Raw genomic sequence first — 62471 nt, 5'->3', positions numbered from 1 at the left:
CATCGTAACACAAATAAACTTTAAATATTGTTTATGTTTATAAAACACAAGAGAGAAATGAAGCAATTATCTGAAATACTTTAATGACATCAAGCTCATAATACTGATGTACTTGTGCCACAGTAAAGGATCTCAGACCTGCGGCCTGAAGGACGACTTCTTCTTCTTCTTCTTCTCTTTCTATTTTTAGTTTGTTTGTCTCTGCGGGGACGAGACTCTTCTGTCTGTCTTTTCTGTCATTCATCTTTTATGGTTGGTTTCCTCTATTCGAGCCTGCTCTCCTCCCCCCTGGGAAAGAGGAGGAGGAGGGAGAATGAAGAGGAGGGAGGAAGAGGAGCTAGAGCTGATTGGTCAGCTGAGTCTCAGACTCTGCCGGTCCTGCAGCGCCGCCTGCAGGCTGCTCTGATGATGACATCTTGCTGTTTCTGTATTTCTGCATCCTGGTGAATTAGCTCTCACACTGTGACACAACTGATCAATAAATAAATGTCAGATTGAGATGAAGAGCTACGAGAACAAACATCAGCGAAGATTAATGATCAAAAACATGCAGGAAACATTTGTTTACTGCAATAAAGAGTTGTAATATTTTAAAACTGATTGATGCTGATAGTTATTCTACATTTATATTTCACATCTTATGTATTATTATATGAAGTTATTGTATGTTAATATAAAATTTATTATAGTTTAATGTGCTCAAACTCAGAAGGAACCAATAATAAATCTGCACTAATGAAACATCTTTCTGTGTTTTCCAAACGTCTCCCGGTGAGAATCCGGCTCTCTGCTCTTCATACGTGAACAAACAGCAGATAAATAAAGAAAAACATCTCCGGCTCTGCAAAGCTGCTTTAATATGAATCTGGAGCCGTTGTCATGGCAACAAGTCCTGAAACTCAAACCTGCAGACCTTATTGACAAGTCAGCGGATCAGGATCAAGATATTTAAGTCTGAACCACAAACATATAATTATCAGGTTACTAATCAATTACTATGATTCATCTGTGTAATTATCACAATGTTAATGTTATAATGAAGAGTTACCGATAATCATACCTGAATAAATATACAAGTAAATAAAAGTTTGTGCATGAAAAAGGAATTTAAATTTAGTTTGTGACTCTGAACAGACTCATCTGTTAAAGGACCAACGACTGTTTCTTCTGTTTTTTTTTTTTAAAGGTTTTTATTGTGTGATGAAACAAAACAACAGCAGGAACACAGAACCTGTTGCCCCAGTGCATGCTGGGAGGGTTCCCCAACACACTTTAACAGCAGTCACATGATCAGCTCTCAGTCGATCACATGAACGCTTCCTTCGTTAATCAAGATAACGTCACACAGGGTTAATAATTCATCCTCAAACTGGCTGCATGAGAGTTAACAGGATTATTTTAGCCTGAATCAGTTAAACCACAGACGGAGGTGAAGTCGCTGGTTTCCTCTGTGTGTTTGTGTTGTTGATTTAGTGAGTTTCTTGTGGTTTTCATCGTTAGGATCAGTGATGCGTTACAGTAATATAATAATGTTTGTCAGTAACAGTAGTGTGAGAGATGACAGCCTCAGTAACGTTGTCTGACTGGATTAATGGAGGGTTGATATCAGTATAATAATGTCTTATATATAATTAAAGCTGTAAGCAGCGTTGGTCGGGACCTCTGGCCCGTCGGGATCAGATCATTTTACTTTTTAAAAATGAGGGATGTTTCTTACAAGTGTTGTGTGCTTTTATTTTGAAAGTTTGATTGACAGGATGAGAGTTCTCTGCAGGGTGAGACATGTCTGTCTTGCTCACACCTGTGGCCCATTCACTTGAATTTCAATTAGTACATTTTTTGTGTGTAAAACAAATTATTTTCCTAATTTTCATCAAGTCTATTTTTAGAAAAGTAAAGACTTTTAACTCACATGACCAGGTCAAAGTGTGATTGACATGTGTACTGTCAGGTGTGTAGAGACAATAAGTAACTGCAGCTGGACACAGAAAAATACTCATATATTTGAATGGAGAGTGTGAGCGAACCCACACCTTTTTGAACATTTACTGCTTCCACATAGTTTTAGATACAAACTTCATTTGAACTTTAAATGAGTCACGAGACTTTGACCTACAAATCTTGAATTTACATGTTTTTTCTATCTTTTACTGTTTTTGAGATATTAGAGTGTGAGTTTTAAAGTCTTTTCTTGCTCCTCCTGTGATTTTATAATGAGTGTGTATTGCGGAATGTTTCACAGCACTGAGGGAGTGACATCACCAGGAGCAGTTGGAGAGGAGGATTTTAGAGTACGCTTCTGGTGAAATATCCTCATAAATCCCATGACTTTGGCCAAATCTTACATTAAAAATCATATTTTTTAGTAGGAAATTTCGTGGTGAATCCATTGATACAGGTTTGAAAGTGGTCAGACTTATAGTTTAGACGTCAGAAGCCTCTGTTTGACACAAAGTTCATGCCCATAGATTGCCTCCCCATTGTTTTACATTGTAAGGTGTGATGTAGCACTGCAACTTTCAGGGCTTATTAAATCCAAACCGTTCAAGTTATTACAAAGTTTTTAAACAACTTTTTTTCAGCACAGTGTCATAAGTCATCTATTAAAGTTTGAAGCCGATACCATTATCTTAGCGTTTGTTCGGGGGCCAAAATTGGGGCAAAGTCTTATTTTGAAAGGCTAATTGTGGACTTCCTGTTGGATTTAGGTCAGGGGTGTCAGTGTATGATTTGTAGGTCTTGATGAGACGAATAATTGAGTTTTGGTTTGATCTCTCTACGACATTCCTTCGGGCCGTGGCGGCCATTTTAGTTTTTCAGCAGACCTGAAAACTGTTTTCAGTAATTAATTATAATTTTCAAGTAACTTGCACAACTCTGGATAAGATTGTGTTTTTGTTGTGTTTATGTAAAGTATAAATATATATTTGGACAATGAAATGAACAGAAATCAGTGACTGGAAGACTGAATTTAATGTTTCAGTTTAGTTGTTACATAATGAACAGCTGAGTTTTGCTGTTTTAAAGTTTCTACTTGATGATTCGTCAGTCTGAAAGTTTGAATGGAGCTCCGCTGTGATTGGTGGAAACACAACATGTGATCTGGTCACATGTCAGGACCACTGAAGCTGGAGACACACGGGTCACCTCAGACCCTGTGAGGACCAGCAGCACCAGGTCCTGGTTTTGGTTGAAAGATTCAAAGTTTTCAAAGAGAGAAAGAACCTGCGAGTCCTGCAGGATGAGAAGGATCAGGACTGGGAGACAGAGTCCGGTTCCTTAGAGTCCTGGACTGGATCTGCAGGGTCCTGGACTGGGCCTGCAGGGTCCTGGACCGGTTCTGCAGGGTCCTGGACTGGTTCTGCAGCATCCTGGACTGGTCCTGCAGCATCCTGGACTGGTCCTGTAGTGTCCTGGACTGGTTCTAAGAGTTCTGGTCTGAGCTTTCGGGTCTCAGCGATGAGTCGTTTGACACCAACCATCCATTGGCTGACCTCGGTCACATGATCGACCATCAGGGAGCGATGCAGCTCATCAGCAGAGTCCCACCTACCAGACCGCAGCTCTGGAGAGACAGACAGGTGTTCAGACAGACAGACAGACAGACAGACAGACAGACAGACAGGTGTTCAGACAGACAGGTGTTCAGACAGACAGACAGGCAGACAGACAGGTGTTCAGACAGACAGACAGACAGGTGTTCAGACAGACAGGTGTTCAGACAGACAGACAGACAGACAGACAGACAGGTGTTCAGACAGACAGGTGTTCAGACAGGTGTTCAGACAGACAGGTGTTCAGACAGACAGACAGACAGGCGTTCAGACAGACAGACAGACAGACAGACAGACAGACAGACAGGTGTTCAGACAGACAGGTGTTCAGACAGACAGACAGACAGACAGACAGGCGTTCAGACAGACAGACAGACAGACAGACAGACAGACAGGTGTTCAGACAGACAGACAGACAGGTGTTCAGACAGACAGGTGTTCAGACAGACAGGTGTTCAGACAGACAGACAGACAGACAGGTGTTCAGACAGACAGGTGTTCAGACAGACAGACAGACAGACAGACAGGTGTTCAGACAGACAGACAGACAGACAGGTGTTCAGTCAGACAGACAGACAGGCGTTCAGACAGACAGACAGACAGGCGTTCAGACAGACAGACAGACAGACAGACAGACAGACAGACAGACAGGCGTTCAGACAGACAGACAGACAGACAGACAGGTGTTACCCAGAGACAGGTTGTCCATGCGTCTCCTCACAGGTAGGCTGAGTCTACCTGACCTCCAGCTGTCCTCCAGGAGGCGGAGCCTCTTTGCCACATCGTTACACACCTGATCCTGCACACAGAGGTCAAAGGTCACACAGGTCGCACCGTGTTTACGCTACCGCTGTTCACTGTGAGTATGTTTACTTTATCCACCATAGTGTCTGTCATACAGGAAGTGATGTCACAGCCAGTCTGATCAGTCATGTGACTCTTCAGCCGTTAAAGTATTGAACGTGTTTCTATCAGGAAACTGTTTAATATTCTAATAAACTGCTGATCGGATCAATTAAACACGATTAACGTCTCACTGAGATCAATCGACACGTGTTTCACTATTACTAAACAATCACCATGTTTATATTATTAAATATATTATAATATATTAATTATTATTGATATCTTTTAAACTCACAGAGACGTTCTGTCTGCAGGCAGCGAGCGCTCTGTTCAGCACCGACATCACGGCCTCCACATCAGGCTCGCTCTCTGATTGGCCGCTGTCGATATCCTTCTGACTTCTCATTGGACCGAGAGGAGGGGGCGTGGCTACCCCGCCGGCAGGAGGCCGAGCTGTGAAGAGGAGGAGGAGGAGGAGGAGGAGGAGGTTAACTGGTCGTCTGACTTTATCGATCTGTGCACCTTCTTCTGCTGCTGCTGCTCCTTACCTGGGCCCAGAGGAGGCGGGGCTACGCCACATGGGGGAGGGGCCAGAGGATTGGAAGTGACAGGGGCCATGGGCGGGGCTCCGGCATCTGGGGACCAATCAGGGACAAGATGATGCTCACGTTACAGTCATTGCCCAAATCTGTGGACAAGCAGCTGATTGACGCCACATTTAGAGCTGCAACTAACGATTTGCTCCATTATTGATTAATCTGGTGATTAGTTGATCAATGTTTCCAAAGATGACGTCATCAAATGTCTCAAAGATCTTCAGTTTACTGTCAAAGAAACTAAAGAAACCACAAAATATTCACATTTAACGAGCTGGAATCAGAGAATCTGAACTGTTTTTTATTAAAATGATTCATCGATTATCAAAACAGCTTAATCAATGTTTGTTTCATGTTTACAGTCTGTATACAGATGTTGATGTTTCATGTTTACAGTCTGTATACAGATGTTTGTTTCATGTTTACAGTCTGTATACAGATGTTGATGTTTCATGTTTACAGTCTGTATACAGATGTTTGTTTCATGTTTACAGTCTGTATACAGATGTTGATGTTTCATGTTTACAGTCTGTATACAGATGTTTGTTTCATGTTTACAGTCTGTATACAGATGTTGATGTTTCCTCACCAGATGCTGGTGGAGCTGCTCTCTTGTTCAGGAGGTTCCTCTGTGGCCCGCGGGCCATCTGGAGGCCGTACGAGAACTGAGGGGGGTCGTTCCATCCCCGCTCCTGGTTACCTAGGCAACAGTGGTGGAAGAAGTATTCAGATACTTTACTGCAGTAAAAGTACATAAGTATTATGAGCTTGATGTAGTTAAAGTATTGCAGTAAAAGTACATAAGTATTATGAGCTTGATGTAGTTAAAGTATTGCAGTAAAAGTACATAAGTATTATGAGCTTGATGTAGTTAAAGTATTGCAGTAAAAGTACATAAGTATTATGAGCTTGATGTAGTTAAAGTATTGCAGTAAAAGTACATAAGTATTATGAGCTTGATGTAGTTAAAGTATTGCAGTAAAAGTACATAAGTATTATGAGCTTGATGTAGTTAAAGTATTGCAGTAAAAGTACATAAGTATTATGAGCTTGATGTAGTTAAAGTATTGCAGTAAAAGTAGTGGTTTGGTCCCTCTGACTGATATATTATTATATATGACATCATTAGATTATTAATAGTGAAGCATCAGTGTTAGAGCAGCATGTTACTGTTGTAGCTGCTGGAGGTGGAGCTAGTTTACACTACTTTATATACAGTTAGCTAGTTTAGTCCAGTGGTTCCCAACCTAGGGGTCGGGGCCCCTCCAAAGGGTCAGCAGATAAATCTGAGGGGTGGTGAGATGATTAATGGGAGAGGAAAGAAGAAAAAACAAAGTTCTGATACACAAATCTGTTTTCAGTTTTTGGACTTTTTCTCTAATCTTTGATTTTTGCTGAAATATTGGATCATTTGAACATTTATTGAAATGAAAGCATGTGAGAAGTTTAGAGGGAAAAATCACTATTTGGTGGAGCTGTTAACAACTCATAGACATGTGAAATGTGACCCCGACTACACACTGCTTTTTGTAAGACGTCAAAAGCCAAAAAGGTTGGAAACCACTGGTTTCATCTTTAACAATGTGTTGTATTTTAAAAGCTTGTTATATTATCCATTGTGTCAAATCTTCATCTGAAAAGTAACTAAAGCTGTCAAATAAATGTAGTGGAGTAGAAAGTACAATATTTCCCTCTGAAATGTAGAAAGTAGCATCACATGTAAATACTCAAGTAAAGTACAAGTACCTCAAACTGTACTTGAGTAAATGTACTGTACCGCTGCTGACGTGTTTTTATTGATCGTTTATATATCATCGTTTATAAGATGTTTTGTGTTTCACTGTATTTCTTTGTTTATAATCATTTATAATCTTCCACACATTCAGACCTGACATCAGTCATGGTATCATGTTTATTGATTACGTCATATTGATCGTGGGGGGAGCAGCTATAGATTTGGGATCTCAGCCGTTTCTCACTGCAGACGCTTTTTTTTTTACATATTTGACCAGCGGGGACTGTCAGTAGATCACCGACATCTCTGTTCATGTCAGTTACATTTTATCTGACTGTGACACCAAAACAGTCTTTTAATAGTAAGCTGAGTCATAACGTGATTAGACACGTTTAACAACTGACAGCAGCTAAAAACTACATTTAAACCAACAGACAGACAATTATTATTCTGACACACACACATATATAACGTTATGTATATATATTATATATTATGTATATATTATGTATATATATATATATATATATATATATATATATATATATATATATATATATATATATATATATATACATACATACATACATATATATATATATAAACATACACACAGCTGCTGGTGTTTATAGATGAGTAATTTATCAGGATTGAGGAAACAACCCGACAACCAGCAATAAATCTCACATTAAAACCTAAATAATTACTATTTGTATTATTATTTGTAAGCCGAATTAAAAGCAACATAATTAAGTGATAAACGCTATCATTCATATTTATAAAGTGTGTGATTTCAGCCTCAGGAAACTCGGAACATTAATTTACCAGATTTTTCAACGCAGTTCGTTGCTGGTTCCGTCGCTTCGACATTAACTCAGTTTGGGTCAAAGCAGCTAAAGTATCATGCTAAGCTAGCTGTTAGCTTACAGATCATTAGCTCATTAAAGACTTTATAATTAATATTATTAACTTTGTTCAGTGAAGCTCATAACTCACCTGGTTTAATGTACCGGTCATCCATGTTGGAAGCGAAGCTAACGGCTAAGCTAACCGGAAGAGTTAAAACAACATTAAGCGTTTAAAGAGAACTTTGATTTAATCTAATTGATCAAAACAGACATAAAAGCTCATTCTGTGAACAGGAAGTAGTTAGTGTTACGTTTACTTTAAAACACAGAGAGTTAAAATAACGTAGATTTATATCCGCGTCAATCTCAAATCAACTTCCGCTACGACTTCAAAATAAGATCAAGTTGTTTGTATTTTATTTTGTTTTTGCTGACGTGGCTCCTCACTTCCGTCCCAGCGAGGATGGACGAGTGTAATCCACCAATCAGGACGTCCTCGCTCACACTACGTCATTTAGAGGAGACGACAACTACTGATGACGCACTTCACCTCAGCTGGATAGGAGGAAATCAGTCATCAATATGTAAAAATTATTAATAGTTTAAACTCTAATTTCTGCATATTGATAACTGCTCCAGTGTTTTATTAGTGAATTATAGAACTACACTGAATAAAACACTAATAGATCATTTAAATCTGTTAATTACTGAGAGAACAGAAGTGATGTAAAGGAAAAACAAAAACAGAATCCGTTTAGATGAAATATTTAGTGACGTCAGAGAAGAAGAAAAGAAACTTTTTGGCTCATGAAGAAAAATAATAAAGTTACGAGAATGTTTTTATGATTGATTCATGATTCTGTCATTTTTATTTTATGAATAAATATGATCAGCTGCTGTTTTCACTCCCGATCAGATCAGCTGACTGATCAATAAACACAATAAACTGTAGGATACACCTGTGGTTCCTCCTCTAAGCTCCTTCAGAAGCCTCCTCGTCTCCTCTCTTCTCTCCTCATCTCCTCGTCTCCTCGTCTCCTCTCTCGTCTCCTCGTCTCCTCTCCTCGTCTCCTCGTCTCCTCTCTCGTCTCCTCGTCTCCTCTCTTCTCTCCTCATCTCCTCGTCTCCTCGTCTCCTCTCTTCTCTCCTCATCTCCTCGTCTCCTCTCTTCTCTCCTCATCTCCTCGTCTCCTCTCTTCTCTCCTCATCTCCTCGTCTCCTCTCTCGTCTCCTCGTCTCCTCTCTTCTCTCCTTGTCTCCTCGTCTCCTTGTCTCATCTGCAGCCGTCGTGTCCTCGAGGTGCATTTAAGGCTGAAAAAATAACATTAATTTTAAATATATTGTTTTAAACATGTATGTTTGTTTAGACATGTATGTGCAACGTGTTTGTCTTTTTTTATTAACATATATATAATAATAATAATTTGATGTAAATATTTCTATTAATACAAAAATAATAATTCATAACGTATTTACTGACTGATATAAATCTGGTAGAGTTGAGCAGGGCTGAATGTTTTATTCATATAAAAGTCATATTTAAATATAATTGTGCTGTTTAGAGAATATATGAGGTGATCAATGAGTCTGATTAGCTCATCAGGTCGTGATGCTGATCAATCAGCTGATGACTGTTTACAAGAGTTGAATCTTTCAAAACCTCCTCTCTTCTCTGATTGTAACAATATATTTATTGATTAATAAACATGTTTGTGTGTGTGCGTGTGGTTGTCATGGAAACGTGCTTGTTTTCATTGAAGGGGAGCAAAGAGTGAAAGAGGGAGGGGAGTGATGATGTCATCAGGAGAAGGGAGGAGGGAGGAGGGAGGAGGGAGGAGGGAGGAGGGAGGAGGGAGGAGGGAGTGGTACTGCCTCCATCACTGAGAGAGAGGAGGAGGAGGAGGAAAGCAGCATCCTTCATCACACACAGAGGAAAGAGAGAGAGAGAGAGAGAGAGAGAGAGAGAGAGAGAGAGAGAGAGGAGGGACGAAGGAGAGGAGACGCCGGGACGGACGGATAAATAAAGAAGAAGAAGAAGAAGAAGAAGACCGATGGTGTCGTCTGAGAGAAGGACGAGAGACACCGAGACAGACACACGGACAGAGAGAGAGAGAGAGACGGGCAGGAGGAGGGTTTAATCTGTCATCTGGGCCTCTGTGTGTGTGTGTGTGTGTGTGTGTGTGTGTGTGTGTGTGTGTGTGTGTGTGTGTTGGAGGGCGATCAGCTGATTGGAGCACACACGTCGGAGGGCGGAGCCATGATGGGCAAGGATTACATGTTGGCCATCATTATAGTCAACTATGACGGTAAGAGACACACACACACACACACACACACACACACACACACACACACACACACAAACAGGTCCTTGCAGTTCGACAGACTTGTGAGGACCTTCCTCACTCTGTTGTTTACGTGTTTGTTGTTTGTTGAGCAGGTGTATAAAACAAACAGGATGTTTATTTATTTACTGAGGTCAGAAACATCACAGCATGAAAAGTTTCACGCAGGATAAAAACAAATAAACTAAACTGAGAAACACAGATAACAGTGTTATAAATGAGCTACCAGACATATCAGAGTCCTTCATTTAGAGGACCAGTTCCCAGTGTTCCCAGAGTTCCCAGTGTTCCCAGTGTGTTAAACCAGCAGTCAGGTGTCTGTAATCATTCCTCCTGTTCATACTGGATATTAAAAGATCCTTCAAATGTGTGATGGAGTGATGGAGGATAAAATCCACAGTTTGTCCACACAGTCATTTAAAAGTCTGTGTGAAGCTTCTATTCAGCTTCATCAGTCTGAGTTAGTCATATCAAGTGGATATCTGACACATTTACAGTCTTTGTGTTTCCCTGTTGAGCTGCAGGTGGAAGTATAGTAACAAAAAGAGGAACTTTGGCACTAAAAAGACTGTAACGTTGAAAGATATCTACTTGATTTGACTCATTTGGACGCTGAAGCTTCATATTAGCTTCAAGTATCCTGTGGATTTTGTTCTCCATCACTTCCATTGTAAGGTCATTATGAAGGGATCTTCTAATGGTCAGTATGAACAGGAGGAATGATTACAGCAAGAAAAACAGCTTTAATGTTCATTTGATGACTGTTGTTGTTTTAAAACAGACTCTAAAAAACTGTGAACTGGTCCTTAAATTTCCGTCTGTCTTGTTGTTAATACTGTTCCCAGTCTGACTGTCACCTCATCACCACCTGCTGTTGTGTAAATGTGGGATTGTGTTTATCAGAACGAGCAGCAGAAACATCCAAACCAACATAAACACAGAAATTAGTAGCAAGCGACTCATCTGACTTAAACATTTATATTGACTCAGTAATACAGTGTCCTCTACATGGATCATCAGCTGGTGACTTTTTACCTGTGACCTGTTAGTCTATTAGTATATAATATAGTATATAAGCCATAATATGTGTATTTAAGTCATGTCAAATCTGATTTATGTAGCAAATCATCATTAACCTCAACGGGTTGTAACATCCTCTATCCTCAGGAAACCCCCCAAAAAACACTCTTTAACAGGAGAAACATGAAGGAAAATAACAAAATGACAAAATCAGGAGAAAATTAGAGATAAGAATGAGAGATTTGACCTGGAGGCAGCGTTCTCCACTGTAACTGTAAAAATCCACAATTAAACAAACAGTACGACTCATTTCTGCCAACAATCCTCCAAGAAAAAACACACAACAGGTCGTAATGTCAGTCGCCCAAAAAACGACCTTCAGTTAGTTTGAGTGACAGCTGCCATCTAGTTGTCATAGTAACTGTGAGGCGGAGCAGCGCTGCAGGTCACATGACAGATTTCCTCGCTCAGAGGAGGGAGGCTTTAACCCAACAGTGGACTCGACTACCATCGTCCCCTAACCTTTAACCCTGTAGTTATTATTGTTGCCATGACGACGAAGGCGGCCTAACTTTAAGGAAGTAGTAACTTTAACCCACCACATGTTTCTCTGAACTTAACGAAGTGATCATTTGAACCCCAAAACCATCATCTTTAAACCCCAACCGGAGCTGAACCACAGCGCCGTCAAACATCATCAATCATCATTATTGATTAACAGTGACGCGTCGATGACGTCGTCCTGCTGGTTACCGCTGATAGAGACACATGATCAAACCAGTGTATCTGGAGGTTCAGTCTGGAGGACATTTTGCAGATGTGGAAATGATGCGACTGAGTTTCAGCATTAAAATGAGAAGCTGCTACCAGCAACCAGGTTTCAACACAAATTTCCAAAATATTGCAAAATAAAGTGTAGTAAACGCTTGTTTCCAGAGAGACGGCGGCTATCGTAGCGTCGTAGCTGTGTGTTTACACCAGTGGTACTATTTTAAGTTACTTGTACTTTACTTGAGTGTTTCCTTTTTATGCTTCTCATGTGGCCCCAAAAGACTTTTCCCATAAATAAAGAGATGTCTGTGAATCAGTGGATGCATTATTTTGAGCGAAAGTGACTCGTTTCAATCAGAATTTGATCCATTTGGTCCAATAACGTTTGTAAAGTTTAGAGGCGCAACACGATTTAATAGTTTTATCCTCATTCAGTTTAGCTGGAGGGCTAAAGTGGAAGTTAGCTAGCATGGCCAGAGGAAGTCTCTACTGAGCATGCTCCGTGGGCTGCACAGACGCAGAAGATCTGGGTCGTTTCATACCTGGAAGTCGAATGTTTTGGCTTCATGCGCCGCCGAAAAACTTCCATAGGATCTCCGACGCTGCTCCAGGTCTCTTTATACAAACATGGACGACGTCATTAAAAGAGCAGCAAACAAAGCTCAAATGATGGAAAACACGATGGAAATATAACGTTTCTGTTAGTTTCATGTATTGATGTGAGGAAGGTTACAGTCTCCTCATCATCGCTCCACACAGATCTGATGTTGTCAAGTCACATGATTCACGTACGTCATCATTTATTCACTCAGTCTGTTTACATTTAGTTTTTACCCACTCAGGTTTTTATGCACAAATTAAACATGTGGATGGAAACACACCTCGTTACAGCTCTGTGACCGTCTGATGGCTCCCCGCACTCCACCGTCAGTCACATGACCTCGTTTTGAAAGACGGTCAAACAGGACCTCAGTATGATAGCAATACATGAACACACACACACACACACACACACACAGATATGGCGGTGCTGTGTCATGAAGGATTCTGGGACGAGAGAGAAGACCAGAGCTGTCTGTGAGGAGACAAAACACAGTTCAGGTTCACACCGAACGTTTACAGGAGTTTAATTAAGAGTTAACAGATGAAGTATGAAGGTAAACAGAGACCTGTGTGATCTGAACATCTGGCATCTGTTAATCTACCTGAATATGACCTCACAGTGACCTCTAGTGGTGCATTATGACCATCTGTTTCCTGTTATTTATTTCCTGCTCTGATGTCGGATGTTGGTCAAAGTTGAGAAACTTGAGGTGAACGTGTGACGAAATGCTGCCTGCAAGTCAAAAGTCAGGGCGTCAACCTGCTCCGAAGGCTTCGTTTGTGACCTTTTCTCTTAATATTAGAACTTTTGCTCTCATAGTATTTCAACTTTTTTCTTGTATTATTTCTTTCTATTAATATGTTGGCTCATTACACATGCTCATAAACAGCCGTCCGTTCTGTAGCCTTGGTTGCTAAGGTGGTTGCTAAGGTGGTTGCTAAGGTGTTTCCATGTGTTGTTCAGCTCCAACATGTACGGATGGATTTGAGAAGTTGTCATTTGGAGTAAAGAAGGAGAAAAAGAAGTGAAATCCTGCTACTATAGTTTGTTTACGTAGCCTCCGGAGCCGGAGGAAGCTTCCTGAAAGCTGACCAATCAGAACAGAGTGGGCTCATCAGGAGGCGGGGCCTTAAAGAGACAGGAGCTAAAACGGCCTGTTTCAGACAGAGGCTATAATTTCTTTTTTCCCTTTATGTTTCCCTCCTATGTTATTAATACTGTGGTACTGTTTCACTATGAATAAAAAGTGCAGTACAAACTAAATGTATTATTATTACTATAAAGATATTCCAATAGAGACAGTAGAGACACAAAATGTCTTTGCGAGGAGTTTGATTCCTGTTTTCTACCAACAGTCAGTTGATTTCTTTTACAACCATTCCTCAACCTTCACCAAGTCTTTTAACTGTGATGACAAAGGCTCCCTGAACTTAAAGCTCGCCAGATTAAACCCAATTTTAACCAAGAACAAGCTGAATTTCTGTCAGATCAGTTGTGGTTTAACGTCTGATCAGCGATCTGGTGGTCGGTCTGCAGTTTGGACAGCTGTGAGACCAGGAGTCATATTTATCAGAGCAGGAAATCTCTCCTAACTGGCAGAAAATTCTCAGAATGACGCGTTTTTGTTCCTACTTTTCGGATGAGGAGTAAAAGCATCTTATCAACCTGCTGATATTTAGGAGCTGCAGAGGAGTCCTGACCTGTCAGAAGTTTCCAGGAGACGCTCAGATATTCAGAGAGAGGAGAGATGTTTTATGAAAGCTTGATGAGAATAAGATACAGTCATGTCTGGATAATGAATCTTCATTACAACAGGTCAAATATTTTTATAAGGTTACATTATCCCAAATGTTTCCAACAATGTTCAAACTCAGAGAAATCTGTAATTTAATCAAAGTAACGGACCGTTTCATTTGGTCGCCTGTCGATGGCGTCATACCTCCTCTACCAAAGAGTAAACACACACCAGATGCATACGGCGGCGCTGTGTTTGTCCGCTACAATGGCGTCTACCAAAGAGTAACTTACACACATACAAGATAATACATCGGCGTTGTGGTTGTTCCTCACAAACTGTTATAAATGGACTTTTATTCAGTTTTAAGCCACATTTTCATGATAAATTTAGGTGGTTTTTAACTATATCTTTTAGCCGGAAGAAGGATTTTAGTCATTGGACGTCTGGATCTTAAGTTATCAGAGAAATAAACTGGACAAACGTTAGCAGCAGCTCGGCTAACAGCCCCTCCAGGAAGTCCGGTGGTCGCCGAACATCATCAGAGAAACACTGATTTTTTAGGTGAAACAGTTTTATTCAGTGTTTTTACCTGTAATCTCCGGGTCGGTTTGTTCTGGAGAGGAGGAGACCTCTGCGGGTAAAAACATCCTGAATGATGAACACTGGAGTAATCCTATCCTGGTGAAGCTGGTTATTTAACAACGAAGACAACAACTCCCATGATCCCTTGCTACTTCACACTGTCATCACACTCTGTCTGTTGTTATTGTTTTGATTGAGACGCCTAGCGGCTGAAATTACATGTTGTGCGTTTAAATGTGCACGAGGTGTAATATAATAATATAAACCAGTCGCATAAAATTCTTTTTAAATAAAATATATTTTTTAAAATGTGTTTTAAATGTTATTCAAGGAGACGACGACTTCAAAGTTGTATTCAGTGAATTCCTCTAAATCTGATATAAAATTGATGATTGGAAGGGTGACAATCAGGTAACTGAAAGTCCTTTGATCGTCTCATTGAATAAGAGTGAATGTCTGATGACAAAATGAAAAAATGATGAAATGTATCTGGAAGGTTTTTGTCTGTGATAATTGAATTTGAACCTAACACACATGTTAGAAGAATATTTACAGAATAAATTGACAACATTTTAAATTTCCTAAACAAAGGTGCAGATGGCTCTTGGCCTATAGAGTTTAAAATCATTCTTAAAAACCTTTTTTGGGTTAAAAATAACTGATTGAGGTGTGAAGAACATGTAGCAGCCCAAACAATATTACAATAACTGATATATGGATCGATTAGACTGAAACGGTCCGTTACTTTGATTAAATTACAGATTTCTCTGAGTTTGAACATTGTTGGAAACATTTGGGATAATGTAAGTACACAACTCAACAACATATATAACATAGGTCTAGTTGTTTTTAGACATTTTAATGTGGAATAATTAGAGATTATAGCTTTAAAGTGTTCAAATTTCCGTTTTACTTGTTTTTTCTTTTCTTTCTTTTTCTCTTGTTTTTTGCTTCACACGTTTCTTTGTCTATTTGATGTCATATTGTTTTATGACTGTATGTTTTTATGATTTGACTTCTCCTGCACAATTTAATATAATTTTTACTGTGAAATATTTTTATTGTAACCTTTGTGCAAATGAAAAAAATACTAAAAAATACATAAAGAAGTGTTTGTAACAGCTAAACTAACCCACAGAGCTTCAACAAGCTGCTGTGGTTATAAAAACTGTCCAGTGGAGGTTTTGTTGCTGACTGTAGTTTATTGAACTGACCGTCCCTCCTTCCGGTCATATCATGGTCTCTCAATCAGCTGATTCAGCATTTTGTGTCTCTAAAGGTTCATTAATTATTCAAATCCTCTTTGGTTTCTTCTCCTCTTTCGTCTCTTCCTGTTGCTGCAGTTTGACCTCTGATTACTCGTTCAGAACATGATGTTTAACATCAACAACGTATCCTGAACGTCTTCTGAACCTGTCCACAGATCAGGTGAAGACTGGAGGAGGGAAAAGTGTCTTTAGTGTCTCTTTTACTGATGTATGATGAATGTGGCGTCATGTGCCAGCAGAGTGTGTCAGCACTGACCCGCCGAAGGTTAAAGTCACCTTGTACTGAAATAAAACTGCAGAGCGACAGAAGAGGAGGAGCTTTCATTTTATTACACTGAATTACTGCTGACATGTTTTTTTATGGATCAATAGTTCATGTTATTATTAGCACAAGTCTGAGTTTGCTACATTTAGGTAAATGAAATGATGTTTAAGACTGAATCAGTTATAAAGTGTCTGAGTTTCCTGATTATACACGCAGCAGATTTATTTCTGTAGATAACTGAGGTGTACTCGCTCACACTGAAGATCACAACAATGTGAGAGGATGAATGCAGTTTAAGTTGAAGCATTTTAAAGCCTGCAGGCAGCTCACGTATCAGTTTGTATGTAAGCAGAGAAAACAAACAGGAAACTGAAAGCAGTTGAAATGTCAGTTGAGCTGTAAACAAGTTGAAGTTATTACTGTACGTAAGAACTGAAAGCAGTTACTCTGTTGAAAGAGATAAAAGCACTTAAATGATCAGTTTAGTTAGTTTTACTTGACATTTTACTAAACAGTGTTGCTCTTAAAGCTATAATCTCTAATTATTCCACATTAAAATGTCTAAAAACAACCAGACCTATGTTATATATGTTGTTGAGTTGTGTACTTATATTATCCCAAATGAAATAGTGATGGCTACGCCTATACTCTGTGAATCTGGGGTTACGCCACAGTTACTTAGCCAACGTTCTTGCTGTGGTAGCGATTTGACTGTGATGGCACCCGCCCATCACTCAAAGCAGCCCTTAATAATACATAACTTTAAGCCTTAATAAAATGTAAACAAGTGAGTTATATGGAAATACACCCCTCTGTACAGTTGTCATGAATGAGGAAATTAGCTTTAGAGACCAGAAGCGTTTTTTGTACCAGGCTGTTTATTTCTGCTGCTTTCTCCTCATTTGAGGAACTGCAGTTTTTGGCACTTCCATGTTGGCTTCATTTTTCAGAGGACAGCTGGTGACAGTTCTTGTGTCTCTGCAGACAACATCTGGACAGACCAGAACCTGCTGTTGGACCCAGACCTTCCCTCTGGCTGGAGAACCATCAAGGACTCCACAGGAACCTACTACTGGCATGTTCCCACCGGTGCCACCCAGTGGCAGCACCCAGCACTAAGCAGGACGCCACAAGCACTCGACACACAGGTAGAACTGACAGAACCGGTTAGAACAAATACAACAGGTAGAACTGACAGAACAGGTAGAACAAATACAACAGGTAGAACTGACAGAACAGGTAGAACAAATACAACAGGTAGAACTGACAGAACCGGTTAGAACAAATACAACAGGTAGAACTGACAGAACCGGTTAGAACAAATACAACAGGTAGAACTGACAGAACAGGTAGAACAAATACAACAGGTAGAACTGACAGAACAGGTAGAACAAATACAACAGGTAGAACTGACAGAACAGGTAGAACAAATACAACAGGTAGAACTGACAGAACCGGTTAGAACAAATACAACAGGTAGAACTGACAGAACAGGTAGAACAAATACAACAGGTAGAACTGACAGAACCGGTTAGAACAAATACAACAGGTAGAACTGACAGAACAGGTAGAACAAATACAACAGGTAGAACAAATACAACAGGTAGAACTGACAGAACAGGTTAGAACAGGTTAGAACAGGTTAGAACTAACAGAATAGGTAGAACAGGTAGAACTGATAGAACAGGTAGAACAGGTAGAACTGATAGAACAGGTTAGAACAGGTGGAACTGATAGAACAGGTGGAACTGATAGAACAGGTAGAACTGATAGAACAGGTAGAACAAATACAACAGGTAGAACTGACAGAACAGGTTAGAACAGGTTAGAACAGGTAGAACTAACAGAACAGGTAGAACAGGTAGAACAGGTTAGAACAGGTGGAACTGATAGAACAGGTAGAACTGATAGAACAGTGAGTCCAGGTAACTCAGGTCAGCTGAGGTTTGTCTGACACACCAGCAGATCTCTGGAGTTTGTTTCTTCTTCTGTGGTGTTTTGTTTCAGCAGGAGGAGGCTGGATCGCAGCCCACCAGCAGACAGACGGTTGAACCACCTGAGGACAGGTAACAAACACACAGTCATGACTTACATTCATGTCCTGGAGAATCAACCTTAAACCAAGTTTTCACTCTAAAATGAATGATTGATATTACGGGAACTTGATTTTTGTCCCCACGTGACTGTAAACAGATTCATGTCCCCACAACATGAGGAATACAAGCACACACACACACACACACACTCACACATATCTGTACAGGTATATGAGTTTAGTTTCTCTCTCAGGTCTTCCTGGCATGAAGATTATCTCACCAACCACGATCCCGACTCCAAGGTAAGATAACGAGTGTGTGATTAATAAAACTACTGAACATAAGCAGAGAAAAGTTTAATCATATTACATGTTCACAACTAAATCATCACAAGGTCTTAAAGGACAAGTTCACTATTCTTCAACTGTGTCTATAACCAGCAGTCAGGTGTCCATAGTAACAGTGAAAGAGGTTTTCCTCTCTGTAATCATTCCTCCTGTTCATACTGGATATTAAAAGATCCTTCAAATGTGCTTTCAATGGAAGTGATGGAGGATAAAATCCACAGTGTGTCCACACAGTCATTTAAAAGTCTGTGTGAAGCTTCTATTCAGCTTCATCAGTCTGAGTTAGTCATATCAAGTGGATATCTGACACATTTACAGTCTTTTTAGCATCAAATTCCCTCTTTGTGTTTCCTCGGACAGTGTTTCCCTGTTGAGCTGCAGGTGGAAGTATAGTAACAAAAAGAGGAACTTTGGCACTAAAAAGACTGTAACGTTGAAAGATATCTACTTGATTTGACTCATTTGAGCTGAAGCTGAGGCTTGATATTAGCTTCAGATAAACTTTTAAATACATTTTTACACAGAAGGAGGACTGTGGATTTTGTCCTCCATCACTTCCATTGTAAGGTCATTATGAAGGGATCTTCTAATGGTCAGTATGAACAGGAGGAATGATTACAGCAAGAAAAACAGCTTTAATGTTCATTTGAAGACTGACTGTTGTTTACAACACACTTAAAAATTTGCCAACTTGTCCTTTAAAAGTAGAACCCTTGAAATGTGAACCCAGCGTAGTTAAACGCTAACTTTACATATTGCTCACCTTGTAAAATCTGATGCTGAAAGCTGATATAATTTTTATGTTTAAGAATATTATAGTATGAATTATGGATGAATTATCCAACATTTGAGTAAATGGGTGCAATGAACTGAAGTAATTGGTCATTTGAAGTTACATTTTTATTGTAGGACGTGTGAGGACGTTACATCAGACTGTGATTAGACATGAAAATAACTGGCGGGATAATCAATAATGATGCTCTAGTTACTAGTAAAGGTTCCAACCTGTTTTTATTATTAATATGTTGGATGTAAAATGCAGTTAATGTTTTTGTTCCCTTCCACTCCTGTGTGTGAATCATAGACTGTAATAAATATGGACGTAGTCACCGTGACGTCACCTACTGGTTTGAGAAGTGCTGTTTTGAAGCCTTGAGTGTAGCGATTTGACCGTCGCCATCTTGGATTTGGCCGTCGCCATGTTTGATTTTTGGAGCCAGAAGTGACCATATTTGGACGAGAGGGTGGAGCTGACCATAGCGCTAGCTGCTAGCTTGGTTAGCACGGTGCATTTACAGTCTATGGTTAACAGTGATCATGCTAATGCTAATGCTAATTGTCGCTAGCGAAAAACAGGCCTAAAACTGTTAAAACAAAATGTACTCACCGGAAAAACTCATCATCCGACTCATTGATGGATCTTTTATTACAACCAAACATTGAACGAGACTGTTTTTAGGTGAACACAATGTTACAATTAACTTTAGTGAACTGAAAACACACTGTGAAGTAGCAGCAGCTACGCCCATACACAATGGTTACGTTACGTAAGCAACGTTGTCGCTGTGGTAGTGACTTGTCAATCACAACGTAGCCACGCCCTAAAGCATGCACTGCTCTATTGTCAAATTTAAATGAAATGGAACCATAATTTTACAAAATGAACATCATGCTGTATTGAAGAAGACTTGAAACTAGCAATTGAGACCATAAACTCATTAGGAGACAGTTTACTGAGGTAATAAATCAAGAGAGAAGTAGAGTTATTTTCTCATAGACTTTCATACAATTGAACTTCTTTTGCAGCCAGTGGAGTTGCCCCCTGCTGGCCGTTAGACAGAATGCAGACTTTTGGTACTTCCGCATTGGCCTCATTTTTCAACCACGGAGGTTGCCTCTTGGTGTGAATATTAGGAGATAAACTGAATCCAGAGACCAGAAACAATGACTGACTCAGTGTTGCAGACAGTATTTGAGGCTTTTTGAACGAGTCAGTTGGATCAGCTGATGGCCGGCGGCGGCACTTTAAGGTGCTTCAGATTGAAGACGTGGTCGCTGCTGATTGGACGATTCATATGTGAACATGTCAAACAACATTTCTATCGGATGTTGCATCAAGAGTTTTGGCAGTTTATGTTTTGTAAAAAATGGTTCGTGAGTTATTGTGTTTTACAAATGGCCACATGGTGGCGCCACTGGTGACATGTTTGAACATGTGACACAATATGAGCTCAAAAACAGTTTATATCAAATATTAAATATCTAAAATACAGTAAATAATATATAAAAGCTGCTTACTAACCATCCTCTAGATAAAACTGAACACCTGCAGCAACAATATTAATTAATTTTCTGTCATTTCAGGTTCAGTTTTAGTCGTTCACACTAATAAAACACATCCAGCCTGTTAAAGAAGCAGCGTCCATCAGCTGTGATGTCACAGTTCAACAGAAAGTGTTAAATACAGTAAAACAGGTTCTGAGCTGCTTTCTGCTCATCTGCTGCACTTTAATCTGATCTAATCTGATCTAATCTGATCTAATCTGCTTTAATCTGACTCTCTGTGTCCTGGTTTCTCTGTTTGTCACCCAACGACTCACTGACTGCTTAATCTGCTCATCTACCTGTCTGTCTCTCCACCTGTCTGTCTCTCCACCTGTCTGTCTCTCTACCTATCTGTCTCTCTCCACCTGTCTTCCTCTCCACCTGTCTCCCTCTCCACCTGTCTCTCTCCACCTGTCTGTCTCTCTACCTGTCTGTCTCTCTACCTGTCTGTCTCTCTCCACCTGTCTGTCTCTACCTGTCTCCCTCTCTAACTGTCTGTCTCTCTACCTGTCTCTCTACCTGTCTCCCTCTCCACCTGTCTGTCTCTCCACCTGTCTCTCTCTACCTGTCTCCCTCTCCACCTGTCTGTCTCGCCACCTGTCTCTCTCTACCTGTCTCCCTCTCTAACTGTCTGTCTCTCTACCTGTCTCTCTACCTGTCTTCCTCTCCACCTGTCTCTCTCTACCTGTCTCCCTCTCTAACTGTCTGTCTCTCTACCTGTCTCTCTACCTGTCTCCCTCTCCACCTGTCTGTCTCTCCACCTGTCTCTCTCTACCTGTCTCCCTCTCCACCTGTCTGTCTCGCCACCTGTCTCTCTCTACCTGTCTCCCTCTCTAACTGTCTGTCTCTCTACCTGTCTCTCTACCTGTCTCCCTCTCCACCTGTCTGTCTCTCCACCTGTCTCTCTCTACCTGTCTCCCTCTCCACCTGTCTGTCTCTCCACCTGTCTCTCTCTACCTGTCTCCCTCTCCACCTGTCTGTCTCGCCACCTGTCTCTCTCTACCTGTCTCCCTCTCCACCTGTCTGTCTCTCCACCTGTCTCCCTCTCCACTTGTCTGTCTCTCCACCTGTCTGTCTCTCCACCTGTCTCTCTCTACCTGTCTGTCTCTCTACCTGTCTCCCTCTCTGTCTGTCTCTCCACCTGTCTCCCTCTCTAACTGTCTGTCTCTCTACCTGTCTCTCCACCTGTCTCCCTCTCCACCTGTCTCCCTCTCCACCTGTCTGTCTCTCTACCTGTCTGTCTCTCCACCTGTCTGTCTGTCTCTCCATCTGTCTGTCTCTCCACCTGTCTGTCTCTCCACCTGTCTGTCTGTCTCTCTACCTGTCTGTCTGTCAGTGCTTTGCAGTGCGTTCTCTCGGCTGGCTGCAGGTGGAGGAGGAGGACCTGTCTCCCGGTCGCAGCAGTCTCGCCGTCAGTAACGTCATCCAGCAGCTGTCTCACTGCAACAGTCCCGAGCAGAGAGACAGGATGGGGGCCTGGGGGGAGGTAAGACACCTGCTGTACCTGTCTGTGTGTCAGTATGTCTACCTGTCTGTGTGTCAGTATGTCTACCTGTCTGTGTGTCAGTATGTCTACCTGTCTGTCTGTGTGTCATTATGTTTACCTGTCTGTGTGTCAGTATGTTTACCTGTCTGTCTGTGTGTCAGTATGTCTACCTGTCTGTCTGTGTGTCAGTATGTTTACCTGTCTGTCTGTGTGTCAGTATGTCTACCTGTCTGTGTGTCAGTATGTTTACCTGTCTGTGTGTCAGTATGTTTACCTGTCTGTGTGTCAGTATGTTTACCTGTCTGTGTGTCAGTATGTTTACCTGTCTGTGTGTCAGTATGTTTACCTGTCTGTGTGTCAGTATGTTTACCTGTCTGTGTGTCAGTATGTTTACCTGTCTGTCTGTGTGTCAGTATGTCTACCTGTCTGTCTGTGTGTCAGTATGTCTACCTGTCTGTGTGTCAGTATGTTTACCTGTCTGTGTGTCAGTATGTTTACCTGTCTGTGTGTCAGTATGTTTACCTGTCTGTGTGTCAGTATGTTTACCTGTCTGTCTGTGTGTCAGTATGTTTACCTGTCTGTCTGTGTGTCAGTATGTTTACCTGTCTGTCTGTGTGTCAGTATGTCTACCTGTCTGTCTGTGTGTCAGTATGTCTACCTGTCTGTCTGTGTGTCAGTATGTCTACCTGTCTGTGTGTCAGTATGTCTACCTGTCTGTCTGTGTGTCAGTATGTTTACCTGTCTGTGTGTGTGTCAGTATGTCTACCTGTCTGTGTGTGTGTCAGTATGTCTACCTGTCTGTCTGTGTGTCAGTATGTTTACCTGTCTGTGTGTCAGTATGTTTACCTGTCTGTGTGTCAGTATGTTTACCTGTCTGTCTGTGTGTCAGTATGTTTACCTGTCTGTCTGTGTGTCAGTATGTTTACCTGTCTGTCTGTGTGTCAGTATGTCTACCTGTCTGTCTGTGTGTCAGTATGTCTACCTGTCTGTCTGTGTGTCAGTATGTCTACCTGTCTGTCTGTGTGTCAGTATGTCTACCTGTCTGTGTGTCAGTATGTCTACCTGTCTGTGTGTCAGTATGTCTACCTGTCTGTGTGTCAGTATGTCTACCTGTCTGTCTGTGTGTCAGTATGTCTACCTGTCTGTGTGTCAGTATGTCTACCTGTCTGTGTGTCAGTATGTTTACCTGTCTGTGTGTCAGTATGTTTACCTGTCTGTGTGTCAGTATGTTTACCTGTCTGTCTGTGTGTCAGTATGTCTACCTGTCTGTGTGTCAGTATGTTTACCTGTCTGTGTGTCAGTATGTCTACCTGTCTGTGTGTCAGTATGTTTACCTGTCTGTCTGTGTGTCAGTATGTTTACCTGTCTGTCTGTGTGTCAGTATGTCTACCTGTCTGTCTGTGTGTCAGTATGTTTACCTGTCTGTCTGTGTGTCAGTATGTCTACCTGTCTGTGTGTGTGTCAGTATGTCTACCTGTCTGTCTGCAGGGTCGGGAGATGATGCTGGTTCTGAAGAAAGACACTCTGACCCTGTTGGACCCTTTAGACCACACCCCCCTCCACTGTCAGCCAATCATCAACATCCGTGTGTGGGGGGTGGGCTGCAACAACGGCAGGTGAGCCAATCAGAAAGCAGCTGTTGCCTCCGTTATCTCACCTGATGATGGAACGTGTCGGTTTCACATTTTAGTTGCGCTTTTTCTGTTCTAGCTGTGTGATGTCACTGTGCAACTCTGTGATGTCACTGCGCAACTCTGTGATGTCACAGGACTTATATTCTCTCATTTTTTCGGATCCTCTAATATGATTATTCAAATCTCAATCTGGTGCATCTGTTCCTTCACCTGTTCAGTAACAACATACAACATGTCAATCAGACACATCTGCAGCTGTTTGAATTTAGATTTTTTTTCTTCTGATGGAGCTACGCTAACAGTTTCCCCCTGCTTCCAGTCTTTATGCTAAGCTAGGCTAACTCACATGATCTACACAGAGTAAACAGAGAGAGATGAGACGTTTACTGCAGTAAAAGTACATAAGTATCATGAGCTTGATGTAGTTAAAGTATTGCAGTAAAAGTACATAAGTATTATGAGCTTGATGTAGTTAAAGTATTGCAGTAAAAGTACATAAGTATTATGAGCTTGATGTAGTTAAAGTATTGCAGTAAAAGTAGTGGTTTGGTCCCTCTGACTGATATATTATTATATATGACATCATTAGATTATTAATAGTGAAGCATCAGTGTTAGAGCAGCATGTTACTGTTGTAGCTGCTGGAGGTGGAGCTAGTTTACACTACTTTATATACAGTTAGCTAGTTTAGTCCAGTGGTTCCCAACCTAGGGGTCGGGCCCCTCCAAAGGGTCAGCAGATAAATCTGAGGGGTGGTGAGATGATTAATGGGAGAGGAAAGAAGAAAAAACAAAGTTCTGATACACAAATCTGTTTTCAGTTTTTGGACTTTTTCTCTAATCTTTGATTTTTGCTGAAATATTGGATCATTTGAACATTTATTGAAATGAAAGCATGTGAGAAGTTTAGAGGGAAAAATCACTATTTGGTGGAGCTGTTAACAACTCATAGACATGTGAAATGTGACCCCGACTACACACTGCTTTTTGTAAGACGTCAAAAGACAAAAAGGTTGGAAACCACTGGTTTCATCTTTAACAATGTGTTGTATTTTAAAAGCTTGTTATATTATCCATTGTGTCAAATCTTCATCTGAAAAGTAACTAAAGCTGTCAAATAAATGTAGTGGAGTAGAAAGTACAATATTTCCCTCTGACATGTAGAAAGTAGCATCACATGGAAATACTCAAGTAAAGTACAAGTACCTCTAAACTGTACTACAGTACATGAGGTACTTGTACTTAGTTACTTTCCGCTGCTGACATCATTCACAGTTTGATGTTTCTGTTCAAATCAAACTCACCTTTGGGTTTGTTCATGTGTCAGTTTGCACTAACACTGTCACTCTCTCTGCTTCTTTAAATCGCTCCTCACTCACCTGCGCAGGGACAGGTAAACCTCTACCTTTACCTCCTCACACCCACAGCTACACCGACACAACCTCCTCCTGCATGTACGCCTCACCTGCTGATCACATGATCACCTGTCCATCCTGACCACTGTGTGTGTGTGTGTGTGTGTGTGTGTGTGTGTTTGTGTGTGTGTGTGGTGCGTTCAGGGACTTTGCCTTCGTAGCTGGAGATAAGGACAGCTGTGTGTTGAAGTGTCACGTGTTTCGTTGTGACGCTCCGGCGAAGGCCATCGCCACAGCGCTGCACGAGATGTGCTCCAAGGTGAGAGTCACCTCTGTTTTATTATTATTTATTATTTTATTCCAAAAAAACCCCAAAATTAGTTAATGGAGTGTAATTATTTGATATGGACATTATTTTTAGAGATCTCCTTTAAACGCTTCACATTTTGACTGTTTATAATAAAGCGACAGGAACAAACCTTTATAACCTCTTATTACTTAGTGTTTAATTATGAATGTTTAATATTACATCATCAGAACAGACGGACTCCTCTGCTCAGCTGGTCCAACACTTTGTTCAAATATTATCCACCAGCTCATCCACCAGCAGGTGGCGCTGTGACAGGTTTTTTTTTTTACTATTTTCTCAGGATTTAATTGTTCACGTCCAGCCAAATATAGTCTGCACATTTAATACGTCTATTGTGACTGAAATTGTCTTAGTTAAAAACCAGGTCATTTACAGCTTTACTGCATCAGGCCTGTGTTGAGTCTGTTTACAAGTTGAAAATGAAAACTATGTTTGTGGAGGGATTTTAAAGATTTACATCTTCTTCATATTTTCTAACAGTCAGGAAGTCCTGTGTTAACTAAAACTACAGTGGGCAGCTGATTTAGGAAATTACAAAACCTTTTAAAGTACATATTAATGTACATATATATAATAACCTGTATAGTTAAGTACTTGTGAGGTGTTTTTAAAGATTTCCGTCTAGCTTGTTTCTGATTGGATCCTGATATACCTGCTTACAAGTCTAGTTTACAAAGAAAAGTGTTTATTTATGACGTGTCTCCAGTAGGAACCAATGAGCTGGAAGGGGACAGTATTGAGAGACGGACTAATGACGAGAATAAAATGAGAGAAAAACTGAACAGATGTGTAGAAACATGGATGCATTTGAATCTTTGTGTGTGTGTGTAGATGATGTCAGAGAAGGCGCTGATGAGGCCGTCTCGCTCTCTGACGATGGAGAGCATCTCACCTGAGGACCTGCCCAGACAAGGTGACTCACCTGCTCTGCTCTCTGATTGGTTCTCTGCTGATCCCTCGTTGTTGTTGTTGTTGTTGTTGTTGTTGTTGTTATTGTTGTTGTTGTATTTGTGTTTCAGTGGAGTTTCTAGAGGCGGTGCGGCAGCAGGTCCAGAAGTTCGAGGTCGAGTACATCGGTAACCTGCCGGTGTCCCGAGCCATGGGTAGGACAGACACCCGTTACACCTGTTACACCTGTTACACCCGCTACACCCGTTACACCTGCTACACCTGCTACACCCGTTACACCCGTTACACCCGTTACACCCGTTACACCTGTTACACCCGCTACACCTGCTTCACCCGTTACACCCGCTACACCCGTTACACCCGTTACACCCGTTACACCTGCTACACCCGCTACACTTGTTACACCTGTTACACCCGCTACACCCGCTACACCCGTTACACCTGTTACACCTGCTACACCCGTTACACCTGCTACACCCGTTACACCTGTTACACCCGCTACACCTGTTACACCTGTTACACCCGTTACACCTGCTACACCTGCTACACCTGCTACACCCGCTACACCTGTTACACCCGCTACACCTGCTACACCCGCTACACCTGTTACACCCGCTACACCTGTTACACCCGCTACACCTGCTACACCTGCTACACCTGTTACACCTGCTTCACCTGTTACACCTGTTACACCTGTTACACCTGTTACACCTGTTACACCTGCTACACCTGTTACACCCGCTACACCTGTTACACCTGCTTCACCTGTTACACCTGTTACACCTGCTTCACCCGTTACACCCGTTACACCCGCTACACCCGCTACACCTGTTACACCTGTTACACCTGTTACACCCGCTACACCCGTTACACCTGTTACACCTGTTACACCCGCTACACCCGTTACACCTGCTACACCCACTACAGCTGTGTTTGGTCCTGTGAACAAACTGATCTCAAATTAAGTTTCCAACTTAACAACCAAAGTATTGACAGTTTCCAACATTTCCTGGAAATAAACTGTTCAACTGATACATTTCCAATGAATCAATAACAGCTGATTGTTGTCAGCTGATCATATCTACAGGCTAACAGTTCAATACGATTTAACATATATGAGCAGTAACATTTCCAATAATAAATTAACAATAAATTAATATTTACAGTACCTGAGTTTAAATGGAGAAATTAATTTATTTTATCTATAATTATAAATATTATTATCATTTATTATTCAATGATTAGTAACAAGTTCTTTCAGGAAACTTCTCTAATGTGAGGATTTGATGTTTTTCTCTGATATGTATCAGGCCGATACATCAGCCAATATCAGCTGACAGCAGATATATTGGTATTTGTGTATATGTGGGCCGATATCTCACAAGAACCGTCAGGTTCAGAGACATCAAAGTAGGTTTGAGGTCAATTAGAAACTGTATTGCAGTTACATAGTTTGTCCACCAGAGGGTGCTGACCAGTTGATTCTTTAAAAAGTTTCAGTTTGAGTCTCACGACTGAAAGACACCGAACACGTCTGCTGCAGCAGAGCACGTCAGTTATAATCTACTGCAGCTGCTACACTGACAACAGAAATCACGACGCTCATCTCTATTTACGCTGCTGGACTATTTTCTCTCTCTGTGTTAATTCTTTGTTTTGATAAGTGACATAAATAAAGATATTATTATTATTACATCATTGTAAACTAAATGTTTTGGTTTTTGAACCGTTGGTCGGACAAAACAAGACGTGAACACGTCCGCAAGCATTCTGGGAAAATAACTTTCACTGTTAATTGGGACAAGGGTTGCCATAGAAACCAAGGTGTCTTTGTGTGTGTGTGTGTGCAGGTATGGAGGTGTTGAACAGAGCGATCGAAAGCATCATGAACTCTACAGACAGAGACGACTGGGAGCCAATCGTCATCCACGTGACTGATAACATCCTGTCTCTGTGGAAGGGACAGGTACGATTACTGTTATTCTACCTGTTCCACCTGTTCCACCTGTTCCACCTGCTCCACCTGTTCCACCTGTTCCACCTGTTCCACCTGTTCCACCTGTTCTACCTGCTCCACCTGTTCTACCTGTTCCACCTGTTCCACCTGTTCCACCTGTTCCACCTGCTCTACCTGTTCTACCTGCTCCACCTGTTCCACCTGTTCCACCTGTTCTACCTGCTCCACCTGTTCCACCTGTTCCACCTGTTCTACCTGTTCCACCTGTTCTACCTGTTCCACCTGTTCTACCTGCTCCACCTGTTCCACCTGTTCCACCTGTTCTACCTGCTCCACCTGTTCCACCTGTTCCACCTGTTCTACCTGTTCCACCTGTTCCACCTGTTCTACCTGCTCCACCTGTTCCACCTGTTCCACCTGTTCTACCTGTTCCATGTGTTCTACCTGTTCCACCTGTTCCACCTGTTTCACCTGTTCCACCTGTTCTACCTGTTCTACCTGTTCTACCTGTTCCACCTGTTCCACCTGTTCCACCTGTTCCATGTGTTCTACCTGTTCCACCTGTTCCACCTGTTCCACCTGTTCCACCTGTTCCACCTGTTCCACCTGTTCCACCTGTTCTACCTGCTCCACCTGTTCCACCTGTTCCACCTGTTCTACCTGTTCCATGTGTTCTACCTGTTCCACCTGTTCCACCTGTTTCACCTGTTCCACCTGTTCTACCTGTTCTACCTGTTCTACCTGTTCTACCTGTTCCACCTGTTCCACCTGTTCTACCTGCTCCACCTGTTCCACCTGTTCCACCTGTTCCACCTGCTCCACCTGTTCCACCTGTTCCACCTGTTCTACCTGTTCCACCTGTTCTACCTGTTCCACCTGTTCCACCTGTTCTACCTGCTCCACCTGTTCCACCTGTTCTACCTGTTCCATGTGTTCCACCTGTTCTACCTGTTCTACCTGTTCTACCTGTTCCACCTGTTCCATGTGTTCCACCTGTTCCACCTGTTCTACCTGTTCTACCTGCTCCACCTGTTCCACCTGTTCTACCTGTTCCATGTGTTCCACCTGTTCTACCTGTTCTACCTGTTCTACCTGTTCCACCTGTTCCATGTGTTCCACCTGCTCCACCTGTTCTACCTGTTCTACCTGTTCCACCTGTTCCATGTGTTCCACCTGTTCCACCTGTTCTACCTGTTCTACCTGCTCCACCTGTTCCACCTGCTCCACCTGTTCTACCTGTTCTACCTGTTCTACCTGTTCTACCTGTCTCTGTGGACAGGTAAGGTTAATATTATTCCACCCGTTCTACCTGTTCCTGACAGGAGGGGGAGGAGCCTTTCTGGGAGTGTCAGGTGCGTTTCCTCACTTTTCTGGGCGTCGGCCACGACAGCCACACCTTCGCTGTGATCGTAGACGGCGGCACGCAGCGCTTCGAGTGTCACGTGTTCTGGTGTGAACCGGACGCTGGGATCCTCTCTGAGGCCGTTCAGGCTGCATGTATGGTGAGTTTTTCACAGAAGCTCAGAACATTACAGGTGCGTCTTCATTTGGACCTTAAAAGGACCTGAAATAAAACAGTTGCAAATAAAGGACTTCATATTCGAGGGTAATTAATGGATGAAATAACTGATAATGAGACAAAGAGTCAGTATATTGATATGTTTAAATAACGTTCACACAAATTTTCACCTTTTACATGTAAATTAAGTGACTTCTTTCAACTTTTTTATCCCATAAAAAGCCCTTAAACAGTTCACATAATCCCAATCCCTTAATTAATTGATTAATTACCCCCTAAGGTACCTTTATTACAGTCAATAATAAGTCCATAACTGGTACTGATACTGATCTGCTGCTCATAACGTCTCTTCTCTTTCGTCCTTTCTGTCGTCAGGTTCAGTATCAGAAGTGTTTAGTGGCTCAGACTCCTCCTCCGAGGACCAAGTCGTGGCACGCGACCCCATCAAAGGTCAAACGGGCCAACTCCATGGACGGCGCCGCCTTTCCTCCCCTCACATCCCGTCTCCATGGCAGCGGAAGCACCTCCATGATGCCAAGGATCACCAAGGGCAACGGCAGCAGTGGCAACGTGAGGAAGGGCATGATGGCCTTCTTCGAAACCTTCCGCAACAAACAGGCCGCCACGTCATAATGACGGGGGCGGGACCACCAGAGCCGCCTGTCAGCAGATGCTGGTCAATCCTCCGCGATGGAGAACCTGAATGTCTCACGGGCTAAACTGCGTTTGTGGCTCTGGTGGTCCGACCGGCTGATTCTGCTGCCTTCACATCACCAGCGACGAGACGGACGCCGCGTCTCTTTCTGTTGACCTGTTTGAACCTGTCGTCACGACGTTAGTTTCACCTGTTGGTGGTTACAGCTGTCGCTCGGTGACGGCTAATGTGGATTCTCTTGTTAACTCGACATTAAACAGGATGATAAACACCTGCTGCAAAAAAAAAAACACCAACATCAGACTCAGATCCTGATTATCAACAGAAGACAGTTCAGACCTCCATCAACCAATCGTCTTCTTCATGACGGCAGAGTTCTCAAACAAACGTGTTCCGTGTTTCTACCTGATCTGAATTAGACTTTCTCACAGAGGACATGTTGACACGTGACAACAGAATAATAAAATGTTTAAGTTTCAGGGTCCTGGTAAAGCACATTCTGGCTCACTGTCACACTGTCATGGTTTATGGGGACAACGTTAACGTTACCTGAGCTTCCCCTGCTATGACAAGTCAAAATGTCCGCTGTGAAAAAGATCTACAGCCACAATATTTCATGTTTTAAATGCTGGTGTGACAAACCCTAAAGAGGCTAATCACCAGCTAACTCAACTCAACTAACCCAACTAAAATATAGAAACTGTGATTTCACATTAACAGGTTGCAATTGAGAGCGCGTGACAGCTAGAAATAATTGTTGAAATAGTTAAAAAAAATAAATGAAAAGTTTAGATAATTAGCTAAAAGTAATGGACAAACAGTTGTATGTTAGTTATATGAAAATATATTGTAACAATGTCCACATTTAGATCATAAATAGTGCTAAATAACATCCAGTTTGTATTCCAATCATATCATATAAGCCCATATTTGAGTGGATGAACAGCTCGAGCTGATCTGACAGAGCTGCGAGGGAACGTCTAGCAGCTCCAGTTTAGGAGAGAAGTCAACTACATTTCCCAGAAAGCTTTGCTGTCAGAAACATTGTTACAAACATCGTTTCCTGGAAATGTTCTGAGTAATTTTCAGGTACTTAACAGCTAATTCTTACAGAGAGGGTGGTGCAATTTGTGAATTATAAGAAAAAACAGAAAAAAAAGTGTTGAATTGGTTAAATTGGTTGGTTCAGATTTGCTATATTGAGGTTCATATTCTGTCTCTTTGACAGAAAATACTCAGTTTTCAGTGAGAAGTTTTGTGTCAAACTCATATTAGCATGTTAGGTTGTTTCTGAAAAACTCTACAATGAGCACATTTCCTGTAAATCTCCTAAGAATTAATACCTGAAAATTACTCAGAGAATTTCTGGAGAATAAGTATAAAATGAAGGGATCTGTAAGATAAAACATCCAATCAGAGAGCTTCAGTCTCTGTTGCTATGCGGCTGAAGGCAGACTGAAGATAAAAAAGTTATAATAAGAATATTCTAGAATGCTGATGTCACAGCAGCAGCAGCAGAGGCTCATGGGTAGTGTAGTCCCTGAACACGTTCAACAGAGCAAACTGAGGGAACGTTGAGAACATTTCTTCTTCTTCTTCTCCTGAAACTCTGACTTTTCTCTGTCAGGTTTGTTCCAACAAGCTCGTAATAAAACTGAAATTACAACTTAATAAAAAGAATTAAAGCCTTTTAGAGGTTTAAATTAAAGTTTTCACAATAGATAATGCATTAAAAACCACTTATTATAATTCTATTAATTAACCATTAATTCACTATGAAAGTTAAGATGAACTCCTGAATTTTCACCTTTATTATTTATTAGATATTAAGTGACTGTTTTCAACTTTTAAGGGTTTTTTTCTCCACAAAAAACCCTTAAAGTGTACAGAAAGCCAATTTAAATTACCTTAAAATATTACATTACATTAATTTATCTATTAGTTATCCCCTTCAAATCCTATTAAAAGTAACACCATGATTTAAAGGGTTTTTAAGACTTAAAAAACTGTAATTAAGGTTCATTTATCATAATTCATCAAATTAATTCACTTTGCAAACTCAGATAATCTCAGTCCATTAATTTATTGATGAATCTTCCCTTTAAATACCTTAATTGCATGGTTAATAGGTAAATTGGTGGTGTTTTAAGGTTGAGGGAGATGTTGAACATGACACTGATCTGCTGTTCTGGTTTCAGCTTCATGAACGTCACCTGTTCATGAGGACGTTTCACCATCGACGTCATCGACACCCCTAAAATGTCCGTATTAGGCGACCTGTCGCGTTCCGTTTGTGGACGAGTTTCATTCACAAGAGAGTTCCCGAAGCGTGAAAAGGACAAATCAGAAACCAGCAGACACATTTATCAGTGTCACTAGTCGTGTTAGAGCAGCTGAAACAACGAGTCCAGCTGCCAGTTTAATCAAAAGCCTTTAATGTTATTGACGGCAGCACGTTTCTGTCAGCAACAAACTGCAGATTTGGAGGTTAAAGGAAACTTTTTATAAATATTAATCCATTAACAGACAATATTACACGACCAGTTCTCAGTGTTTGCACTGCTTACAGTTGGACATGGTGGAAAAACCACTTTACTCATGAAAGCAGAAAAAGGTGATTTCACTGCATCCAGACAACGTTAGACTCCTAGAAATGACCTTCAGATACGCTAAACTGTTTTCCAGCGACGTTGTGTCGACAAACCTAATCTCTGCCTGGATGATGGTCACAGGAAACGTTTTTTCAATGAATTAGGCGCCAACATGTTGAGCTTCAAGTCACTACACGCGCCCCGCTACCTCAGACTCAAGCTAACGCTAGCTTACTGGGAACACCGAGCGCTGCACACCTGGGCTAACGTTAGCCAACTAACATGGCAGGTATTGCAATAAAGTAATATTGAACTTATTGGAGCCAATCACAGCTGTCCATCAACGCCCACACGGCAGACATCAAAGCATCTTTACATCTTTTTAATGGAGCAATAATTTCCAAAAATGACCACCAGCGCACTTATTAGAGGAGCTGAATGTAGAGATTGAGACCAGAACGACTCGTTGAAAACAATGATTGACTCAGTATTTCAAGAGAGAAGTTGATGCTTTTTAAATGTGGTTCAGTATCAACAGTTTGGCAACTTAAATACGTTTAATTAACAACATTTTCTCATCATGTCGAGAGAAAACGAGATTCGGCAGCGTTACATTTCTGGTGTAAATGTATTTGCTGTTGTAGTTTAGTTGAACGTGAACGTAATTTCTAGAGGACGGTTGCCACATTAGACCAGGTCTAGTTCAGATAACACCATATTCACACGTGTCTAACATGGACGCGATTCGACTCTTTCTCTACAACGTCCAACATCTGGTCGTATAATATCGTCGTGTAAGTTTCCTGAAGCCTCGCTGTGTCGCTGTGGTCTTTATGTTTGTCTGACAGACTCGTGTCAAAGTGTTCAAAGCGTTACAGGAATGTGGGAGATCGTAGAGACTCGAGACTCGGTTTATTTGGACGTGAGAGCGAGCTTCGGTTTTGCGGTCGGTGACGTCGGTGAGCAGCTGTGACGGAAATAAAGACGGAATGCTTCAGCGTTAACTTAGATGCTAAAAACGTCTTTCTACATATCGATAGATAGATTTACAGTATATAGAATATTACAGCCTGCAGTAGGTGATGTTACAGCTGCACAGAGACACTGAGGCAGCTGTTTACTACTGACAGAAACATCTGGCAGCATGATGATGATATGACAATGATGATTTAATTTCATTCCTACTTAAGAGAAAATTCTAAGAAAATTGATTAATGCCGCAATTTCTCTACAATCACTTGCACGTTAAGGACAAATCTGTCGGTATGAGTTCTTCTTGCATGAGGCCCGACATGTTCTGCTGCATGTCCACCTGCATTAAAATGCATTTTGAAGATATTCAGATACAAACCTCATTAACTTCAGGTGGTCAAAAAATGTCGTCCCCCCCCCCCCAGCCTCAATCACAAGAAAAATAATGAAAGTTTGTGTCTTGCTAGTAAAAAAAACAGAAGAAGAAGAATGTCTTAACAGCTGCCAGCGCCTCCTACAGCCTCAAGATGAACAAACAGCAGCTGCATTATTAATCGCTGGTCTTTAAAATATTCGTAAAATATTAAAAAAACCTGGAGGAGGTAACGTGAGCTGTAGTTAAAAACACACACAGGTATAATCCTTTGATTTGCTGCATGTCAGTTCTCCAGGTGAGCAGGTCACCTGACCGGAGCCTTTGCTGGTTTTGACGTTAAAATATTCTGTATGATAAACTGAAATGCTGCATTTTTTACTGTGTAGTTTTTTTTGTTTTTTACCAACCAGTTTATTTATAACTGATAACCTCATACTCCCCCTTAATATTCAAAGAAACCCTTAAACAACCTTTAACCTGAAACTCTTCCTCCGTGTTCCTGTAAAGTGACGACGATGATGATGACGATGACCTCTTGCAGCCTGATTTTTCCCCTTAAACTGACTGAAACGTAGAGATAAAGTAGAGATAAAAGCCTCAGTGTCAGATATGTATCCTGTATGTACTCGCTTCAAGCTTCATATTTAGTAAATTATTAAACCAAGACGTGCGTTTTTTTTTTAAGGCTGCGATGACCGATTCTGACCACTAGATGGCAGATAAACAAACACACACGGCAGTAAAACACTTGTTTTACTGACTTAAAATAAGGACAAAACTTTATTTATACACAACATTTCATACACAAAAAGTACAGCAGAGTGTCGTCCGCTGTGAGGAAAAACAATCTGAGAAGTTCAAGTATTTAAAGAATAAGAACAAAGCAGAAATATTTCGGAAAAATTGTTGTAATATTCTGAGAAGAAAGTCGTGACAAAATGTTGTGAATAAAGTCGTAATATTTTTTTTTAAATGTGTAATAATGTGAGAATATTAAATTATTTATTCCTCAAAATATTAAAACTTTACTCTCATCATACCACGACTTTTTTTAATCTTTTTTTTTTTTTTTTAACAGCAGCATTAAAACTGCGTCATACGGACGTCTTTCACTGTGTTTTCACATAATAAATAATTTCAATAATAAACACAGAATAAAAAAAAAAAGATGGAATATTTTGAGAATAAAGTCAAAAAACTTGATGCACTATTTTGAGTTAAATATTAAAAAAAGGACAAAAGTTGTAATACGTCAAAAATAAAAAACCGAAATATTTCGTAAAAAAAAAAAAGCTGAAATATTTCAAGAATAAAGTCTGAAGAAAAAAGTTTTGATATTTGGAGAAAAAAGTTTTCATGAATACAGTCCTAATATTTTTTTAATGTTGGTATTTTGAGAACAAATTTACAGTATATTACCTCATAATATATTCAAGTTTATTCTCATCATACCACGACTTTTTTTAATCTTTAAATCTTTTAAGATTTTTTTTCTTAACAGCGGCACTAAAACTCAAAAAGTCTTTCACGGTGCTTTTACATAAATAATTTAAATAATAAACACAGCATAAGACATTAAAACATGAATAAAAAAAAAACACATAAAAGATTAAAAAAAAAAAAATTACACAGACAGACGTTTAGGATCCAAACAGCATTAAAGGAGCAGTCCGACAGTTTGCTGTGTGTGTGTGTGTGTGTGTGTGTGTGTGTGTGTGTCGCCCCCCTGTGGACAGGTGTGTGACAGGAAACAGGAAGTTCCATATTTGGACGTGTTGACATGCGTCACGTCTGATGTTTTACTGAATGTACAGTCGCAGGTAACATCCTAGAAAATACAGATTACAGCAAATAATCAATAAAGTGACGAGTCCTCCAGCCGCCGCCTCCTGATTGGCTGACAAGCACAGTCACATGACACACCTGTAGATAGAAGCTTTTAGTGAGCGTGTCGTCAGTAGGAAGGGACAGAAATAGATTCACCTGATGTCTGCAGCTGTTTTTTCAGTCCTTCCTGTCTTTGAAATGATGTCATGTAGAAACGAACCAAAACTGTCAAATAAATCAATAAAAATATTCTTTTCTCTGGTTTGTAGATGTTTTATTTTGGGGATCATACGTGTTGCTGCTGCTGCTGATGTTTATCTGAAAGTGTCAGTGAATATAAAACTCAGCCTGGTCGCCAGAATAAAACGTATTAAAAGACAGTTCAGCTTCATGTTAACGAGTCGTTTCACTGAAAGCAGACGTTGATCCGAGAGGAGAAACTTGAGTTTAACATTTTAAAACCTGATGAATAAACTCAAATGTATTCTGGAGGTAATTAAACACATGTTCAGCTCGTTTCTCGGCACTATGAAGATCAACTAGACAGAAGAAGAACAGTTTATGTCCTCCGTGTTTGTGTCACCTGCACGTCGACACAAACAGGAAGTCGAGCTTTACCTTGATATCATTTCTTCTTCTTCTACAGTTCTGAATAAGAGACACGTCAGGGGTCACTGGGAGGTCGACCGGCTGTTATCATGTGACAGAAACTGGTCAGACGATAATAAAACTGTCTCCTTAAGAACTGAGGAAGACCATGAGGCGTGGCTGAAAGCTTCAGGAACAACAGTTCAGACTTTGTGTTTTGGATTGTTTGTTTGTTTGTTTATTATTTATTTACTTTCCTACATCTTCCTTTAAGACACCAGCTGATGAGTTGGTTTCAGTTTAATAAACCGACTCAAACGTGAAAGTTTTATCATTCTGACAAAAACAAACAAAAAACAAACAAACAGTTGAAGGTTGTTGTTGTTTATTTTATCTGTTGAATTAATATCTGAAGATGAAACTTCACTGTTTCCAGTATAATAGTCATATTATTATTGTTAATTATTACATCATTGACAGCTGTTGACAGTAAAGATCTGGATCATCTAAACCAGTAAACCAGTAAACCAGTAAACACAAACTGGTTTCAGTCTAAACGCTGCAGGCTGTTTGACGACCTCTATCATCATGTGACAGAGAAACAGCTGGAGGCGTAACTGGTGGGAGGGGGGTCGTCGCCATGGTTACCGTGGAGTCTCTTATAGGTGATTGATAACTGAGTGAAAACATCGATCAGCGTATCGATAGAAAAGATTTCATTGATCATCAAAAGTTAATAATAAGTTAATAATTGTAACTAATTATTCAGATCATCACTGATCTGTCAGAGAGCTGCAATATTATTATCATTATTATTATTATTATTATTATTATTATTATTATTATTATTATTATCATTGTTACTATACTCTGTCCATGCTGACAGCGTTTCCATGTTTCTCTGCTGCTTTTTTGTCACCGTTATTTAATTTGTTGTTTTATTTTATTTTATTTGTTATTTTATTTTATTTTATTTTATTTTATTTTATTTGTTTTATTTTATTTTATTTTATTTGTTATTTTATTTTATTTTATTTTATTTTATTTATTTTATTTGTTATTTTATTTTATTTTATTTTATTTTATTTTATTTGTTATTTTATTTTATTTTATTTTATTTGTTATTTTATTTTATTTTATTTTATTTTATTTGTTATTTTATTTTATTTTATTTTATTTTATTTTATTTGTTATTTTATTTTATTTTATTTTATTTGTTATTTTATTTATTTGTTTTATTGTGAAGTCCTGTGGTTGTTTTTTTAAATGTGATTTATTAATAAAGCTGATTTGATGTGAGAATCTTTACATGTTATGAAAAATAATCGATTAAAAAGACATTTAGAGGTGAGAACAGGAAATGTTGGGAGGCGTCACTCTGACGTCATCCTGTCCTCGTGCCTCTGCTGCCAGCTGTCTCCTCGCGCACAATCGATCCAGCCATCAATCAGTCGCTCCAGCAGTCGATCGATCAGCAGAGAGAAAGAAGGTTGATCAGGAAGGTGAGTTATTGATCATTTCATAACTTTCATAACTTTAATTTATTCTCTGATCAGTCACCGGAAGATAAACGTTGCATATCGACGTTTCTACCTGTTGAATAATGAAGTTTTATGTGTTCAGGTTCAGACACAAAGACCACTTGGTTCGGGTTTAAATAAAATAAAACATAGAATTAAAAATAAAATTAAAAATAAAATAAAAACCGCTTTTGTCGGTTGAAACGGAAATTTCCAACTTGCTGCCAAACTTACTAACCCTCCTCCTCCTCCTCCTCCTCCTGATGATGAAGATCAGCTCTTATAGATCACATATGAACTTTATAAATGTTGATATTCTACATGTTTCACGTGTTGAAACGTAGATATTGAACGTTTCTGTGATTTGCAGCGTAAATTCAGGCTCAAAAAGTTTCAGTTATTTTAAACAAACTCTAATAATAATAATAATAATAATAATGATGATGATGATGATGATGATGATGATGTCAGACTTTAAAGACTCGTTAACTGAAATGAAGATTGAAATGTTTCTTCGGTTTTAATCATTTGATTTAAAGTTTAATTTTTCATTGTAGGAGTTTATATTTGAACTAAAGCTGCTTTCATTTGAAATTTTATTTTTATTTATTCTTAGCGGATGTTTCGACTTTTGTTTTCTTTCTAAAACACGTGACGTCGTTTCTTCAACATAAATTCATCTTTAATTGTGAAGCTGAAGTTTGTGTTTCTGCGCTTCTTGTTGTAAAAAGCATAAAATAATTAGTTTGACACGTGAGTTTCGTCAGTTTGAGCTTCGGGGGCAGCAGACTGGTTTAACTGGAAACATGTTTACTGGGTTTTATTTTCTCAACACAAACACAAAGTGTCTGTTTCGACAAAACAACGGACAGAAACGTTTGTCTGTTTCTATGCTGGCGGTTGTCATGGAAACCGGTTTATTAGATTAGAGGTGGTATGAAGGCAGCAGACATTAGACTGATCCCTGGGAGCAGACTAATACAAGAGCAGCATCATATTTATATATTTACTGTAGTTAAACTTTTTAAAATAACAACAAACTAAACTTTGAAAACTTTTTTTTAAACAATTTTTAAATCGACGTCACATAAAATAATAATTAAAGATTGTTGAGCTGCTGGTTTGTTTCCTGTCGAGTGACGTCATCGGTGACGTCATCGGCGCCCTCTGCAATGATCAGCGGATTGGTAGAAAATAAACAAAATAATTTTTTTTTTCTCTATAATTGATTAATTGTTTCAGAAACAAACTAAATGTGAAGAGTTGCTGCTTTTATTTGTCTCATAGACATTAACACACATATTTATATTTATATATATTTATATATATATATAAATACTTTTGATCAAACAAAACAAGGAATTTCAAGACATCACATTAAACTCTGGTGAATTATAAGCAACATCTTATAGACTATATGATTAATATAGTAAATAATAATAATCAATAATTAAATGAATCATTAGTTGAAACATTCAGACTGTTGGGAAAGTTTCCCAGAGAGAGTTCATCCGTCCTACGGAGGCCACGAGGTGTCAAAAACAACATCATTGCAGCTCAAACTTGTTTGAGTTCCTGCAGATGTGAACTGAACAACATCTGGATGGATTTATGTTCTGATGTAAAATATGTCGACGGGATCAAAGATAACTGATCAACATTAAAATAACTCGTATTAATAAAGAGCAGAAATGAGTTTTCTGTTCTTCGTGACGCCTCCGGCTCTCCGTACTTTTCTCTCATAAAGTGAAACATGAAATATTTGCATGAAGACGAAACTACGAAGAAACTACGAAGAATAATGAACGATAATAATGAGCTCAATAAACATCTTGTTGACCAACACACACACACACACACACACACACACACACACACACACACACACTCTGTCTGTCTGAGTGTGTGTGTGTGTTTGTGCTTTTATTCTTTATTCTTGTTATTTTCTATAAATGTCACAAAAACACCAAAACAAACAATGTGTTTGTTTGTGTCTTTAAGATAAATACAGAATAAACAACAGAGCATTAGCATATTAACATATTAACATATTAGCATATTAGCATATTAGCATATTGTGAACTTGTAATATTTTGATAATAAAGTTGTAAGTTGACATTTGACGTTGACTGTTTAGGCGACTGGGAGGGAAAAAAGATTATAAGAAAAAGTCATAATTGATTAGATTAACATCATAATTTAATATTACAAGCAGTGAAAAGTGTCTTTGGGGGGATGATTATTTTATCAGTTTTTTTTTGATAGAGATGATGCATTAAAACTTATTATTATATCATATTTATCTACTTTAACGTGTCGACCGCTACGATCAAAACCTTGTAAAACACCAGCAGCACATATTTAGCTTCTATCACCTCTGCAGCCAGATGCTGCTGCTGCTGCTGCTGCTGCTGAGATCCAGATGTTGTATCACAGATGTGCCACCTGCTCTCTGCTGCCACCTGCTGGCTGGTGGACAAACTGCTCATCAGCAGCTTATAAAGCAAAGTCACTGGAAACATAGAACATATAATAATCTACATTTGTACTGCAGATTATACATTTACTCACTAACTATATAATATTTACCTCGCTCCTTTTAATATATATATATATATATATATATATATATATATATATATATAATATATATAATATAATTTTGAATCTTAAAAACTTTTTCATTTCACTCCACAGTCTTTCTCTCTCAGATTCTCCGTCCATCCGTCCAGATGAGCAGCGAGCAGCCTCCTCCGTATGTCCCTCATCCCTACGGCGGCCCCTCGGCGCCGAATTTCCCTCCAGGTTTGTCTCTCACACAATAATAATTAGTAATAAAAAAGCCGGATGGCGTCCACCTGGAGACGGTCCTGCTGGAGGTTTCCTCCCGTTAAAGGTCTCTGTAGATTAAAGAGTTCAGTCTAAATAAATAAAACTGACTTGACTTGGAAATATTAATATTAATTAATATTAGTAGTGTAATTAATTATCTTTTAGGTCGTCATCACTCGTTCACTAAATGTTACAACTTTATTCTTGAAATGTTTGGACTTTATTTGTACTGATCATGTGACCGACCCTCTTCTTCTTCTTCTTCTTCTTCTTCTTGTGTGTCTTTCAGCTTTCAGCTCTCCGCCCGGAACCTTCCCTGGCTCGCCATACCAGGTACCCAGCATGCACTGCTTCACCGTCTGTCAGCTGCTTCCTGTCTGTTTCACTAAAACTCTAGAAACAAATTCCTCTGATTGATTCAAAATCTGTAAAAAGTGTTAAAATCTTTCTGTTCGTGTTTACAGTCGGACGATAAAACTTAATTTTGGGTCTAAATTAATCGTTTCATTAATATAAACTGTGATGAAGATCATTTGTTGGCAAAACTGGATTTAAAGCAGCTTAAATATAAACCTGATGGAGTTTCTGTCAAGAATAAAAAACTAAATAATGAACATAAATAAAACATTTAAAGGTTTTCAGTCTTGTCAGTGATGTTTGATTCGGCGACAGACACAGGAAATGAATGACGTGAATAATTAAATGAAGAACATAAATAATAATATCAAAGACATGTTTCCTGTCCAGACCTACCCGGCTCAGACCTACTCAGGAGGAGGAGAACACGCCTACTATCAGGGGCCACCGGGGCCCCACGGGCCCTGCATGAGCCAGCCTGGACACCAGAGCTACCAGAGCGGCCCCTACGGCCCCCACGGAGCCCACGGAGCCCACGGAGCCCACGGGCCCCCCGGACACTGGGACGGCCACAGTCCGTGTGGAGAGCCCCCCAAACAAACAGGTAGGTCAAAGGTCGAGAGACAAACATGGAGGTTATAGATGTTTCCTTCATGTGATTCATCTGTTCTGAACGTTTCTACTTTGTTCTCTGAACGTTGTGAAACGTTTCTCTCTCTCTCTCAGTGTATCTGGTGGAGCGAGATCGTGGCGACGGCGACGACGGCGACTGCATGTCAGCGTGTGCGACGGCTTTGTGCTGCTGCTGCCTCTGGGACATGTTGACCCACGACCTCTGTTGACCTCTGTTGACCTCTGTTGACCTCTGTTGACCTCTGACCCTCACCACCATCCCGCAGCGTGTTTGAACTATAACGGCTTCATGTAAACGTGTTTTTATGTTTCCTCACTTTATGTTCAGATGATGAAGAGTTGTTTCATCTTCATCGTCTCTGGTTGGTTTGTTTTTGTGGCTTTAAAGAATAAAAGTATAAACAGATATGAATCTAATCTATGATATGAATCAATCAAATCAATCACTAACATTAAAAATAAAATATGTGAATCAAATAGAAATGAATTAATTACATATGACAAATTAAAATAAAGATAAGTTTGATTAAACGTCTGTGTCGAAGCGTTTCTCTCTTTTAAAACGATGAACATGCCTTTATGATGACGTCATATTAGTATATTAGTATTAACGACCTCCTTCGTCTTCGTCGGACCTCATGAACACCTGGTCCCGTTCTAGTGGTTTTCCACCAGTAGGACTCTCTGCTGTTGGCCTGGAAAAGGTGTAAAAATATAAAAAGTCCAGCAGATGGCGTCGTTTTAACCCACAATATTCATCAAAGACCAGTTAAAGAGCAACATAGTGAATATAAGAAATGGTTAATGTTTATTAAAAAAAAGCAGTAAAATGTAGTTCTGAGTGTTTAATAGTTGGTAGTTTCCTTTGTCACCTGTTGGTACGGAAGATGAAACATGACAAAAGCTTCTAATGTGGAAGGTTTACTGTTATTATAATACTGTTTCATATATATATACATATATATGTGTGTATATATATATATACAAAACCATTTAATTGTTTTAAAAGAGAAGCGTCTTTTTTTTTTAAATAATAATAATTTTCATGTTTGAAAATGCAGAATTTCTGCCAGAAATAAAAAAAATTAAAATGATAATAAATAAATAATAAAAAAAAATATTATAATTAAACTGGATGTGAATTTTAATTTTTTAACAAACATGAAAATGAAAACTGGATCAGGATTAAAAAATAATTAATAAAATAAATTAACACAAATCAAAAAAGATTAAACTAATTAAATCCAAGAAAACTGTGAGATTTGGATTTTCATTTCTTTAATAATCACAAAGGCAGAAATCAATCAGCTCATCACAAACTAATCAATACTCTTGATGAGAACTGTCTTATTGTAAATATGTGAAAAGTTTTCAGCTGATTGATTTCTGTTAACAATAAATGATCCAAAATAACAGAAGAGTCACTTTCATCACGTATTTAATAATATTTATTTTGTGAAAACATTAAAGTGAAATATATTTTATTTTTCATAAAGTCAATTTTTTTTCCACCACTTTCTGATGATAATTAATAATAATAATTTTACTTATATAATAATTTTAAAGCACAAAGTTATTTTCAGATTAAAGCACTGTGCCCATAAATAAAAGTGCAAAGTAAAATAAATAAAGTTAAAGAACAAAGACTGAATGTGAAAAAAAAGATAAAAGTGCAAAATATATATAAATGCAAATAATTGAAACTTTAATGACAACACAATGAGATAAAAACTCCATAAAACGACCGTATAAAAATATAAATGTGATGCAATAATATAAAAGGAAAGTGTTGTTATATTCCAGCTATGAAGATTTATTCCTCTTATTTCTCTCTAAAACTGAAGAGTGTAATTACCGCAGTAGAGTCGTCTCCGTCCTGCATCATCACATTCAAATAAGCTTTATTGACAGATCAGAAACCTACGTTGCCAAAGCGGTAAAGAAAATTATAAACATTGACAGATGATTAATACAATAATATATAAATATAAACAATAATATCAAATATAATATAATAAAAAGGCATTTTTACAGATGGACAGAGCTTGTTTGACTTATAAATATATTTTGCAGCTTTTACTGCACATAGACAGGACAGTTTCTGAAGATCGGGCATAAACTCAGGATATATATGATTTATTTTATATTTGTCACAGTATAATAAGAAGTGAGATTCTGTCTCTGAAAGGAAGGATGTGTGATGAAGACGTTTATTAGACGATGGCCGTCGGGTCCGTTCCATGTACAAAGATGGTCTGGGCACCGTACCCCTGTCGGTGCATAGCTTATACAGGGTTACACATCTGTATCTTATCACATGAATAACATATGTTTTCCATGGGCACTAATTCAATTAGGAGCCATCCGTCAAGTGATTGACAGCTGCCTCACAACATATCATGTATCATAACACATCTGGAACGGCTCCAAGCTTGACCCTGGACCCGTTGTTTGTATTTAAAAGGCCCCTCAGAAGGGCTCTACCATATTACCTGAGGTGACATGCAGACTCTGGAATGTTTATGTCACATGTCCAACACCCAAAATCAGTAAAGTATATAAGGGTCAGATAAAAGTCATACTAACAGCCTGTGACGGGTCATCGTTAACCTACAGACGAGGGACACGTCGACCCTTTCATGCATGAATTATTAAATCACAGAGTTATAATATGATGCTTTGTCCTCGAACACAAAGACGAGCATCGTTTCCTCTCATGAAAAATGTTTAATCATGTCTTTAATTAAACGTATTTACTTCACTGATACCTTTAATTTACAGTGAGGCAACGTCATTAAAGATTAAATAAAAGTAGGTGCATATAAATAATATATATTTTATTTATATAAAACTTTTTAAAACAAGTGCTTCATTGGAAAAACAGAAATAAATAAATCAACAAATTAATTATTTGCATAAATTCAGCTTTCAGCTCTTTTATTTAGTATTTTTAGTATATTTTTTTATTTATAATTAATTGAGTCAGTGTTGATCCTCCATACTTGAATTAAGATTATTGATTATAAAGAATATAATCTAATGTGAGGATACTCTATTTATAGATCAGATCAATGTGTAAAAACCAGAGACGTTAGAGTTAATAACATAAACATGACTCATTTTAAAAAGATTAATAAATACATTTTAATAAAACACACACATGATAGAGAGCACTCTGAGGTCATCAGACACTCTGAGGTCATCAGACACTCTGAAGTCATCAGACACGCTGAAGTCATCAGACACTCTGAGGTCATCAGACACTCTGAGGTCATCAGACACTCTGAAGTCATCAGACACTCTGAAGTCATCAGACACTCTGAGGTCATCAGACACTCTGAGGTCATCAGACACTCTGAAGTCATCAGACACTCTGAGGTCATCAGACACTCTGAAGTCATCAGACACTCTGAAGTCATCAGACACTCTGAGGTCATCAGACACTCTGAAGTCATCAGACACTCTGAGGTCATCAGACACTCTGACGTCATCAGACACTCACCTGATTTACCTTTAAAACAAACACACACTAAGATGATCATCAAACAACAAAAGACAACTGACATCTACGGACAAATTTCTTTGATTTAAAGAAAACTGTTGTAAATATGATGCCAGTTTATTGGTATTAATGAGCAAACTAAAGTTTACAGTCACTAAAATCAGCTGTTGCTTGATTAGAACTCACATAGAGCGAGATGTATTTACAATATTAAAAAATATATCACAACATTAAAAGTTTAACGACATTATTCAACAGTAACTTAGCAACAAGCAGAAAGAGGAAAAGTGTTTATCGTCCAGAGAAACACGATTTGATCAGATTCAGATGTTCAGCAGCGAGTCTGTCCGTTTCATCTGTGAATGAAGACAAACCAAACTAAAAAGAAGCAGTTCGTATAATTGTTGCTCTTCACTACGTCTCCTGGTTGTCTGTGGTGACTCTTCAGGGCAGATGTGGTATATTTGCAGCCACATGGAGGCGCCGCTGTTTATCCATCAATGTAAATATTTGACAGACGACATTTTATTATTCACATGAAACTAATCTTTGACACATTATTAACATTCTGTGTGTTTGTTTTCTGTTTTCTGCATTATTGGCCAGTCTCTAACTTGGTTCCATGAGGTTCCGTCTGCAGAGAACCAATCAGTGCGCCGTACGTAGAGAGGACCAATCAGGTTCCACCTCTTCACCATGTGACCTCGCTGCTCTGTGAACGATTCTGATACAAACAGCAACAGTCAGATTTTTACCTTTAGCTAACATGCTAGTCAGCTAGCTAGCATGCACGGTTAGCACGGCTGTTAGCAATAGTTATTGTTATTATTAGTGACTAAAAGACAGAATCTGTAGTTTGTAGGTTGTGGTTTATAAACACCAGAAGCGACGTCGCTCGGTGTTATAGAGTCCCGCCCTCACACCTGCGCTGTGATTGGCTGGAGGTGACACACCCACTGCCCAAAGGTTGACGCCCAGAAACATCCCGGACACAACAAAATAATAAAATACAGGTAGAAGACAAAGTGTTTCTGCTCATTCTGCCTTTAATTTACTGTGATGGCAAACATGTAATATGTGATGTACGAGATATATTCAGGCTGCTAGCTGCTGATGCTAACGCTGCCGATGCTAACGGTGCCGATGCTACCGCTGCCGATGCTAACGCTGCTGATGCTAACGCTGCCGATGCTAACGCTGCTGATGCTAACGCTGCCGATGCTAACGCTGCCGATGCTAACTGAGTTAGCTGCAGCAGAAACATCTGAAACACTGACATTTTTCAATGTTTTTTTTAATTGTCTTGAATTTTGTTATGAACTGTATCATCAGTTCACATTTGTCAGTTTTTATGTCTGAAATTAAAACATGTCTGCACCCAAATATCATAAAAAAAACTTATCAAAATGAAAAATAAGTTGAGAAGCTTCTGTCTGGAATCCACCTGATCAGGAAAACCTCATTTCAACATGATAAGATTTGATATATTTTAAGATTATTAATATTTAGAGGACATGAAGGTGTCTGTTATTTGAAGCTTGGACACTGCAGGGTCAGCTTATTATTTATTGCACCGAGGTTTCAAGCAGCATCTTCATCAGACTCACTGTTTGTTTGTTTGTTTGTTTGTTTATTTCTACATTTGTTCACCTTCAGCGGAGCAGCTGCTCTCTGGTCTGGATCTAACTGTGCTATAATATCAGTATTAATACCTGGAAACCAATCAGAGTGCAGATAGCACATTAACGTCTCCCGTGAACCATCAAAGTGTTTTTAAAAATGTGTTTAACGAGGATCCTTAAAACTGAAGCAGCCTGTTCTTCTTCTACTGTCTGAAATCTTAATGTGTTTATTAAATGGAAGCAAATGAGAGAACGACACAAACATCATTTTTGAAAAAGGCTCAGTCATTTTTTTTTAAGCAAACAAACAAGGAGGAAATAGTGATAAATACTCAACATTTCTCTTCGTGTCAACAAGGTGCAGAAACAAGTATAAAAGCTTCCTGTGACTGTAACATTCACCAGTATCGACCAAACACAAGTTGTGAATCTTATTTAATTAATTTACTTAAATTATCATATGTAATTACAACACTTCAAACCCATTTACTTCATCATTAAAAAGGAACTCTGACGTTTAGCAAACTCGTGCAGAGTCTCAGTGGTTAGCCTAGCTTAGCGTAAAAGACAGGAAGCAGAGGGAAACTGTTAGCCTAGCGCCAACATCACGTGTTTTCAGCTAACGATCCATCCTGCGGTCAGCTGAGCGTCGTCAACAGAACAGTAAATACATCCACCAGTGAAGCGTCGCCGCCGCCGCCGCAGGTTTCTGTGTTTTTAAATGTCAAACAGTGTTCACACTTCTTCTGTCGGTGTGACAGAAGATTCAAACTCGCTAACAAGCAGCTTTTACCACCAACATACAGATGGCACATCAAAATAAATAAATCTGTAACAAAACAATGTTTATAATTCACTTGAAAGTTTGTCAGATCAGGTTTAATTAGATTCTTTTCAGTTTGAATATTTTAATGTTTTTTCAGATTTATTTCAATTATTTGATTTTAAGAACATTTGAATAATAAAGAAAAAGTAAAATTAGCACAACAATAAATAAATGTGAAGTCATGTCTATAATTAACTCTTGGGTTAACTTTATGTTTAATTCTTTTTAAATTAAGTTTACTTGGATACTTTTTACAGGCTTGTTTCCTCACGACTGAATATTTTAATTAATTAGAATTTTAAAAACTTCTTTAAAGCATTTTGAGTGGAATAAAGAAAGAAAACTGACATGCACAACAAAATTACATTCATAATTTACTTTTAAGATACTTCTTACGTTCAACTTTTAACTGTTGAACTTCATTTTAATTGCAGGAGTTGATTCCAGGAGAGTCTTGTCTTTAATTAAAGAAACACTATGCAGGATTTACCTAAAACAAAACAACGTATAGACTCCAGCGACAGTAATCCCTCTCACCTCTCTGCCTGTTTTTCATTATTATTTTGGGCAGCGGGTGTGTCGCCGCCAGCCAATCACAGCGCAGGGTGTGAGGTGGGGACTCAGCTGTCACAGGATGTAGCTCTGCAGCAGCTCCCTGCGGGGGGTGGGCGGGGGGGGGTGTTGGTGTGTTTATTTGTGCTTCAGAACGTAACATTTCTCTGATTCATTATCAAACAAGTGGAACAGTTTTGGATACATGGACCCCACTGGTTAAAAAACGTGTTTATTTGCATACAGAGCGAGGTGACAAGTGGTCGTTAATTATTAACGTATGTTAATATCGGGTGTTAACAGGAGCCGACTCCAACAAATCCTGCATAGTGAACCTTTAACTTTCAAGATAATTTAACTTCTTTTAAAATTAGATTCACTTTTAGATTTTTAGTTTCCCGGTAACTATTTAAATTCAAGTTCAGGAATTTATTTTGGCTCAATTTTATTAAACACAACAGTAAATAAATACATAAAGAAATAAAAACATGTCATTAAATAAACGAATAACAAAATAACTTTTAAGATAATTCTACATTTGGTTTTTAAAATAAACATCATTCAGTTGAGTTTCCTGTTGATTTTTTTTTTCTTTCAATTCATCTTTAGTTTAATTTTTTTTTAATTTTTCAGCTTTATTTCCTGAAGCACTTTAACATAATAAATAAAGAAAACAGACGTTCGTGTTAGAAATACTTCAGTTGTTTTTATGATTTACTCACTTTAAAGAACTCTAGTTTTTCTCATTTCAGTTAAACTTTAAACTTCAGTATTAGTTAAGTTTGTTTATCTGTTGTGCAGCCCGGCTGATAAAAAATATGATAAAGTTTTAAACATAAACAAGATAAACAAACAACAAAAATCAACATCAGCGTTTTCTGGTGGACAAACGACGTAAAACTGTCATCAGCTCTAATCTGTCATACATGAGTCAGACATGTGTCATACATGTGTCAGACATGTCATACATGTGTCATACATGTGTCATACATGTGTCAGACATGTCATACATGTGTCATACATGTATGACATGTGTCATACATGTGTCAGACATGTCATACATGTGTCATACATGTGTCAGACATGTCAGACATGTGTCATACATGTGTCATACATGTGTCAGACATGTGTCGTACATGTGTCAGACATGTGTCAGACATGTGTCATACATGTGTCAGACATGTCATACATGTGTCATACATGTGTCGTACATGTGTCATACATGTGTCAGACATGTGTCATACATGTGTCAGACATGTCATACATGTGTCATACATGTGTCGTACATGTGTCATACATGTGTCAGACATGTGTCGTACATGTGTCATACATGTGTCAGACATGTGTCATACATGTGTCAGACATGTCATACATGTGTCATACATGTGTCATACATGTGTCAGACATGTGTCAGACATGTCATACATGTGTCATACATGTGTCAGACATGTGTCGTACATGTGTCAGACGTGTCAGACATGTCATACATGTGTCATACATGTGTCATACATGTGTCAGACATGTGTCAGACATGTGTCATACATGTGTCAGACATGTCATACATGTGTCATACATATGTCATACATGTGTCATACATGTGTCATACATGTGTCAGACATGTCATACATGTGTCAGACATGTGTCATACATGTGTCAGACATGTGTCAGACATGTGTCATACATGTGTCATACATGTGTCATACATGTGTCAGACATGTCATACATGTGTCATACATGTGTCATACATGTGTCAGACATGTCATACATGTGTCATACATGTGTCATACATGTGTCAGACATGTGTCATACATGTGTCAGACATGTCATACATGTGTCATACATGTGTCAGACATGTGTCATACATGTGTCAGACATGTGTCATACATGTGTCAGACATGTGTCATACATGTGTCATACATATGTCATACATGTGTCAGACATGTGTCAGACATGTCATACATGTGTCATACATGTGTCATACATGAGTCATACATGTGTCATACATGTGTCAGACATGTCATACATGTGTCATACATGTGTCAGACATGTGTCAGACGTGTCAGACATGTCATACATGTGTCATACATGAGTCAGACATGAGTCAGACATGTGTCAGACATGTCATACATGTGTCATACATGAGTCAGACATGTGTCATACATGTGTCATACATGTGTCATACATGTGTCATACATGAGTCATACATGTGTCATACATGTGTCAGACATGTCATACATGTGTCATACATGTGTCAGACGTGTCATACATGTGTCATACATGTGTCAGACATGTGTCAGACGTGTCAGACGTGTCATACACGTGTCATACACGTGTCAGACATGTGTCATACATGTGTCAGACATGTGTCAGACATGTGTCATACATGTGTCATACATGTGTCATACAGCTGCACATGTGCGGTAAAGGTAAAAGCGTCGTTAGGTGCGGTGGACAGGTACGGTAGGAATCATCAGCTGGTGAACACCTGAGCTGGAGGCTTGAAGATGTTAAAATGTGGTGACGTGATGTTTCTCTGAAGTCATCCGCTGGTCCCGGCAGGAGCGCCGCCATGTTTCATAGCTGTGTCATTAAGGCTGAGGAGGAGGCCGGAACAGTGACGCTGACATCATAACCGCCAGACAGATGATGTCATCACACCTGAGCAGCGTCTGCTGATGTCAGCGTGTACCTGTGCGTCCCTCCGAGTGTTTTTAATCCACAGGAGAGCGAGCTGATCCCCGCTGAGTCGTGGCGGCGAGGCAGCAGGTGCGTCAGTCAGTGTTTTTATCTCGCTAAACGTCACAGTTTAGACGCCGGCGTCCTCTCCGCCTCCTCTCTGTCCACACTCTGCCCGTTCATCACCGCCCCTCGCCCCGTACCGACGCCCAACACCGCCCCAGTATCCTTAGCGAGCGGGGACACCGGGTTGAGCCGTCCTCTCGCGGCCGACCCGGGGAGGAGGTCGCGGCCGGCGTCGGAGGACCGGGGCGGGGGGCGGAGTCTGGAGGTGACACAGCGCGGGCTGGGGCTGATGGAGGACAGCGTCTGCTGGCTGCCGTTCAGGAAGGACGAGTTGTTGGAGCCCTGCTGGCAGCGGTAGTTGTAGTACGCCTGCCAGCCCTGACGCTTCCTCTTCCAACGGCAGCGCAGGATCCTGATGAAGGCCTGAAGACACACAACACCTTCATCATCAATCATCGGATCAATCAACTGATCAGCTTCACCGATTTGAATCAGGACCTTCAGTATTTGGAACAAGAGGCTCCTGAAAAATGTGCAGCTGATATTTTAACGTCAGATACGTCTCACATCAACATATCTATCTTCTATCTGATCAGATAAATAATCAATATGCTAGGACTGATCGGACTCCTGGGGTCCGTTTCACAAAGCAGGTTCAACAAACTCTGAGTCTAATCCTGAACTCTGAGTTGATCTACTCTGAGATAGGAAACTCCGAGTTTCCGGTTCCAGAACAGCTGATTTGAGTCAGTTTATTCAACTCGGAGTAGTTTCACCTGGAGTTAAGCGCGTGCACCACAACTATAAAAAGCCAGCATCAATTGAGCCCCGATTCAACGAGTCACCATGGCAACGGGGAAGCGGAGGGCTGTGTTTTTCGCCCCACTAGGGCTAGAAATCTTAATGCGATAATACGGCGAGTTTGAACATGTTTTCAAAAAGAAGTGCAACACCGCTGCAGCTGCAAAAGAGAGGGAGACGGCTGCTGCTCGGGTCAATGCGTAAGTTTAAATGTAGTCCTTTGCAATCACAATAATATTACAGAGGAAAACTGCTTGATTGGTCGCCTATTAATTTATTTCATTTAGGTCCAATCCCGCGAGGGAGAAGCGCACTTGGCAGCAGTTTAGGATAAAATATAAAAACATTGTTCAAACAGGTGAGACCTCGGCATAATCTCATGGGGGAACCTCATTTTGATCATGTTTTACATTGTAAAGTAAATATTAAGTGGCTGTTTGACTGTGCAGTTGTTTTATCCCCAACATAATGCTGGTTTCACACACATAAATGTCTTCTCATCTACATCATGTTCTGTTAAATAATTAATCCTATTTAAACTAACACAGACTTCTACTCAGCCAACAGAAAGAAGGCAGATGTCCGTAAAACGGGTGGTGGTCCAGCACCGCCACCTCTAACGGAGGCAGAGGAGCTGGCCATAAGCCAGACTATAGGAAGGCCAGTGGCTGGCTCCGACACTGTACAAAAAAACTTCCGTTTGCAAAGAAACACAGCGCAACACACAATATCTGCTGGGATGTGAGAGCATGATTACGATTAGTAATGTTGCAAATGTAAGGACGGATTAGGTTGTGTATGTAGATGATGGACTGTGACGTGAAACGGTATCTCTCAAAAAGATAATTGTCTGGAAATGCTAGAACATCTATGCGTGGTCTGATAACCACCTCTCAACGAATATTTAATTCTCTGCGCAGTAATGCTGCACCTTCATCCACGGGATCGTTATCAAAAGGACATGCCATGTTAGTGAAAAAGTCGCCACCTACTGTGCCTAATGGACTTCTAATATACTGACTCTGATTTTTTTAATGATTTTTTTAAATGACAGACGGCAGAACTAGGCTACGCCAAAACTCGCCTGCTGACTGAATGAATGAGGAAATCAAATGGAGTGTGTGGCTCTGAAAGAGGGCGGAGACTGAGAGAAACTCGAGGTTCATTGAGAAAAACCTGGTCCCGACCAGGTTAGGTTCATAGAGTCTGTTACTACGGTAACTGACCGAGAGCTTAAGTTACCCCTCTCTCTGAAACAGGCTAGAGTTATCCCTCTTTCTCTGGTTTGAGTTACCTCCCTTTTTGAAACGGAAAACTCAGAGTTTCCCTCATTTCAGGGTTAACAAACTCTGAGTTTTCACTAAACCCGCTTTGTGAAACGGACCCCTGATGCTGAGCAGTTACCTGTTTGAACTCTCGGCTGTAGCAGGGGTAGATGATGGGGTTCAGGCAGCTGTTGAAGTATCCCAGCCAGAAAATGACTTTAAAGAAGGTTTCAGGAGGCTGCAGGCTGCTGTTGAACGAGCCTTAACACACAAACAAACAAACAAACAAACAAACAAACAGATAAGGGATGTCAGTGATTAATCTGTTAATTGGTATTAATAATTTAATCAATTAAAATATATTAAAAAGACGACACAGAGACGTCGGTGTAGATCTGCTGTAGTACCTGTTTGTGCCACTGGGTGGAGCCTGTTACTGTTTATGAGTTACAGGTGTGTTTGTTTACCACACAAACAAAACGACTGTCAACACGTCAACAAACTGCCTCCAAACATCAAATCAGTTCTTCTTCTACACTGAATAATCGTAATTTTTTAACGTTGCTTTACTGTTTTCACGCTAATGTTGCTTTATTTTGTTTTCACGCTAACGTTGCTTTATTGTTTTCACGCTAATGTTACTTTATTGTTTTCATGCTAACGTTACTTTATAGTTTTCAAGCTAATGTTGCTTTATTTTGTTTTCACGCTAACGTTACTTTATTGTTTTCATGCTAAAGTTACTTTATTGTTTTCATGCTAACGTTACTTTAACTTTATGCTTTTAAATAAAACCAGAACATAAACATTCATAAAGAGGCACATTTTGAGAAGGATCGTGTGAATTTGGTATTTAAAGTATAGAAAAGTTGAGCGGCTGGTTTTGAAAACGAACCGACAGGAAGAGTTCTACCAGCTGATCAATGGACAGACTGATTGATGAGTCAGGAACTGATCAGCAGGGACGTTTCTGCATCATGTGACTGAATGTTGGATGTTGTGCAGAAGCAAATCAGCTGCAGGTTGAACTTTTCACCACCAGAGGGCAACGTTTACCTGTTATATAACATCATCATCATCATCATCATCATCACTGACTGGGATCATGTTGCTGATATTATTGATCAACACAGTTTATAGACGTTTATTCTGCTTGTTTTTTATTGTTTTATAATATTCAAGAAGAGATCTTGATCTAAATGAGATTTCCTGAATAAATAAAGACTGATAATAATAATAATAATAATAATAATTAGATTAATAATATTGTACAGTCGTACATGTCTGAACATCACAGCAGTTTGGAAACTGTTAAACTGTTGGAAACGTCTCGTCTGTCTCTGATGTCACCGCTGAAAGGACGATAACGAGGTTAAATTACAATTAGTGTAAGTGAGAAAAAAACAAAGACAGATGGACCGTAAACATCTGCAGAGATACAAACTCCTCTCTGACCTGCGGATGAGGCAGGTGATCTGCAGTATGTTGGCAGGATTTTCGAGGATTTTTGGGGGATTTTTGGAGGATTTTGGAGGATCAGGTTTTGATGTTCTTCAGATAACGTTTCTCCTGAGCATCAAGGTGGATTATTTCTCCCTGAACATGGACTTGTAAGGCCATCCTGCCGCCTCAGGCTGCGCTCTGACTATATTTGAAGAATTTTACTGTTAAAGCTGACGTCCGCCACGGGAAAAACATGTGACACCTGCCCATGATGCATCACTGTCCTGTAAAAAAAAAAAAAAAACAAAAACAAACACCAAGTTTGGAGATTCTCCGTTCCAAACAGGATGAAGCTATTTCAGTATCAGTTTGCTATTTTAGTATCAGTTTAATGGTGTTTTCATTTCTTTTTTCCCTGCTGCTCGTATCAACTCTCAGATGTACGTCACCATGGAAACAAGCGTCCGCTAAATGAAATAGTTCTGGGTTTTCCTCGTGTAAATATATCACCGTTCTGTTTCTGTCCATGTGAAAACTCACATGTGCTTTTCTGAAGCGTCACTGTTTCATCTGTGGTGTTTGTATCTAACGTCAGAAACCCATCAATAGAGTTTGTATCAGTTTAGTGACCAAATATAAAAACAGCCAATAAATGAAGATGATTTTCTATCTTTTTATTTGTTTGTTTGCATGTCAGTCAAGTATATTATTGACTCTAGAAGTGATAAAGGTAACTTCCATGGTGACATTTAAAGGGTTTAAACTACACACTAAATTATTTTTTTACCACGGCTGATTTTTTCCAACAACACACATAGTTTGAGAAACTTTTCCAGGTCAAGAGGAGCTTTATTTATTTCTGTCACAGTCAGAGTTTAAGATCCGACGGATTTGCAACAAGATTTTCTGGAATGTCGGCGCTCCGTGATTCCTGTCAGCTCAGTTCAGGACTCCTGAAGGTTTTTTGTGTTTCCTGCATCGGTGGAGACGAATCCAGCAGCTGATTTATGTGTTTTGCCGAACGCATGTATGGAAGGTGAACAGTGCCACGACGAGCTACTGAATGAAGGAGACGTCATGTGACCGGTTGATCAGTGTGATAAGACGGTATAGATCTCCAAAAAACAAGTTTTAGCATTTAAACACTTGGAACAACTGCAATATTTAACCTTCATGGTAAATAATATTATACAAGATGTTATTTTTGGTTTCCTTATGATTAAGACAATGACTCTAATTTGATTAATAATTAATTTTTAGAAAGCTTATAACTAGTTTCAGCTCGAAACCTCTGTTAGCATAACAGTAATTAGTAACCTGTTAGCACCAGAATGTTAGCAAACAACATACACAAAATAAACAACAACAATTAAACTGCCTTGTTGCCACTTTGGACTGTAATCCGTCCTGTTGACTCTCTCTCTCTCTCTGTGTTAACACTGTTTACTGGCACCATTGACGCAGCGTAAATATTTACACTGACAGTAATCACACTCGTCTGTTCTTCTTGATTATATTAAAGCAGAAGGAATGAGTTGACTCATCAAAACTACACGATTTCTTGTATTTTAATCAGAAGAAAACCTTCATTTAAGCTCAATTGAAACACATGATACAGTTGCAGAGCTGAGAGAGAGAGAGATCAGCTGGGTGTTCAGCGGCGCCTGAAACACGAGGATTTAATGGAGATTTATGGACGTGAAGGATTTCAGGGCGCAGAGGCTGGTTGATTTAAATACTTTCTGTTTTTCCAAAGTCTCTGATAACAGAACCGCTCACAGCTCAGTAAAGAGCAGTTAAATACCACTGAAAAGTAAAGTTTAGTAGATTATAACCTGCATTTAACGACACATGATGACCACGTCTTCATCATATAACTGAACAGGGAGAATCTTTTACATGAGCTGCTTCCACCTGCAGCCTGCATGCATCTATAAATATCAGCACACCGATAACTGAGAGTTTGAGTCATTCCCTTCCCGTCAGTAAACACAACCAAACTAAACTAACTGTGTATATTCACAGCTTTAACCCTGTTAACTGGAGACACTCAGTCGGACGCGTCACGGTTGCTCGTGGCGACGACATCTGTTGAAAACACAAACATACCGTCCTGAAAGCCCTTTTCAATTTAACATTTTAATCAACACGTCTGTGTTTGCTCTGCAGCTCTCTGAGCTTCAGCAAATCAGAGCTAATTAACCTGCTTCGTCACTGTTTGTTGTAGATGTGGTCGTTAAACTGACTGGTTCAACGAGGCCGATCTGACGGTTATGACATAATCCTCCCTCATTTACATGTTGAAACAGTGACTGTAAGAATGTTGAACCTTTCATTTCCTTTAAAAGTATAAAAGTCACTGTGAGCTTCAAGCTTTCTGCTGCATCGTGACGGGTGAAGACGAAGATGAAGACGTGTGCCTGTGTGGTTCCTGCATGCATGCAGGATGAAAATTAGCAGTGTTGTTTAACAGGATGGAGGTCCTGAGTCCTCCTGGGCTGCTGATTTACTGAGGACGCAGTGCAGATCATGACTCAGCAGAAAAGCAAACGCCGCATCACTGAGACTCTAATGAAACTGTAGAGAAGTCAGATAACATCCAGCTGCAGTCCCGATGGTGGCGCTACAGGAGATCAAACCCATTAAACTGTATCTATAAAGAGTCTCAGAGTCAAATATTAAATGTTTGGACTCGTTCCATCCTCTTAAAGCTATAATATGTAATTATTCCACATTAAAATGTCTAAAAACAACTAGACCTGTGTTATATATGTTGTTGACTTGTGTATTTTCAAACTCAGAGAAATCTGTAATTTAATCAAAGTAACGGACCGTTTCATTTGGTCGCCTGTCGATGGCGTCATACCTCCTCTACCAAAGAGTAAACACGCACCAGATGCATACGGCGGCGCTGTGTTTGTCCGCTACAATGGCGTCTACCAAAGAGTAACTTACACACATACAAGATAATACATCGGTGTTGTGGTTGTTCCACACAAACTGTTATAAATGGACTTTTATTCAGTTTTAAGACACATTTTCATGATAAATTTAGGTGGTTTTTAACTATATCTTTTAGCAGGAAGAAGGATTTTAGTCATTGGACGTCTGGATCTTAAGTTATCAGAGAAATAAACTGGACAAACGTTAGCAGCAGCTCGGCTAACAGCCCCTCCAGGAAGTCCGCTGGTCACCAAACATCGTCAGAGAAATATTGATTTTTTAGGTGAAACAGCTTTAATTAATATTTTTAACGATTTTAATCTGCGTTTACGTTTGTTTTTGGAGAGGAGGAGACTCTGCTGAACGTCTGGATCTAAAGTTATAAGAGAAATAAACCGAACAAGTGTTAGCAGCAGCTCGGCTAACAGCCCGTACCGGACGATGAACACTGGAGTAATCCTATCCCACTGAAGCTGGTTATTTAACAACGAAGACAACAACTCCCATGATCCCTTGCTACTTCACACCGTCATCACACTCCGTCTCTTGTTATTGTTTTGGTTGAGACTCCTATTGTGCGTTTAAAGTGAATATTTGAGTCTCTGTGTTGTATTTTAAAAGCTTGTTATATTATCCATTGTGTCAAATCTTCATCTGAAAAGTAACTAAAGCTGTCAAATAAATGTAGTGGAGTAGAAAGTACAATATTTCCCTCTGAAATGTAGAAAGTAGCATCACATGGAAATACTCAAGTAAAGTACAAGTACCTCAAACTGTACTTCATTAAAGTACTTGAGTAAATGTGTTCAGTTATTTCCACCTCTGTAATATCTCTCACACATAAAGTCATAAATAAACTCCTCACACTCACACTGATGAAATACTTTTACTAAATATGAAGAGTCTTTGGAGGTTTTTGGCCCAGTTGGAGCAGATTTCCTCCTCGGAGACGTTTGGTAAAAACAGACTCGGATCAGTAAAAATAAACCTGGTTTGAACCTCGGCAGAGTTAAATCCTCTGATCAGAACTCTGTTTCTCTGAGCATCAGACGGCCGATATTAAAGTTTACTCGTCTCTTATGAAAGCCGCCGTGGTCTAAAGGTCACCCGTAGCCAGAGGCATTGTGGGTAGAGAACTCAGCGACGGCTAAAACCTCAGCTCAGAGAGTCTTATGCTTTAAATCTGTTATTAAAGCAACTTTTTAGAGGTTTGACTGTTGACTCTGAACTTCTCAACCACAGAGTTTCAGTCTGTTGTTGACTCAAACGTCCTACAAGGAGCCTCACCAACTATTTTGATAATCAATTTATCGTTTTAAATCATTTTTTAAGACAAAAAAAAGTCTAAATTCTCTGATTCCAGCTCCTTAAATGTGAATATTTTCTGGTTTCTTTAGTCTCTGTGACAGTAAACTGAAGAAGGAAAACATTTTTCACCGTTTTCTGACATTTTATGGACCAAACAACTAATCAATTGATTGAGAAAGTAACAGATTAATCAATAATGAAAATAATCGGCAGCTGCAGCTCAGTATCCTTCAGTTATGTGTCTTTAATACCAGAGTTCAGTCTCTAAACTTTGTCCATGTTTGGAAATTTTGACCCTAAATGTGTTTTCTGAGTTTTGTTCAGAACATAAATTTAGTTGTTAAGTTTGGCTTCGAGTTTCGTCTCCGAACGTATTTCCTGTGTTTAGTGTCAGTCTGGTTCTTCACTTTAGTTCCTGAGTTTAGTTCTTCACTTTAAATGAAGATGTAAACTTGATTGAAAAGGCCTAATAAAGACCAGTTTAGTGCCTCAGTGGTGTTTATATATCATATCCTACACTAAGTGCTGTTGTCAAAGTCATCATCCTCATCATCATCAGACCTCTGTCAGACTGTGTGAGGAAGAGGATTTGTGAGGATCCTTCAAAGGAGCAAAGATCTCAGCGAGTTCTGCTCTGTGACTCATCGGCTTTGACACGATCCGTTCAGTGCTGCCGAACACAAACAGCTTCCTGTCAGACCGCACTAATCCAAGCAGACTCAGCTGTAATCTGTGATATCAGCCGGAGGGAATGTCTGGCATCGCTCCACCGTCCATGTTGTGGGAAATCCATCACAGAAAATAAAGAAATAACGAGAGTGTTTACCTTCCTGCCCTGTCTCTCTGCACTGAGAACGCTGACACAACTACAGACACGTCTGGGGTCTGTCCTGGAAACGCTGGCTGCTGATTGGCTGCTGATGAAGCATCGTGGTTCAGGCCAAACATTAAAGCCACGAAGAGAACAAAGGGATCCTAGTTCTCCATGTGCAGTTTCTGAAGAGTCATCGATTAACTCTTATTGTGATGAATCTGGACGTAAAGTTTTTAAGGGTTTATCACCTTGTTGCCCTGCGCTAACAGAGCTAACACAGCTACAAGAGCTAAGAGAGCTAATACGGCTAACACAGCTAACACGGCTAACACAGCTAACACAGCTAACACAGCTAACACGGCTAACACGGCTTACAGAGAGCTTAAAAGCTTTTATTTTGGGTTGGTGTGTTGGTGTTTCTTGTGTTGCTCTGTGGTTTTATCTGCTGTTGGACCAGTTCACAGAGGCAGCAGAGGAGACCGTCTGACGTTTAGATGATAAATGTATTGATTTTGGAGCCTGAAGCAGAACAGAACCAGATGTGATGCAGCTGAATTTATTGTCTTAACAGGTGAAATGAGTGAATAGCAGAGCTGAAGCTTTGACGCTATGTGGGAGTTTAAATTATTTAAGAACAAATGGAACAAAATGTCTCAAGGTTTTAGACAAATTTGGTTGAGTTTCATGATGAAGCCACAGATGTTATCAGTTAATCGACATATTTATCAGTGCAGTCTATTTTAGAGCTGAAACGATTAACTGATGAATCAAATTAGATTCTGAAATGTGAATATTTTCTTCTTTTATGGTGGAAAATCTTTAAACCTTCATTAACTGATGTTTAGTCTCCATCAGATACAAGAAGTGAACATTAACTCTGACTCATCATCAGCTTTTAAGTTGATATGTTGAACTTGTTAGCAAACAGTTGCTTATTTCCACATCCAGCAGCTACGGAGCAACATTATCGTCACATTGATAATGTCAATAATTACTTGTGGCGTTCCTCAGGGTTCTGTTCTTGATCCTTTATAGTTTTAATCTGGTTCAAGAAACTTGACATGATGTTTTTTGCTCTCTACCAACTCCTGAGGGAAATATCTGGCTCTTTAGCTGCTAAATGCTCCACTATGTTCACCAGCTAGTCTACAGCTAACTGTGAGCAGGTAGTGTTCAGCGGCTTTTTACAGCTTTTTCTCTCTGAAAACGATAAACAATGAGCTGAAACTCACTATAAAGCTCCGTAAAGCCGAGAGGAGCTGCAGAGTCACTACGAGCCACAACCAACACATTACTCACTGTATAGATCAGTCTGAGGAGCAGAGAAATATGTATTATTATATAAATGTGTTATTATATAAATGTATTATTATATAAATGTGTGTTATAGATGCTTTAAAGTACATTTTAAAGCAAAAATACAAGAACAAATCACTTGTTTCAGCCTCTCAAACATACATATTTGCTGGTTTTCTGAATGACGACTTGTTGGTCTTTAGTAAATATTGATGTTTTGCTACTTTGTGGATGTTTAACAGATAAAAGACGATCAATAGTATTGATTAGATGTGTAGTTTATAGATAGAAGCTGATCACGTACTGATAGGCAGAGCCAGGAAGAAAGGCAGCCAGCAGAGGATGAACATGCCGACCACCACGCCCAGCGTCTTGGCAGCTTTCTTCTCTCGGGAGAACTTGAGCAGTTTGACGGTGAGCGTGCTTCGTCCGGCCGAGGCCCCGCCCCCTCCGGCCTTGGGGGCGGAGCATAGATCGTGGATCTGCTGGTTCCTGCAGTGGATCCTCAGGGTGAGCTCGTTGGAGTCCTCCTGGCGCTCCTTCATCATGCCGGCCTCCAGGTTCTTGGTGGTGCGTTTGGCTACGATGTAGACGCGGCAGTACATGGCGAGGATGACGGCCAGCGGGATGTAGAAGGAGCCCAGTGAGGAGAAGAGGGCGTAGAAAGGCTCCTGGGTGATCAGACACACCGTGTCGTCCTGCAGAGCGACCGGTTCACTGTGTTTAGTTCAGTCACGTGATCAGACGGAAAACACAACACAACAACAAGAAGAACAGCAACAACAACAACAACAACAACAACAAGAAGAACAGCAACAACAACAACAAGAAGAACAGCAACAACAACAACAACAAGAACAGCAACAACAACAACAAGAAGAACAGCAACAACAACAA

At 39.7% G+C, this 62471-nt stretch overlaps 4 protein-coding genes across 7 annotated transcripts in view; 2 read left to right on the top strand and 2 right to left on the bottom strand.

The window, feature by feature from the left end:
- Positions 1 to 2954: 2954 nt before the first annotated feature.
- On the bottom strand, positions 2955 to 7984 carry sra1 (steroid receptor RNA activator 1). The gene is made up of 6 exons (XM_044370158.1): positions 7728 to 7984; positions 5586 to 5696; positions 4949 to 5035; positions 4696 to 4853; positions 4245 to 4353; positions 2955 to 3565 (listed from the first exon to the last, which is right to left on the bottom strand). Exons 1-6 carry the CDS (start codon positions 7750 to 7752, stop codon positions 3252 to 3254), a joined length of 804 nt encoding a protein of 267 aa, XP_044226093.1. The 5' UTR covers positions 7753 to 7984; the 3' UTR covers positions 2955 to 3251.
- Positions 7985 to 16134: 8150 nt separating this feature from the next.
- On the top strand, positions 16135 to 33716 carry apbb3 (amyloid beta (A4) precursor protein-binding, family B, member 3). Its single transcript, XM_044371263.1, has 12 exons — positions 16135 to 16172; positions 17059 to 17320; positions 18180 to 18238; positions 18462 to 18510; positions 22217 to 22366; positions 23855 to 23982; positions 25559 to 25673; positions 26556 to 26637; positions 26744 to 26827; positions 28484 to 28599; positions 29913 to 30092; positions 30485 to 33716. The coding sequence occupies exons 1-12, from the start codon at positions 16135 to 16137 to the stop codon at positions 30740 to 30742; spliced, it is 1521 nt and encodes a 506-aa protein (XP_044227198.1). The 3' UTR covers positions 30743 to 33716.
- A 4708-nt stretch (positions 33717 to 38424) lies between these two features.
- LOC122995140 (cysteine-rich and transmembrane domain-containing protein 1-like) lies at positions 38425 to 42872 on the top strand. The gene is made up of 5 exons (XM_044370170.1): positions 38425 to 38620; positions 41336 to 41443; positions 41760 to 41803; positions 42218 to 42431; positions 42554 to 42872. The coding sequence occupies exons 1-5, from the start codon at positions 38479 to 38481 to the stop codon at positions 42667 to 42669; spliced, it is 624 nt and encodes a 207-aa protein (XP_044226105.1). The 5' UTR covers positions 38425 to 38478; the 3' UTR covers positions 42670 to 42872.
- An 8415-nt stretch (positions 42873 to 51287) lies between these two features.
- The window catches only part of LOC122995124 (alpha-1A adrenergic receptor-like), a 17959-nt gene continuing 6775 nt past the window's right edge, over positions 51288 to 62471 (bottom strand). For all 4 annotated transcript variants that reach the window (XM_044370148.1, XM_044370150.1, XM_044370147.1 and 1 more), the window contains 3 exons: positions 61879 to 62272; positions 53910 to 54031; positions 51288 to 52127 (listed from right to left, as the gene is read on the bottom strand). In XM_044370148.1, coding sequence (XP_044226083.1) covers positions 51762 to 52127; positions 53910 to 54031; positions 61879 to 62272 — 882 coding nt within the window. In that variant the 3' untranslated portion in view covers positions 51288 to 51761. The remainder of the gene's footprint in view (positions 52128 to 53909; positions 54032 to 61878; positions 62273 to 62471) is intronic.

This window comes from Thunnus albacares, chromosome 13 (assembly GCF_914725855.1).
Source record: "Thunnus albacares chromosome 13, fThuAlb1.1, whole genome shotgun sequence".
In the NCBI taxonomy this organism is placed as follows: domain Eukaryota; kingdom Metazoa; phylum Chordata; class Actinopteri; order Scombriformes; family Scombridae; genus Thunnus; species Thunnus albacares.
Note: the sequence above shows the minus strand (reverse complement) of the source record. Positions and strands in the feature narration are given on the sequence as shown.

Coding starts and splice junctions, on each gene's coding strand:
- sra1 (XM_044370158.1), bottom strand. CDS start 7,752: ATGGATGACCGGTACATTAAACCAG. Junction 4,854..4,948: donor CCCGCCTCCTCTGGGCCCAG/GTAAGGAGCAGC, acceptor TCCTCTTCACAG/CTCGGCCTCCTGCCGGCGGG. Junction 3,566..4,244: donor CATGGACAACCTGTCTCTGG/GTAACACCTGTC, acceptor CTGTCTCTCCAG/AGCTGCGGTCTGGTAGGTGG.
- apbb3 (XM_044371263.1), top strand. CDS start 16,135: ATGTGCCAGCAGAGTGTGTCAGCACTGACCCGCCGAAG. Junction 22,367..23,854: donor GGATGGGGGCCTGGGGGGAG/GTAAGACACCTG, acceptor GTCTGTCTGCAG/GGTCGGGAGATGATGCTGGT. Junction 23,983..25,558: donor GTGGGCTGCAACAACGGCAG/GTGAGCCAATCA, acceptor TGGTGCGTTCAG/GGACTTTGCCTTCGTAGCTG.
- LOC122995140 (XM_044370170.1), top strand. CDS start 38,479: ATGTTGGGAGGCGTCACTCTGACGTCATCCTGTCCTCGTGCCTCTGCT. Junction 41,804..42,217: donor TCCCTGGCTCGCCATACCAG/GTACCCAGCATG, acceptor TTTCCTGTCCAG/ACCTACCCGGCTCAGACCTA. Junction 42,432..42,553: donor AGAGCCCCCCAAACAAACAG/GTAGGTCAAAGG, acceptor TCTCTCTCTCAG/TGTATCTGGTGGAGCGAGAT.